This window comes from Haliotis rubra, unplaced genomic scaffold (genome assembly GCF_003918875.1).
Source record: "Haliotis rubra isolate DU_JTF1 unplaced genomic scaffold, ASM391887v1 Scf137, whole genome shotgun sequence".
Taxonomy (NCBI): Eukaryota; Metazoa; Mollusca; class Gastropoda; order Lepetellida; family Haliotidae; genus Haliotis; species Haliotis rubra.
In genome coordinates, this window is record NW_025765303.1 from 1305068 (window position 1) to 1377156 (window position 72089).

Here is a 72089-nt window from a genome sequence, read left to right on the forward strand (position 1 = left end):
GTATTAGAATCTGAGTGTACTTTACTGAGAAAGTATAATTCACAATATGGCATATGTTGCATTTGACCACTTTCTGAATGGCATTGTGTATTCGTATCTTCAAATGCTTTCTTTCAGGAGAATGGTGAACTACATGTAATATACTAGCTTGAAATGGATATTGCACAAGGTAAAGCCCATGCAAATAGAAGCGACAAAACCCTTTCAACATCCATCTGAAATGTCTGTTAACAGTAGAGTCGATTGTACAATCTTGACTACATCATGAGCAGATATTTGTTACACAGTTGTATTACAGCTGTACGATGTTGTTTGTAAACAAATCGATTCTGGACCAGACAATACAGTCATTGTCACCATGCGATACGAACACAGAGCATGTGTTTATGAATCACTATGAAATAGTGATGATACCAGGTGTTGGCGAAAAGGTCAGGGCATGCTGTGCCACCGGTGGCACCCGTCATAAACACATGTAGAGTCTAGTCAATTGTTCATCTGAAGTAATTCAGGAACGTTTGGTACAAGTCAAAATAGGGAATTGCATCGGACATCTTTTTGGTCACTGATTCATCAAATTTCTAAAATGTGCGCCACCATAACACTTATTGAAAGCTTTACCGAGACCTTGAGTCCCCCGCCGTGATATTGCTGGAATATTGCTAAAAGCGGTGTAAAACCATACTCAGTTACTTACTACTGAGACCTTGAATGTTGTAACCTTAATCGAACAACTTCTGAGCAAGATTGGTAAGACGCTCTTTGAAATCTTGGTAAGACGAGCATGCTCGATTGTACCTCAAACGTTGTGACATGTAAACACAAAACAGACTTTAGCTGTGGGAATATTGCTCGAAAGGAAAGTTGACTACTGGGAAACTATTGTCACAATAGCTCATAAACAAGAACGAGGATAACGCATCCACAGTAACTAACCACTGGGAGAGGGCCATCAACTTCATCTCCAACTTTATTAAGATCATATTTTCACACAGCATCCATTGAAATAATCACTGATATCCAAATACAATTATGGATATCCACACAGAGTATGTATTGACATGTCTTCCACGGTGGGGTAGCCAGGTGGTTAAAGCCTCCACTCGTCACGCCGAAGGCCCGGGTTCGATTCCCAACACTGGTGCAATGCGTGAAGCCCAATTCTGGTGTCCCCCGCCGTGATATTGCTGGAATATTGCTAAAAGCCGCGTAAAACCATACTTACTCACTCACTCACTTAATCACTCACTCACTCTTGGACATGGACAGCAACAGTCAGTCAATCACGGTACGTGAAGTCATGAGAGTCGCTGCTCCAATGAAGTCCCTCATCATTCAGTTGTCCTGTTGGAGTCTGTGTTCTTTGAACAGCAAATATTAGTCGTAATACCATGTATTGGGTGTCAGTTAGTATAAATGTGAGGTAACGTTGCATTTGGCAGGTTCATGTTGCACCAGTGCAGGTTCTAAATGCTTAAACTATGCCCTACAATCCATCGACTAACCGAACGAGTGGTTCAATGCATTATCGAAAACTACGTGTACCAAAGAAAATATAAGTATGACAAAGCTTGCATTTATTAATACTGAACAGTGGTCTGGTAGAGGAAGGTGAAATCCTCTGGCGCGTTAAAAAATCTTACTTCTTGTTATCCGAGTCGCTCTGTAAAAATAATCATCTTAAACGCAAATGTCAAAAACCTTCTCACTTCATGTCACCAATTAACTAATACTAGCTGCAGCATCAAATCAGTTAAAAAAATCTATTCCGACTATTCAATGTACATGAAAGCGTTACTAATATCTAAGTTTAATATCCAACAGCGTATTGTAAAAGCATAAAGCATTTTCAACAACAAATATTCCTTTTTCACAGTTGGTAATGATTTGTGCTTTTATATTAAATATATCAGCATTCAGATAAATTCCATTTTGCGTAGGTTGCAAATTATCCCTGAAAGCTATATTGACCACTGATAATATAATTATAGGCAACAGCAAAATTATTCAATATTAATCCAAATAATTACAGGGGTATTTTAAGTTGAACCAAACATCATCGCATAACCGATGCGGAACAGTCACACTATTATATTGCTAACTAAAGTCAGAATACAGGACTACGTCAAATGGGGACGGGGAGGGGTTATTGAGGGAAACACACAGTAACGGGTCCCTACTAGATTTCTAAGCATGGTGTTCCATGTTGGCCTCATTGATACAATAAGCTAAAGCTTCCATAGCTAGCGCAATAATGAGTGAGTTTAGTTTTACGCAGCTTTTAGCAATATTCCGGAAATATCACGGCGGGAGACACCAGAAATGAGCTTCACACATTGTACACATGTGGGGAATCGAACCCGGGTCTTCGGCGTGACGAGCGAACGTGGTTAACAAAGCTACCCCACCGCCCTAGCGCAATAATGCTTGTCCTTCCTGTTTAGCAGTTGAGCATGACGAGAATGACGTCCTACCTTGTTCATGTCTGACTGAGGACGTTCATGTTTATTTCGTAAAAAATCTCATTTTCAGGCTGAATGAAAAAACTTCATTCGTGACGTTGTTTCTGTATCAAATTTGGTTCTAACACAGCACTTGGAATATCAAAATCCGCTCAAAACCGATAAAAACGCTTTCCTTCTTGGAATATATATCAAACTAGTGCGATTCAAGCTGAACTGAAATAGTCCTGAGAAGGGGCATTGCCGCGTATAAAAAACAAGCAAACAGTATAAACCTATGCACGACCAGTTGTCGCAATGTTTCACGTTAAATATTATGTTTATCTTTCCCTTAGGGTCGACAATGTAACAGCGCAAAGTGACAATATATCTGGTTGTTGTAATGTCACCCCATCTAAATGTGTAAAAATGTAATTAAAGAGGGAATGAGTGAGTTTATTTTTACGCCGCATTTCGCAATATTCCAGCAATTTCACGTCGGGGAATTGGCTTCACACATTGTACCCATGTGGGGAATCGAATCCTGGTCTTCGGCGTGACAAGCGAACGCTTTAACCACTAGGCTACCCCACCACCCCTGTAGTTAAACAACTCGACGATGCAACATTTTAACTTGTATCATGGCGTGACACCTTGAAACATAGAAAAAATATATCCCCTCTCAAATCATCAAAACCACCAGTTCAGCACATGGCTGACCTGAATATGATGCTTCAACAAGATTGTTTTGGAATTTTGCTCCGTAATCGAACGGGGCGGACAGACTGACAGAAGGACATGCTCATTGTGACAGCAATATTTCATAATGTGTGCTCCGTAAGCACCACACAGCGCCTGTTGTTCATTGTGTTGTTCTTTTCATTCCTAGATCAGTATACAGAACTCTTGAGAAGATTCAAAAGCGTTTCGAACCAACTGGTATGAGTTCGAGCCTTCGTTTCGTAGTATATGGTCAGTTGGACGGGCTAGGCGTGATCATCATTACGCCATTGCTTAAGAATAACCAGTCCCTATTTTCCGACGAAACTAATTCAGTTGGGCGTAAATGCAAAATAGTGGTGAAATTAAGATAACATGGCTCGTTTTTGCCCCTTCACTTGATAAATATATAAACAGAAGTTGTCAAAGTCGACTCTAAAACGTATTCACCAACTTCACAGAACTGTGAACATACTCAGTCTAACGTCTTCGTATTTGCACCTGTTATAAAATGATTTTTCATCAATAATGTGATAGACCGAGTCTTTTCACCATGACTCACTGAAATATCCACATGAACATAACATAGTCCTCCCCTTGTCCATACATAAGATTGTGTGTTGCTCTAATAAAGCTAACACTAAGCTTACCATGCAGGGAAATAATAACTTGAACCACTGGCGCAATGAAACCCATGCTGGGGTCTCTGACTGTGTGGGCCACCACGCATGCAGTGACGGTGGTGTGCTGGTGATAATTGCCGTTTCATAAGTTCGTCACATTGTGCTATCGCTACAAAATGCTGTAAAAAACGCAACATAATGCTTCACCTTACAAAAAATAGATATATAAATGCGACAGTGCCTCTCTGAATCATCAGTCACACAGCCTTCTCTGTGGTGAAACTTCGACGAGCTGACATGAAGAATCTAACGTTGATCTTGGTTATTCTTGTGGGTGAGTATAAAGTTCGGAATCTAATGTATATCATCAGTTAACATGTAACATTATACACTGCTTGTTGATTATGAACAGGATAGCTATATTTTTCCTTGTGACTGTAACACGCATGGTATTATTTACACGTCAAGTCATGGATCATCCTGAAAATTTCTGTTGAAGTATGAAAGTGCTATGTACATAAATTATATTCTCGCGAATCTCTGCCATAGTAATATTGGAAACATAATAGAGATTACTTTACCTGGGGCGAGGGTAGTGAATTATTACAGGCATTAAACTGTACAGTTGTTTACCCATGTCGACTACGGATAATATGAGTATGAGCATCAAATCATATATATGGTCAAGGGGCTATGGGGTAAAACGTTCGCTTATCACGCCAAAGACCCGGGTTCGAACCCGACATAGTATCACAGTGAGTGAGTGAGTTTAGTTAGGATAGGATTAGGATATAATTAGGTGTGATTTGAAAGCTATACAAGTATCCAATGAGTGTGTTTAGTTTAACGCAGCTTTTAGCAATATTCCAGCAAATTCACGGCGGACACCAGAAATGGGCTTCAGACATGGTACCCATGGGGAATCGAACCCGGGTCTTCATAGTATCATAAGCGAAGTCCATTTCTATCGTTCCTCGCCGTGCTGTTGCTGGGATAGTGTGATAAGAAGCTCAAAGCCATACTTACTCACTCACTCAGATCTGTAACGAGGATAAGAACTATCACATTAGAAAAAAGAAGTTTAAACGGAGGTACAACATTAACGTTGTACGCACATCAAACAGCTAAACTATGTTTCAAGATATTGGTTTTGTAGTTTGTGCTTACTGGTCACTTAATGTATGTTTTTCCATCCAGTGATTGCCGCTCTGGCATATGCCCATCATCACCACCGGCGTCACCGTCATCACCGCCACCATCATCACCATCATCGTCATCACAGACATCACCGTCACCATCGTCATCACCATCATCATCACCACCACCACCACCACCATCGCCACCACAGACATCACCGTCACCACAGCCACAGTCACAGCAGCAGTAGCAGCTCCAGCAGTCATGAGACCATCATCGTCCACCACCATCACTCCTCTCCATCGTCCTCCTCTGGCTCATCCGGTGGGTCCTCCGGCTGCTCCAGCTGTGGAGGCAGCTCCAAGTCCTCGTCCTCGTCCTCCGAGGACTACCCCATCCCAATCCCCGTCCCCTACAGTCACGGAGGCAGCAGTGGTAGCAGCAGCAGTGGAGGATCTGATGCTGCCCTCCTGCAGGCTCTCCTCAGCGGTGGAAAGAAATAGAGCTTTATCAGTAAGTCATCTAGATATTCAATGTTGAAAGGTCAGAGATTCATTTACACTGGCCGGTCGCATGCTGTATTCCTGTAATCGTGAGTCCGAATCCCATATTCACCAAATACTATTCTTGGTTTGTCCGCACCATGATGTGTGGGTGTAACCAAGGTAGAAAGACTTTCCTCAGACATTAAGCAACAGTTACATGACTTATATATTTTATGGAGGGAGTAAAACATAACTCACTTACTTGATGTATGTTGATTCTGTATTCAATATATGTTTCGTCTTGAATATTTTTATCTGACGCGTTTTTATTCTATTTCAGATTCGGATCAGTTTTCGGTTCAGGGTTCGCTGTTATTCGGATGGAGCTGGTCTCAGTGTTTGTGGAGGATCCATCGTACCAGACCATGGCAAATAAGATTTTCTATAAAATGTAAATTGGTGATATGTAAAAAAGATAAATAACAAAAGTCATAATAAAAAATATCAAGATCTGACTTAGTTGGTTTTAGTTTGAAATGCTCTGTATCGAATCAATACATGTATTGATCCTGTCCAATCATTCATGCTTTTCCCATGGGCGATAGAAACGGAAACCGTGAATTGGCTGACTGGTTGCCAGTGTAGCCCATATACTTGGCGGTGATCATGGTGTCATCCATCTGGTCCAGACTCGGAATATATGTGAAGGCGGTCTGTAAACAAACAACAGTCAAGCGATGAAGCAGGAAAATACCGACTATACTGTAACTGGGGCTACAGTTCATGAGTTCAGTTCAAGGTGAACATCAGTCAAACTATCAGGTGTTCTTTCAGCAAAGACCCGTGAAGATCCGGGTTAGAATAGGTCTTCAGCAACCAATGCTTGCCACAAAAGGCGACTATGCTTGTCGTAAGAGGCGACTAACGGGATCGGGTGGTCAGGCTCGTTGACTTGGTTGACGCATGTCATCGGTTCCCAATGGCGCAGATCGATGCTCATGCTGTTGATCACTGGATTGTCTGGTCCAGACTCGATTATTTACAGACCGCCGCCATATTGCTGGAATGTTGCTGAGTGCGGCGTAAAACTAAACTCACTCACTCACTCTTTCAGCACAATTCGGAAGCAGAGTATTGTGACCCTTGACCGCGCACAACGCCGCTGACGACAGATGATGTGTAGTGTGGATAGAAGGAAGTGACCGTAAAATATTCCTGCCATGTTCTGTTTGTTGATGGTGTTGCCAGTGGTAGCAGTTTGAGGGTTCCTCAGTCGGCCATTTTGTTGTTGCATTACTACAAACATACGTTGGTACTAAGCTTTAAAGACATAGTATGTGCCCGGTGTTCTGAGGAGTATATATCAAGCATAAACTAAATTGTTGTTGTTGTTCAGCTATGAAATTTTTTCCGCCCAGTTGAATTTGTTTCCTCGGATACTCTCTGGTTCCTCTCTCGTTGATATTAACCATACAATACCCGATATATTGGTTGCTGTTGAGGGAAATGTTGCTGTGTGGTTCATATAGTCACGTGCATCTGCCTCATGCCAGTGGCGTTGAGGGGCGGTGGGTGACCTTGTGGTTTCGACCCGGGTTCGATTCCCCACATGGGTACAATGTGTGAAGCCCATTTCTGGTGTCCCCCGCCGTGATAATGCTGGAATATTGCTAAGAGCGGCGTAAGACCATGCCAAAAGAGATAAAATCCACGGATTTAGAAAAACAGTCACCACAAAAACACCACTGTGTCAAAGTTTAAGGGAGATACGTAAACAGTTCGATATATCGGAGGATCGATACAAACGCAAAATGTTGACTTGATAACGATTACAAAGGGGCAACACTAAGTTCGACACATCAGATTTCGACACCACGGTGTTTGACTGTATTGACACAATCAATGACGAAATGTGATTAGATATTTAAAAACATATTTTCAACTTTCATTTCCTCCTATTGAAATGTTACGGACACAGCAATATATATGTCTCGTGACCCGACCCGTGAAGGTCCGGGTTAGAATTTCCCTTCAGTAACCCATGCTTGTCGTGAGAGGCGACTAACGGGATCGGGTGGTCAGGCTCGCTGACTTGGTTGACACATGTCATCGGTTCCCAACTGCGCAGATCGATGCTCATGCTGTTGATCACTGGATTGTCTGGTCCAGACTCGATTATTTACAGACCGCCGCCATATAGCTGGAATATTGCTGAGTGCGGCGTAAAACTAAACTCACTCACTCACTCACTCACTCTCGTGACCCGTGAAGATTCGGGTTAGAATTGATCACCCATACTTGTCGTAAGAGGCGACCAGCGGGATCGGGTTGTCAGGCTCGCTGACGTGGTTGACACATTTCATCGTATTCCAAATACGTAGACCGATGCTCATGCTGTTGATCACTGGAATGTCAATGCCATACAGCTAGAATACTGCTGAGTGCGGCGTAAAACTAAACTCACTCACTCTCGACATCATACGTGACGAAACACGTGTTAAAAGTCATGGACATCTTTAGCTGACATGGACGTTTTAGGCTGCATATTGGGTTCTCTAGTTTATAATTTTTATTTGACATGTTTGCTTCTTCGTTTGCTTCTTCGTTAATTAACTCCAAACTCGGAAAGTATTCTATCCCGATGACGTTGACGTTGAACAATGTAATCAAGTCTGAATCGAGCGATTCCGGAGTAGACCTGGGGCTCCTTTCACGAAGCAACCTTTACTAAGGTTAACCTTAACTCCCATTCTTTAACATTGCACTGAGGTTAGCTTAGTGACTTACGATCATCTAGTGCTTTGTGAAAGGAGGTCCTGATCCCCAGCAACCTACATGGATGCTTTCCGAAGAATCGGCGTCTGAATGGATGAGGTGGAAGGCCTCGGTGGCTTGCATTGCGTGTAATCCTGCCCCATGTCGTGTGATTCTTCTTACCGTATCAATGCATAGTTTTGGTCCTGGTCCGGACTCGACATTTATATGCCGCCTTGCCGTAGCTGGTAAACAAAAAATACGCCACTGTTAGAATATCATTGAACCTAGGAAGGAACGGACGCGTTTAGCTCTGGCACTGCGTCGAAAGTATATTTTCTCGGAAAAGGGGATGTTTGCGTGACTAGAACAGTACTATAGGTATACAATTCACGCAACAGTTTAATCATAATACTTTGCTCATGATACTAAAGTGCACGCACAAATATCAACAGAACCCGCAAACCATTTGCAGATACAGAAACTTTATTTCTTCTGAGATAAGAATCAGAGATGGACAAACAAACTCAAACCAGCTGAATTATCCAATTCACCCTGACCCCCAAGCATCGACTGCAGCAAAACTCAACAGCCGAGATGTCGCCATCTGAAAAATATAGATAGGCTACAGGTGAATGAGCACTTTATTTCACACAACATGTGCATTGTTTTATGATAATACTGGTGTAATCTTTGCTTGTCTTGGAAATGGATTACGGAAAGCACTAATTCATAGCCTATCCTGCACGTACATGTGCTAACTAAAGGCGGTAAGATATGTTTTTCATAATGATAATTCACAACATTAACTTACCGGGCTTATTTTCTACCGTTGATGAGAGCCTGCAGGAGAGCAGCATCAGAAGACCCACTGCTGGTGCTGCTACTGCTGCCGCCGGTACTGATTGGGACGGGGATTGGGATGGGGTAGTCCTCGGAGGACGAGGACGAGGACTGGGAACTGCCCCCACAGCTGGAGCAGCCGGAGGACCCACCGGACGAGCTAGAAGAGGACGACGGAGAGGAGTGATGGTGGTGGACGATGATTGTCTCTTCACTGCTGGAGCTGCTGTAGCTGCTGCTACTCTTGCTACTGCTGCTGTGGCGGCGATGGCGACGGTGACGGTGGTGGTGGTGATGATGGTGATGGTGGTGATGATGATGGTCATGTCGTCGACGATGTCTGCTGTGATGATCAGCAAATGCGACAGCGGCGATGACTGTAAAAAATAAATTTCTTGGATTCTTGGATGTAAACGATGAAAGACAAATATTCATTTTACTCCATGGTCTGAAGAGTGTTTTCAATGAAAGATAATCAAAGCATCGGCAATGTGAACATGTTCCTGTATAGTCTCTGGTGCTAAAGGAAGTAGTCTACAGTCAGGCTTTGCCATTTGTGAATTCCAGTGTTTGTGTAGCATCACGTAACATGTACACGCTCAGTCGTTGGCAGATGCTGTGATAGTGCCATGATGGGAATGTTGTGAAGAACAAAATATTGGCTGAACCTGTATCTCGAATACCACGATATCTCGAACCTTTGGGGTATAATCCTTCAGGTTCGAGAATGAGGACATTTCTTCAAAAAGAAATTTCTGCCTTCAATTTCCTTTCTGGCTCATTCATTGAACTATTACAGTTACACCGTTTTTTTATCACAAATAAACGTAACTTGAACAAGATATAATGTATCTTCACCTTGTTTGGGTGAGGTGAGGTGAAATTGGGTTTAACGTCGTGCTTGAGAATATTTCGCTCATATGACGACGTGCATGCGTGTGTATGTGTAGGTGCAGCTGCTTGTACTAGCCCAGACTTCAGCTGGTTTTATAGTGCTAACCCACCGAGATACCATGCCGCAGTGAAGCATGTATACCCCACTCAGATACATTATACTGACTCCGAGCCGACCAGTCCTTGTACCCATTACTGCTGAGCGCCAGGCAGGGACCCACAAGTACCATATTTTAACGTCTTTTTGGTATGACGTGGTCGGGGATCGAACCCGCGACCTTCCGCTCTCCGGGCGGACGCTCTAACTACTACACCACGGAGGCGGTCCACCTTGTTTGGGTTGGAGGGAAAAGGCTGGCACAAAGTCAGATTTAACTAAATACAGTATACTGCTTTTAAACTCTAGTTTCTTACTCTGTCAGTTAAATTAAGTTATGTACCTCAATTAACAAGTATATGGTTTATCTGGGTAATGACCCAAATATACTGTCTTCGTTTGACAAATCGAGCTAATCACAATGTCAAAAACGTGGTACAAAATAGGCACCGTACCATGATACAGACCCGTTAAATATTGAAATTATTCGATACTATGAAGAGACCTCAACTTGTGCTTCTGCTTTTAAAAGGATATGTATATGTATACACGTTGGAACATGTACAACTACATACAAACGACATACTCACCCACGATAAGAACAAGAATCAGAGTAATATGTCTCATCGTTGATGCTGAAGGTGTCCAGAGTTGCCGTCAGAGTTTGTGATCGTTATGACTAAGGTGAAAAGCCTTCTCGTATTTATATTTTTACATTTTTAACTGCTCACAGTTACTCATCACTACTTTCTTCATATTGTCTTTAATGTTTTCTTTTATCTTAACAATTTATGTACACAAGATAGTAATTATATATAATCTGTGATAATTCTGCAACACTGCCTGCAGTTTCGATGCCGTGTGGTGCCTTTGTCTCCACAAGATACTAATCTCCCGTAGACTGCTGATAGGGCAGGTCAAAAGCTATTGACCTGACGCCGTTTCTGACTGTGTGTCACTAGGTCATACTTGGTTAATGGGCCTGATTGGTAATAAACATATACACATTTGCCGGGATGTGGAACGTTCACTTTTAAGACTACCATCACACACCCTGACCAAACAGGATCAACGCGATACGTAGAGCAGTTCTTTTCGGGGTATGAGTGAGTGAGTGAGTTAGGTTTTACGCCGCCTTTGGCAAATATTCCAGCAATATCACGGCAGGGGACGCCAGAGATGGGCTTCATACATTGTGCCCATGCGGGGAATCGAACCCGGGTCTTCGGCGTCATAAGCGAACGGCTTAGCCAAATTTAACTTCACAAATTACAAACATCATCAAAACGTTACTCAGCTGAAAACATTCGTCGGGTCACTGCAAACTGAACGTCCGAAAACTGCCGTGATACCTGTGTCCAATCCATCCCCATCGAATGACCGTTCATTTCAGCCCCTAAACACTTTGTTGCCGGGAAGTTCAAGTTGATAAAATATAGCACTCAATTCAGATTAACTCTTACACCTTGTTTCTCGTATTCAAATCTTGCTTGTGAAATAGGATCTCCAAAAGAAATTGCGATTAATTGCGAAAAAGACTATTGTATCTACACTGAAGCCAGGAGATACTGAAGTATAAGGGTTGTGCAGTCATCTATTACTATTAACTACTTAGCGGTATATGCGTTGCCGTGTGAATGGATTTCTTGTCCATCACCTGATTGTCTGGTCACTGCAGATGCCACCATCGCATGAGTACTGCTGTGCTGTGTCAGACAATACAATCATACATTTGATGAAAATTGGTTCCCGTTCCGAAAATCTGGTGCCATCGCTGATTTTCCGCGATTCCTTCATATGCTTTTCACCACTATTTTGTGATCTCGTCGGAAGGTCCAGACCTGTCATTCTTAATCGCTGATGTTTGATATTTACGACAACAAACCTATGACACCCCTGCACCCCAGCATGTCGAGAAAGGGGGACTGCTTTGGCGCCAATACGAAGATACGACCAACCACTGCCCTAACATGTAATGCTGTCATGAACCATAGCCTGGGAAGCTGACCCACACATGTCAGACACACTGGGCAAATGTGTATTCTTATGAATTAATGTCTTCCTTTGTACAGGGGAAAGGGTCTAAGATTTAATGCGTATGCAGACTTAAAAGACTTATTTTTGTTGTCGCAACCCCGTAATTTGCCTGAAACATTTTTGAAACTATGTTGATGATTATCAATTTGAATTGTATGTGTAATCTATTTTAACATGGAAAGTAATTTATCCTTTTAAACTGTAATGTATATATTTGTATTGCATGATGTTCATTGCATTATGAAGATGAAGCAATTTTAAGATGGAGGTCGTTGCCAGTAGGTTTACAAACTGACCACGGAAGGATAACAATATATGGATGAACAACTTCGGATGAACGACGTTTCGGTGTAGGTTCTAACACCGCTGTCAAGCAACTTCTAAATGCCTCTCAAACAAGTTCAATTGAACAAGCGGGATAAATTATTCAATGACGCGTTGTTGTGCAGGAATCGAATAAGTTACAACACATGTATGTCCAAAGTGATGAAACACATAAATACCTTGGTTTCAGTGAAACCTTGTCGTTTGAAGTCATTAAGTAATGGAGGGAAGTACACCAATACAGCAAAAAGTGGTGACCACAATATTATAAAGGAAAGTTAAAATGAATAAGTGCTAGAAATACACAGTTTGGGAGTATAAGAAAAACTGCTTATTATGAATGGATCGTATTCTCAATAGCATAAATGTGGTTTAAACACAAGTAAATATGCATAATACCACACAAATATGAGTATTACCTCACAAATACACTAGATATGATATTATAGTATAGTATTAACAGTGTTATAGTTTTTATAGTAAACGTTCAAGGTTACCTGTGTTACACACCTGCACGCCTCCGCGGGTGGTCCTACCTGTTGTCTTTGTCGTGGTGATCACAGCACGTCTTCTGTTATACAATCCCTCGTCAGATAAAATATGTTATGTGTTATAGAGATTATCCGCCCATGCATAACTTCCCTATTACTTTTTATAAAAGGCGGTGTAGGTGAGATGTTTGTCACTAATCTCAAGGTCAAAGGATCACCATGCATCAGGCGTCTTTAGTTGTTTTTGTGCTTGTTGGTATGTATTGTGTATCATCCTGATTATACGTGAATCAGAATACAAACTGAAAGTAGAAACAAATGAAAGAATATGTGCATGTACATGGTGGCTAGATTAACCAAATAAGAAATAGCAATTCGATGGTGATATCGATGGATTTGACATTGGTATGATAATTGTGTTTTGTTCCTTAAATGATTCGGCGAATGTTTTCACAACCTAGTAACGTTTTGGTTTCGCTTGTTATTGTTTGGTCAAATCCAACTTTCATGTGTACTTTTTTTTGTGTCCGGCCCACAACTGGTTATTTTACAAGTATATTTGTAATTGCTTGTGTGACAATGTATCTGAGAATGAATATGAATGAACTGTGATAATTCAATTTATTTGAATGTGGATATATCAGAATTTAATTGAATTGCTGAAATATTAACTATATTTAATAGGTGTTAATTAATACTCAAACAGATCATTGTCTTAATCCTTTTTAAAAAGAAATCATACGTCATGACAGAAACTTTTTTGTGATGTTTGCAGTGATATGTGCCGTGTCTTACGCGCATCATCATCACCACCATCACCACCGGCATCACAAGCACCATCATATGCGACATCATGGTCATCACCATCATCACCACCGCCATCGTCATGGTCATCACCACCACGGGCACCATCATCACCATGGTCACCATCACCACGGGCATCATCACCATGGTCATCATCACCATGGTCACCATCATCACGGCCACAGACATGGGCATGGACATCATCACCACCATCATCATCACCACCATCACCATAGTAGTGGCAGTAGTGGCAGCAGTGGCAGCAGTGGCAGCAGTGGAAGCAGCGGAAGCAGTGGCAGTAGCGGAAGTAGTAGCAGTGGCAGCAGTGGAAGTAGTGGTAGCAGCAGTAGCAGCAGTAGTGATAGCTCTTACAGCAGCAGTAGCAGCGGCAGCAGCGAATACAGCAGCGGAAGCAGTGGAAGCGACTACTCTAGCGGCAGCGGAAGCAGTGGAAGCAGCTACTCAAGCGGCAGTGACAGCAGCTATTCCAGCGGCAGCGGAAGCAGTGGCAGCTACAGTTCTGGGTCAGGATCTTCGGGATCTTCCTCTGGGTCATCCGGTTCCTCAGGATCTTCGGAATATGTTGTGGTCGAAGATTAGAGCGGTTGCTCTTCATGTCGGTGTAATCTGCAATATGTAGTGCTTTCTTCACGTCACTGTTTACAAGTCCGTCATCTGTACTTTCGGCTGTTAAAAAATGTGTCTTTGGATGCAGATATGCTTACGGGTTCAAATTCAGAGACAAAATGAGACAAGAAGATTCCCTGTACGTCTTGAGATGTATAGTTATATTGATCATTTGCATATTAAATAAAAAGGAAGTTAAAAGGACATTTAAGGGACAAATAAATAATAAATAAAAGAACTAATATGCACGATGTGTCATTCATTGACAGTTGATAAGTGATTGCTGAGAGATTTTTCCATCTCCCACTTTTCTAATATATCTGGATTGCTACTTAATTGTTGCCATCAAACAACATCTACCTGTTGAATATGTGTTGTGATTGTGTATGATTGTTATGACTGTGAACCGTGAAAGTTGTTCATGTATTAGCATCTCCACCTCTTTGTTGAACTGTGATTTGCTTTGCTCAAATGTATCTCTCTATTCTTAACTAAATGTAGACTGTTATCATTGTAATCTGTTATAGAACTGTTATGACGCATTATTTGTTAACTTGCCTCAACTATGAGAATAAAATCCTTACACTACCAAAAGATGTTTTCTATATTAACATGGAAGTCATCCGTGAAGATCTGTGGACAGACTCTCTGACTTGGTTGACGCATGTCATCGTATCCCAACTGCGTAGATTGATGCTCATGATGTTAATCACTAGATTGTCTGGTCCAAAGTCGATTATTTACAGACAAACGTGATGTAACTTGAATATTGTTAAGTGTGGCGTTAAACAATAACCCAAGCCCCAAGTACTTATATAGAAGCCCAAGCTCTGTGGCAAACAAAGAAGGTTGATTTATCCACTCCGCGACAAAAGTCGTGTTTCGAGTCTCTGCTATAGAAATTTTGCATATCATTTAATGTATGAATGAAAGATGTTGCCATACTTTTATCAAACTATATCGAAAACTAGTTAGAGAATTAATTAATGATAAAATAAATCGTTGATTTATGAACATCAAAGATGGTCGTAATGGTATATTTCCTTTTAGTGGTAAAACAGTTTAACTGTAAAACATTCAAATATTACACGCGGGCCGTTAGGACAGGTGCAAGATAACCTGTTTCGCAAATACCAAGGCAACATGACGTACATGAAACTAGCAAGTCCGCGCTGGTTTAACACTGTTCTTGTTGGACGTTTTTCATTTGACATCGTTTGTCTCTGAATCACAACAAAAAATTGACACAGCGAGATAACTATCAAGGAGTGAGTGAGTGAGTTAAGTTTTACGCCGCACTCGGCAATATTCCAGCTATATGGCGGCGGTCTGTAAATAATCGAGTCTGGACCAGACAATCCAGTGATCAACAGCATGAGCATCGATCTGCGCAATTGGGAACCGATGACATGTGTCAACCAAGTCAGCGAGCCTGACCACCCAATCCCGTTAGTCGCCTCTTACGACAAGCATGGGTTTCTGAATATCGATATTCTAACCCGGACCTTCACGGGTAAACTATCAAGGAGCAAGTGTGATACGAGCCCGCTGTGTATCGCGAGGAGAGACTATGGTCACTTTGACCGTTCAGTTAGTGAGTGAGTATGGATTTACGCCATTTTTAGCAATATTCCAGCAATATCAGGCTTCACATTTTGTGGCCACCTTGGGAATCGAGTCTGAGTCCTCGGCGTGTCGAGCGAACGCTTTAACCGCTAGGCTATCCCACTTCCCCAAACTCAACGTTGACCTGATGATAGGGGGAAGAAATAGTCTTGACGTCTTCATTAGTCTCCATATTCCTCCAGCTTCTTCGCGTCCAAAACTTAATTAAGAAAATAGCCAATTTTTTTATCGTAACAAAATATATCAGATGTGTTATAGAGGTTGTAGGAATTGTGTTTGCATGATTTCAACATGGGCAAGTCTTCAACTAAAGCCAGTAACCGAATAGAAGACCAGTAAAGGAAAGTGCGAAGCAAAACAGGAAGTCCTCTGTGATATTCTCTTGAAGTTCTTAAAATCAGCGTTTTCATTCCAGTTGTACTTGATCAGGTCTTAAACCCAAACTAAATTCAAAACTTAAGAAATCTGACGAAAGGCTAGTTATCAATGTTTCGGAAATTCCCCATAATTATCTGTCAACGCGTACGGTTTCGGTGACTGCAAACTCTGTCATTTCCGGTGGTGGCTAGTGGGTAAGCGTTCGCACGTTACGCCGAGAACCCGGGTTCGATTCCCCACACGGGTACAATGTATGAAGCCCATTTCTGGTGTCCCCCGCCGTGACATTGCTGGAATGTTGCTAAAGCGGCATAAAACTAAACTCACTCACTCATTAACATCTTAGATGCGACCAGTACATGATATATTGGCAACACTGTGTGTTACTTTATATGGACAGAGATGCCTTGTTGTGCTTATGCTGATTGCATTTGGGCAATAAGTTTTTGAAGTTTTGTTAATATTTGACAGTAATAAACCACCCATAAACACATGCGTATAATGTGGAGGGAAACATTCTGTGGATTCTGCTGGTAGTAATGTTGTTTGATCGGCATTCTAGAAGTTGGTGAGTCAACAAATGGAACATACATCTTTATGGATGACAACTTCTGGTTTATTGCGTTAAGCGACGTTTCGATGTAGATTCTTACATCGTTATCAAGCTAAAAGTGAGTACAACCAAATGGTGTCTTACGATTATGCAAAGGGTATACTTTTCTTAGCATTTGGTGAGTATCAGTTCACTAGCATTTCGCTAGCGACCCGTGAAGATCGGTCTTCAGCAACCGTGAAGATCGGTTAGAATTGGTCGTCAGCAACCCAGACTCACTTGTTTGAAACATGTCATCGTATCCCAACTTCGTGGATCAATGCTCATGCTGTTAATCACTGGATTGTCTGGTATAAACTAGATTATTCACAGACCGCCGCCATATAGCTGGAATATTGCTGAGTGCGACGTTAAACAACAAACAAACAAATAAAAACAACAGCATAAAGAATGTAGAATAAAAAAAATAAACAAATACCATTGTAGTACATGTACTTGCATGACGTCATGCACAACATCGCTGCTATGGTAATCCGTGCAACATCACAGACTTCAATGTCCGGCCACCAGAGAACACCTGCTGAGATTTGACTTACGTAATACAAGAGTCACGACGTATTACGCAAATTGGTTGCATAACTAAATAGTTGTCATTTTTTTTGAAAGAGTATATAAAAGACTTGAAGAAAAAGTACAGTCATCAGTAGCTCGACATTTGCTTTTGATACCAAACATCACCTTCTTTGTTCACAATGGGAAGATTGACATTGATGCTTCTCCTGCTCATCGGTAAGTAGTACTTATTTGTAATCAGTAAGTATACTCAGCATCATTAATAAAGGGTCACCTTGCTATATAGGAGTGTGTTATGTTTTACGCCGCGTAAAGCAATAATCCAGCAATATCACGACGGGGCACACCAGAAATGGGCTTCACACATTGTCCCCAGCGTGACGAGCGAACGCTTTAACCATTAGACTTCCCCAACGTCCCTGCTATGTAGAGATGATAACTAGATCCAATGGCAACGAGAGTATGAATATTTTGACAATGTGATTAACATTTGAAAAACATGGTGGTAATTCTTAGGCCACACTGGTAGGATGCTTTCATGAACTTGAAAAACTGGTATCTATAAAAATAGCAATGGATAGTACATGATAGAAAGCGATGGAAAATGCTTCAGCGTGATTGAAAGTGATGGAAAAAATACCATCGACGAAAAAGAAACGCAAAACCAGTAGTTCAGCCCATGCTTAGGAAATTCATGGCAAGTAATAGTCAATGTGGGTGCAACATTGTTCATTCCTATTGCAAAGGATCTTCACTCTGAATTTCTATGTTATTCTTGGATAATGACGCTGGGTGTATTGACAGGTATTAGAATAATATCGATACTGTTGAGATAAAGTGATTGTTAACGTCGCGTTCGCGATTGTTTTACTCAAATAGCGACATGCATGCTGGTGGATGTGTTGGTGTGGGTAATTCAAGCTATATACTGCCAGCCACAAAATTACATAGGCATCTCACTCAGGTATAACAAACGTGATCATTCGTCACCACTCGCCCCTTTCCGTAACCTGCAAGAAGCTATTCGGCCATTCGTGACCAACTCGTGTTATTCCGGGACAAGCCGAATAGAGTTTACGGAAAGGGGCGAGTGGTGGCGAATGGGGCCGTTGGTTTTGATATGGTAATTCCTCCGAAAGCTCATTGAGGGGAGGACCTCAGTTGTTTAATATAAAATAATAAAATTTACCTGACTTTCTTGATTCCAAACACGAAAATAAGTACAATGTGTTTTCTTTTGAAGAATATTTTTCTTTCTTTTTCAGTGATAACATCCATTGTCCTTGCACACGAGCATCACCGTCGTCATCGTCACCACAGACATCGTCACCACCGCCACCATCACCACAAACGTCATCACCACCATCATCATCATCACCACTACCACAGCAGCGGCAGTAAGGGCAGCAGTGGCAGCAGTGGTAGCAGCAGCAGCGAGAGCGAGAGTGAGAGCGAGAGTAGCAGCAGCAGCGAGGAGATCATTGTCCACCATCATCACTCTTCTCCACCCTCTTCCTCATCTTCTTCCGGTTCATCATCTGAGTCGTCTTGTGGATGCGGTGGGTCTTCAGAATCTTCCGAGTCGTCATCAGAGGACTACCCGGTCCCTCTCCCCATTCCCATCTCCCAAGGCGGCAGCAGTAGTGGCAGTCACTCCAACTTCCTTCCCATCGTTCTGACAACAGCTGGATAAATATTGACCGGAAGTTCATGTTTGAGCATTGCAGTTTCATACTTGCAGTGGGGACACCGATAGCAACAGCTATTTAGATCTTCATGGTTTATTTGTACAAGTAATGGTCCACTGTTGTTTCGGGTCATGTTTTTTATGGGATAAAAAAGATTTCTAAGCAACTGCATTGAGTGGTTTATGATAAAAGTTCACATGTACATATTACACTTATGATGGCACATTTAACTCTTTGCTCAGTAAAACTAGTTTTATTCAATCGGTTTAAATTAACGTATGCTGTAAAACTTTCTGAGAAAATGAATTAGAAGATCGTCAAAGGAAACGAACGAAGAACAAAACAGTTTGTCGATTGTATTTACAACTTATTCGTAAGAACAACATTGTAATTTCTTAAAATGTACAGATCCAGAAAGATCCATCGTTGTACCTGTGTTGAAATGTTACATTAAACCTGTCTAGGTATCGAAAATGTGCCTGTGCTTCGTACATTCCAGGTTCTTTGCTGCAATATTCAGTAATTTCTTATCAATTTGTAAAATTGACTATGCTATGTCATGTTTTGTCATAAATGTAGAAATCAATAAATATGCCATTGTAACATTTAATTTCGTTTTGTGTATTTGTTACCACAAGATCACCGCAACGACTACCCCCCCCCCCACACACACACACAAACGTTAACACACACACACACACACACACACACACACACAGAGGCAGTGTGCATACACATCCGTCTGCGGTGTCATGCACCATGAAATGCTAACAAACAACAAGCAACATACATACCATACATATTGACCACAACTGAAAAGTAAAAAGTAAAGTAGAAATAATATTTATTGTCCAAAACAACAACTCCCAGTACTGTGTTTGTATATATTGCCAAAAGAATATTCCTTTCAGATTGAATCTTCAGTGGGAGCATTGCCGTTTTCCTGCAGGGGGAAGAACAGGGCAGCGTGAGAGGGCCATTGAAGCGATTGGGTTGAATTTTGGCTATGGGCTGACCGCTCTTTACGGGGGCGGTGGGGTAGCCTAGTGGTTAAAGCGTTCGTTCGTCACGTTCGATTCCCCACATGGGTACAATGTGTGAAGGCCATTTCTGGTGTCCCCAGCCATTATTTTGCTGGAATAGTGCTAAAAGCGGCCTAAACCCATATTCACTCGTCACTGTACTAAGTAGGTATCAAAGAAGTCGTACGTTATCACCTATAAGGATAAAGCCCGGTCCAATGCACAGAAATCGCTCTCGCGTACATATCCAGAATGTCACACGTGTGGCGCACACCTGCCACAGTGTTCCGCTGTTGACCCATAGAGATTGACCCGTGAAGATCCGGGTTAGCATTGATCTTCAGTAACCCATGCCATTCGTGACCAACTCGTGTTATTCCGGGATAAGCCGAAAAGCGACTCGCGCCCCACTGGAAGGATTTCATATTGGCGAAGGAACATCAGAACTAATTATAACAAGAACGACAACTCAATTCCAACAGTAATATACATTACAGAAGCACTCGAAAATATCTGCTTTAAATAAGTTAAAAGATTATAACCTCTAAAAATGAATAATAATAATGATGATGATTTGAGTTCTATCATGAATTAGTGTACACGGTGTGTACCAGTTGTCTGAACTTGCATGTAACCCTGCTGCCATACCCTTGGTGGAATTTATTATGAATAAGCTGACAAATATGAAACATCAGACTTAAATATGCCCAGTGAAGTGAAATGTAAGCACAGTAACTAAGTTTAAAGTTGATTAGTTATATATTGTTTGCAGCTCATGGCTATTTATAATCACATTAACTAAAAATGTCGTAAGCGTGCGTAGAATCTCTAAAACATGCCCACAAATCGCCCGAGAAACCACTCAGTTGCAGGTGAGGTGAGGTGAAATTGGGTTTAACATCGTGCTTGAGAATATTTCGCTCATATGACGACGTGCATGCGTGTGTATGTGTATGTATGTGTATGTGGGGCTGCTTGTACTAGCCCAGACTTAAGCTGGTTTTATAGTGCTAGCCCACTGAGATACCATTCCGCAGTTACGCAGACACATTATACTAACTCCGAGCCGACCAGTCCTTTGCTGTACCCATTAATGCCGAGCGCCAGGCAGGGACCAACAAGTACCATATTTTAACGTCATGTGGTTTGACGCGGTCGGGGATAGAACCCGGGGACCTTCCGCTCTCCAGGCGGACGCTCTAACCACTACACCACGGAGGCGGTCCACTCAATTGGAAATAGGAGAGCTAAAGAGAGAGTTATGTAAACAAACGCACGTGATTGTATTTGAATCTCTCACCGTCGATGGCATTATGCTTATTAAAAACTTCACACGAGGCAACACAATTCTGTTAGCTACGTTCTTTGTACTTTCAATATGACGATATATATTTTTCATGAATTTCTAAACAATGACATAATACAATAAACGATTTAAGTATTCGGGATTATATTTATCAAAGCACCACAATCATTTCGCGCGTTCTGATTGGTTTGTCGTATTTTCGCACATAACAAGCATCGAGACGGGGACGAGTCTTCTTAGAGGTTACGGAAAGGGGCGAGTGGTGACGAATGTAGCCCATGCTTGTCGTGAGCCGCGACTAACGGGATCGGGTGGTCAGGCACGCTGACTTGGTTGACACATGTCATCGTATCCTATTTGCGAAGGTCGATGCATGCTCACGATGTTGATCACTGGATTGTTTGGTCCAGATTCGATTATTTACAGACCGCCGCCATGCATATAGCAGGAATATTGCTGAGTGCGGCGTTAAACAACAAACCAACCAACATAGAGATTGTTCTTTCTGCTCCACTGATACCAACTCAAATCATGACTGAAAATGGACGCAGAAAGGTTTGACGTTCAATCATACACGCAGTTTTGCAGACCTACCGCTAGCATGAGTCTTGATTATTAGTTCAGTTTTTTATGTAGTCGTCAAATCAACTAAACATAACAATACCTGAAGGTATTTTACTTGTACATCTTGAAATGCGTATTCGCATTTTATAAACATTTGACAAAATGGCCACAAAATACGACCTATTTGTTCTTGACACTTTGGCATGAGACACGGAGCAATAATATGGTTCGAATCTCATTAGACGGGTTTTGACTGCCAAAATCGTTTTCTTGTAATTCATTTCGAGTTACAGTTGATTATGATATCATTTTCAATGTTTTTCGGCGTAGTTCTGTGTACACAAGAACAAGTGATAAGTCTTAGTTTATTATTGTACGGCCCGTGTATCACATGAAAATATACTGAACAAACAAAGTTAAGGAACGTAATTATTTTAGTTGACATATTTGTTTACAAGATCGGCAACATTTCATAAAATTTTTAAAAAAAATTCACAAGCCTGTTTTTTGTTTGCTCAGTACACAATGACATTGTTATGGTCAGTTAGATTTTTATGTTCTTTGTTATAATTTCAATAAATTTATGATTATTTCTAAAATAATTTTTGCAGTTTGAGGAAAACGCTGCGCAAAACTGATTATACTCTTGATGCGACAAAACTAAGGCTGGAGACGGTTGACTGGAATAAACGGCGGAAACCAAACTCAATCACTCACTCACAATATTCAATTTAAGTTATTTTCACATAACTGGATTGTTTGGAACGACAATGTCATGTGATAGGTGTTTTATTTCTTACCATCGACACTCCACAGAGGGAATGTCAGGGAAATGAAGGTCTTCATCTAATCTTGGTAAAACAGTTACACATTTTAAATTGCGTTGCGAGTTCTAAATGTATACAAAATGTTAATACTGACGTTCTTAAAAGAAAATAATGTAAAGAGCTTGATGAAGGCGCCGATGTTACCATTAATATAACAAACTGTGTTTAGTGCATTTATTTGTTTACAAGATTTATTTGCCTAAAATAAGCATATACACATAGTGAGTGAGTGAGTTTGGTTTTACGCCGCTTTTAGCAATATTCCAGCAAATATCACGGCGGGGGACACCAGAAATGGGATTCACACATTGTACCCATGTGTGGAATCGAACCTGGTTCTTCGGCGTGACGAGAGAACGCTTTAACCACTTGGCTACCCCACCGGTAAACACAGTTAGCTGAGTATTCGAAATTGACCAGACATTTATAACATAATTGTGGAATGAAAGCAATTGAGGAAAGGAATCTTTAACGGAAGTTTGTTAGGTTGGCCCAGGAATGCCCACTGCGATGCAGCTGCGAGATTCGCAGCTGGCCAAGGAAGCAACGATGTTGTCTAACCAGACAATACTTCCCAGTGCCTGGCATATTTACCCCAGACGGTCATTATATAAACCTTTCCATTCGTCTTCAACATCAAGTATTCAACAACATCGTTCAGAATGTACAAGCTTCTACAAGTTCTTCTCCTTGGTAAGTTGTGGTATATTTTGTTAAATTGATAGATAAATTGAGTTTTAATTGAAATTAAATGCAAGTGATTGAGTGAGTGAGTGAGTATGATTTTACACCGCTTTTAGCAATATTCCAGCAATATCACGGCGGGGGACACCAGAAATGGGCTTCACACATTGTACCCATGTGGGAAATCGAACCCGGTTCTTCGGCATGGCGAGCTGGCGCTTTAACCACTCCGCCCCGCAATACCCTTCAAAGCGACCTTAAACCGTGAAAGGTCACTCACTCACTTACCGACAGATTGATCTGGAAAACGTTGAGAGACACATTTTAAAAGAAGCAGTCATGTCTCTTATGCTTACTGTGTCTATATTATGGGAAGAATGTATTATATTATGAAGATCTGAGGTTGTTTGTTCACATATAACCTTAAGGTATTAACAATACATCATCTGATTCCAGCCGTCCTGCTGACCGTGTGTCTGTCATCTTGGAATGAGTACGGTGACGGGTCAAGTCCACAGACGTATGAAGTCCGCTATGATGAACCTCCACAGGCATTCCACCATCCATCATCAGGTTGCTAAGCAACGACTAGTGTTCATGAATGTGCGTTAAAAAGACTTAAATAATCTATAAGTCTTTGATTCTAATAGAAAAAATGATGGTTTTGAGATATCATGATAATACGTCTATAAGACATTATAGCTGTGGAAATCATATGAATTAACCCCTGAAAATCAGTGGTAACACCATACAAATGCAGCTCAAACCATTCATGTGTGGTTTTTGCATTTACATGTTTGTATCCCAAATAATAATTTCTCATTGAACAAGAGCTTCTAACTGTTCTATCAATATTTTAAGGTAGAAGTAGTAATAGTAGTAGCATCAGCAGTAGTAGCAGTAGCAGTAGCATCAGCATCAGCAGTAGTAGTAGAAGAAGTAGCAGTAGTCGTAGTTGTTGCTCTTTTGTTATTCAATATTATCAATAATATAACGACAGCCGCTATAACAAATATCCGCTTGATTTACAATTTGCTATTTCACTTATGTTTTTATCTTGTCATACTATGTCCATGATTCTTTTTCAGAACCCAGTCAAGTTGAACATCAAATCACGATAAAATCATTTATATTCACTAATAAATACAACTTTATATCAATCTGTCAAGTTATTTTTTCTCACAATCTACCAGTGGTGGTTTTTGAGCATCAGTTGAACACAAAGATGTTTTACCGGAGTAAGCAAGCATTGAAAAAAGGTTGTTGTAGGGTGGAGTCCTCAGATTTACAAATGTATCGACTACATTTTGACAATGGTTCGATGTTTCTCTGCTTTCTGAGCAGTCAATGTATATTTAATTCATACAGGTTAGGCCAACGTAGCACTAAATTCTGTGAAAAGCAACATCCGCTGTCAGAAAAGAACAAATCTAATTTCATCCTCAAACAGCTGACTGGTTGCCTAAATGAAATACTTAAGGTGCGTTCTCACAATGCGGCTTGTAGTGGCAACTTGTACAAATAATTACATACCGAGAATCCTTTCTGGAGATATAATCCAGTAGGAATTATGAATAATGTGAGGCTAATATTGTGAACAGGCATTAACAGTTCACCATAGCAAATCAAAATTGAATTATATGAGTTTAGCTCTCACTTTTCATTTCTTATTTTATATCGGTATTATAATATCCTTAATCCAACGTCCCATGAAAATTCGAGAATACAGAGTTAAATGGCCACTGTCGGAAGCCTCAATTAATTTTATAGATACATGTTTTGAACTAAGTCTAATCCCTGGGCTTTAATTCTTTTCAGTATTTTCAGAACAATGGTAATTTCTTCATTGTTGATATCTATATTGTTTCTTTCTCATAAAATAATTTCACCTCATTAGGTTTTTATAATCAGGAGTGTGCAACTCTATTATTTCAAAATTTCGAGTTTGCTTTTTATCTTTACGAAATTCCCTTCAGTTTTCCTTCCAAATAATTTCCAATTTTAGTCTAAATGGGTTTTTCAGCTTCAGACATCTGCTATAGCCATGCCCTGTTTAAAGAGTCCTATATTAGTTTGTTTTTTCTTCACATTCTTGGTCTTACCAAATATTTTCTTTTCATAATATTATTTTGACCTGGAACTTACAGTTCGTTGTAGTGGTGGTCCGATTAACTGAATATTGGAAGATTGGTCACAGTGACTAAACGACCAAGCAACTGGTTATGTTTTCTCATAATCGACCACAAACAATTTTGGAACACTTGTTTGCATTAACAATATATTTCACAAGGTTGGTTTTGCCCGTGTCAGTAAATTTACATCACATAAGTACTACAAGCTCGTTCCAAGTCATGACTGAATTTATCGTAAAGACTCAAAGAAATTTATGTTCCTAACATGCCAGTCATACTTTAAAGATGTGAAATTTTCAAATGCATTTTGTGCAATATGCAAAAAAACCAAAAAAAACAAACAAACAAAACAAAAAAAACAACAAAAAACAACCAAAGAACTATATGGGGTTATTTTGTTTGTTATTTTTTTAATTTTGTGCATTAATAAACATAACATGAAAAATTGATAAATGCCCACAAACCAATTATTTTCGATGATCGATGGGGTTGTAATGAACCAATCATCAATTATGAGATTTTTACCAATTCCCAACACTTGTTCGTTGCACCCCGGGGCGATGGGGTAGCCTAGTTGTTAAAGCGTTGGCTCGTCACGCCGAAGAACACCGGGTTCGATTCCCCACATTGGTACAATGTGTAAAGCTCATGTCTTGTGTCCCAGCCATTATATTGCTGGAATATTGCTAAAAGCGGCGTTAAACCATACTCACTCACTCACTCATTCACATCTCTTACTGACTCATTATTCAACACACTCTATATCACTGTTCATATGTACACGGTTGTTATAGTATTCCCAGGAATTATTGAGAAAGTTGTTTCGGCAAATGTCTAATTCATGTACATAAACTATAGAAGTCTAAATGAATATGTTGACATATGATTCTCTTACAGTCTAAGTGTCTTTTCAGTACTTTGTGAGACCTCCTTGCCCTGTAATACACGACTGAATGCGCCTAGGTACACTACCAAGCACAGTTTGTAGGAAATCGTTGCACTCCGGGGTGGTGGGGTAGCCTAGTGGTTAAAGCGTTCGCTCGTAATGCCGAAGAACCGGGTTCGATTCCCCACATTGCTAGAATGTGCGGAAGTCTATTTCTCGTGTCCCCCGATGTGACATATATGGAATATTGCTAATAGCAGCGTTAAACCACACTCACTCACTCATTCACTTCAATGCATGCACTATTACCTTGCTTGAGAATATTTCGCTCATATGACGACGTGCATGCGTGTGTATGTGTATGTATGTGTATGTGCAGCTGCTTGTACTAGCCCAGACTTAAGCTGGCTTTATAGTGCTAGCCCACTGAGATACCATGCCGCAGTTACGCAGACACATTATACTAACTCCGAGCCGACCAGTCCTTGCTGTACCCATTAATGCCGAGCGCCAGACAGGGACCAACAAGTGCCATATTTTAACGTCTTGTGGTTTGACGCGGTCGGGGATAGAACCCGGGACCTTCCGCTCTCCGGGCGGACGCTCTAACCACTACACCACGGAGGCGGTCCACTCAATTGGAAATAGGAGAACTAAAGATAGAATAATGTAAACAAACGCACGTGATTGTATTTGAATCTCTCACCGTCGATGGCATTATGCTTATTAAAAACTTCACACGAGGCAACACAATTCTGTTAGCTACGTTCTTTGTACTTTCAATATGACGATATATATTTTTCATGAATTTCTAAACAATGACATAATACAATAAACGATTTAAGTATTCGGGATTATATTTATCAAAGCACCACAATCATTTCGCGCGTTCTGATTGGTTTGTCGTATTTTCGCACATAACAAGCATCGAGACGGGGACGAGTCTTCTTAGAGATTACGGAAAGGGGCGAGTGGTGACGAATGTAGCCCATGCTTGTCGTGAGCCGCGACTAACGGGATCGGGTGGTCAGGCACGCTGACTTGGTTGACACATGTCATCGTATCCTATTTGCGAAGGTCGATGCATGCTCACGATGTTGATCACTGGATTGTTTGGTCCAGATTCGATTATTTACAGACCGCCGCCATGCATATAGCAGGAATATTGCTGAGTGCGGCGTTAAACAACAAACCAACCAACATAGAGATTGTTCTTTCTGCTCCACTGATACCAACTCAAATCATGACTGAAAATGGACGCAGAAAGGTTTGACGTTCAATCATACACGCAGTTTTGCAGACCTACCGCTAGCATGAGTCTTGATTATTAGTTCAGTTTTTTTATGTAGTCGTCAAATCAACTAAACATAACAATACCTGAAGGTATTTTACTTGTACATCTTGAAATGCGTATTCGCATTTTTATAAGCATTTGACAAAATGGCCACAAAATACGACCTATTTGTTCTTGACACTTTGGCATGAGACACGGAGCAATAATATGGTTCGAATCTCATTAGACGGGTTTTGACTGCCAAAATCGTTTTCTTGTAATTCATTTCGAGTTACAGTTGATTATGATATCATTTTCAATGTTTTTCGGCGTAGTTCTGTGTACACAAGAACAAGTGATAAGTCTTAGTTTATTATTGTACGGCCCGTGTATCACATGAAAATATACTGAACAAACAAAGTTAAGGAACGTAATTATTTTAGTTGACATATTTGTTTACAAGATCGGCAACATTTCATAAAATTTTAAAAAAATTCACAAGCCTGTTTTTGTTTGCTCAGTACACAATGACATTGTTATGGTCAGTTAGATTTTTTATGTTCTTTGTTATAATTTCAATAAAATTATGATTATTTCTAAAATTAAAAAATAAAATAAAATCATGCACGCAGTTTGAGGAAAATGCTGCGCAAAAACTGATTATACTCTTGATGCGACAAAAACTAAGGCTGGAGACGGTTGACTGGAATAAACGGCGGAAAACCAAACTCAATCACTCACTCATAATATTCAATTTAAGTTATTTTCACATAACTGGATTGTTTGGAACGACAATGTCATGTGATAGGTGTTTTATTTCTTACCATCGACACTCCACAGAGGGAATGTCAGGGAAATGAAGGTCTTCATCTAATCTTGGTAAAACAGTTACACATTTTAAATTGCGTTGCGAGTTCTAAATGTATACAAAATGTTAATACTGACGTTCTTAAAAGGAAATAATGTAAAGGGCTTGATGAAGGCGCCGATGTTACCATTAATATAACAAACTGTGTTTAGTGCATATATTTGTTTACAAGATTTATTTGCCTAAAATAAGCATATACACATAGTACAATACAATACAATAGTGAGTGAGTGAGTTTGGTTTTACGCCGCTTTTAGCAATATTCCAGCAAATATCACGGCGGGGGACACCAGAAATGGGATTCACACATTGTACCCATGTGTGGAATCGAACCTGGTTCTTCGGCGTGACGAGCGAACGCTTTAACCACTTGGCTACCCCACCGGTAAACACAGTTAGCTGAGTATTCGAAATTGACCAGACATTTATAACATAATTGTGGAATGAAAGCAATTGAGGAAAGGAATCTTTAACGGAAGTTTGTTAGGTTGGCCCAGGAATGCCCACTACGATGCAGCCGCAAGATTCGCAGCTGGCCAAGGCCAAGGATGTTGTATAACCAGACAATACTTCCCAGTGCCTGGCATATTTATCCCAGACGGTCATTATATAAACCTTATCTCGTCTTCTACATCAAGTATTCAACAACATCGTTCAGAATGTACAAGCTTCTACAAGTTCTTCTCCTTGGTAAGTTGTGGTATATTTTGTTGTAGTTAAATTGAGTTTTATTTGAAATTAAATGCAAGAAAGCTAGTAATTATTCAACAATTATTTTCTAAAACTTTCAGTTTCTATAGTCGTTGGAGAGATGTTGACATCTAATTATGTGGGAGTGTTTTCTAATAACCATGTTTATGCCGATCGAGGCATGTCTGCGTGTATGTATGTTAACGTTTGTTGCATGAAAATATAGTGGATTACCTGTGATGGCTATTTAATCGTATTTAAACGAAGATAATTGGACTCGTGCCAATAAGTGCACACCTATTTCATTTGATGATAAAGGTATTTAAAAGAAAGTTCCTTACGAACAAATTCGTGTTTCGAATGTATGAACCGAGAGCGACAACATAACCAACCGGCTCTTATAGCTAATATCTATCGACCGTAGACTGTTGTAACAGCTACAATTTAACATAGCTTTTGGAATGCTATATTGACCCTAAATTTGTTTTGCGAGGAATATATCAGTACAGGCTCTATATCTCCAAACTGCAATACCCTTCAAGTGATAGAGTGAGTGAGTGAGTATGGTTTTACACCGCTTTTAGCAATATTCCAGCAATATCACGGCGGGGACACCAGAAATGGGCTTCACACATTGTACCCATGTGGGAAATCGAACCCGGTTCTTCGGCATGGCGAGCTGGCGCTTTAACCACTCCGCCCTGCAATACCCTTCAAAGCGACCTTAAACCGTGAAAGGTCACTCACTCACTTACCGACAGATTGATCTGGAAAACGTTGAGAGACACATTTTAAAAGAAGCAGTCATGTCTCTTATGCTAACTGTGTCTATATTATGGGAAGAATGTATTATATTATGAAGATCTGAGGTTGTTTGTTCACATATAACCTTAAGGTATTAACAATACATCATCTGATTCCAGCCGTCCTGTTGACCGTGTGTCTGGCATCTTGGAATGAGTACGGTGACGGGTCAAGTCCACAGACGTATGAAGTCCGCTATGATGAACCTCCACAGGCATTCCACCATCCATCATCGGGTTGCTAAGCAACGAGGAGTGTTCATGAATGTGCGTTAAAAAGACTTAAATAATCGATAAGTCTTTGATTCTAATAGAAAAATGATGGTTTTGAGATATCGTGATAATACGTCTATAAGACATTATAGCTGTGGAAATCATATGAATTAACCCCTGAAAATCAATGATAACACCATGCACATGCAGCTCAAACCATTCATGTGTGGTTTTTGCATTTACATGTTTGTATCCCACATATTAATTTCTCATTGAACAAAAGCTTCTAACTGTTCTATCAATATTTTAGTAGTAGAAGTAGTAATAGTAGTAGCATCAGCAGTAGTAGCAGTAGCAGTAGCATCAGCATCAGCAGTAGTAGTAGTAGTAGAAGTAGTAGTAGTAGTAGTTGTTGCTCTTTTGTTATTCAATATTAATTAATATCAATAATATAACGACGGCCGCTGTAACAAATATCCGCTTGATTTACAATTTGCTATTTCACTTATGTTTTTATCTTGTCATACTATGTCCATGATTCTTTTTCAGAACCCAGTCAAGTGGAACATCAAATCACCATGAAATCATTTATATTCACTAATAAATACAACTTTATATCAATCTGTCAAATTATTTTTTCTCACAATCTACCAGTGGTGGTTTTTGAGCATCAGTTGAACACAAAGATGTTTTACCGGAGTAAGCAAGCATTGGAAAAAGGTTGTTGTAGGGTGGAGTCCTCAGATTTACAAATGTATCGACTACATGTTGACAATGGTTCGATGTTTCTTTGCTTTACGAGCAGTCAATGTATATTTAATTGATACAGGTTAGGCCAACGTGGCACTAAATTATGTGTAAAGCAACATCCGCTGACAGAAAAGAACAAATCTAATTTCATCCCCAAACAGCTGACTGGTTGCCTAAATGAAATACTTCAGGTGCGTTCTCACAGTGCGACTTGTAGTGGCAACTTGTACAAATAATTACATACCGAGAATCCTTTCTGGAGATATAATCCAGTAGGAATTATGAATAATGTGAGGCTAATATTGTGAACAGGCATTAACAGTTCACCATAGCAAATCAAAATTGAATTATATGAGTTTAGCTCTCACTTTTCATTTCTTATTTTATATCGGTATTATAATATCCTTAATCCAACGTCCCATGAAAATTCGAGAATACAGAGTTAAATGGCCACTGTCGGAAGCCTCAATTAATTTTATAGATACATGTTTTGAACTAAGTCTAATCCCTGGGCTTTAATTCTTTTCAGTATTTTCAGAACAGTGGTAATTTCTTCATAGTTGATATCTGTATTGTTTCTTTCTCATAAAATAATTTCATCTCATTAGGTTTTTATAATCAGGACTTTTCGAAAAGTGTGAAACTCTATTATTTCAAAATTTCGAGTTTTCTTTTGGTGATTTTTCTTTTTTATCTTTACGAAATTCCCTTCAGTTTTCCTTCCAAATAATTTCCAATTTTAGTCTAAATGGGTTTTTCAGCTTCAGATATCTGCTATAGCCATGCCCTGTTTAAAGAGTCCTATATTAGTTTGTTTTTTCTTCACATTCTTGGTCTTACCAAATATTTTCTTTTCATAATCTTATTTTGACCTGGAACCTACAGTTCGTTGTAGTGGTGGTCCGATTAACTGAAATATTGGAAGATTGGTCGCAGTGACTAAACGACCAAGCAACTGATCACATGATTGTTTTCTCATAATCGACCACAAACAATTTTGGAACACTTGTTTGCATTAACAATGTATTTCACAAGGTTGGTTTTGCCCGTGTCAGTAAATTTACATCACATAAGTACTACAAGCTTGTTCCAAGTCATGACTGAATTTATCGTAAAGACTCAAAGAAATTTATGTTCCTAACATGCCAGTCATACTTTAAAGATGTGAAATTTTCAAATGCATTTTGTGCAATTTGCAAAAAACACCAAAACAAACAAAAAACCCAAAGCAAAAAACAAACAAAAAACCAAAGAACTACATGGGGTTATTTTAATTTTAATTTTTTAAAATTTTGTGCATTAATAAACATAACATGAAAAATTGATAAATGCCCGCAAACCAATCATCAATTATGAGATTTTAACCAATTCCCAACACTTGTTCGTTGCACCCCTAGTTGTTAAAGCGTTGGCTCGTCACGCCGAAGAACACCGGGTTCGATTCCCCACATTGGTACAATGTGTAAAGCTCATGTCTTGTGTCCCAGCCATTATATTGCTGGAATATTGCTAAAAGCGGCGTTAAACCATACTCACTCACTCACTCATTCACATCTCTTACTGACTCATTATTCAACACACTCTATATCACTGTTCATATGTACACGGTTGTTATAGCACTCCCAGAAATTATTGAGAAAGTTGTTTCGTCAAATGTCTAATTCATGTACATAAACTATAGAAGTCTTTCTTAAATGAATATGTTGACATATGATTCTCTTACAGTCTAAGACCCGTGAAGATCCGGGGTAGAATAAGTCTTCAGCAACCCATGCTTGCCACAAAAGGCGACTATGCTTGTCGTAAGAGGCGACTAACGGGATCGGGTGGTCAGGCTCGCTGACTCGGTTCCCATTTGCGCAGATCGATGCTCATCATTGTATTGTCTGGTCCAGGCTCGATTATTTACAGACTGCATCCATATAGCTGGAATATTGCTGAGTGCGGCGTAAAACTAAACTCACTCACTCACTAACTCTGACAGTCTAAGTGTCTTTTCAGTACTTTGTGATACCTCCTTGCCCTGTAATACACGACTGAATGCGCCTAGGTACACTACCGAGCAGAGTTTGTAGGAAATCGTTGCACTCCGGGGTGGTGGGGCAGCCTAGTGGTTAAAGCGTTCGATCGTAATGCCAAGGGTACCGGGTTCGACTCCCCACATTGGTAGAATGTGTGGAAGCCTATTTCTGGTGTCCCCCGATGTGATATTGCTGGAATATTGCTAATAGCAGCGTTAAACCACACTCACTCATTCATTCACTTCAATGCATGCACTATTACCTAGCACGTGCGCGACAGGTTGCAAGCCTGTTGCTATCACGTGACTCCAGGTTTTCCTCGCGTTCTTCTTGTGCATTGCAATTTGCACGGGCAGTGAACAGACTGATCAGCTGTCACCCTGCGTCACACACACGCGCTTTCTTAATTTGACCAAAACTACAAGTATGTGTGAGTCGTTCGGCTTGGATGTGATTTAAATACTCGCATGTCTCTTTTTGTTTGTTTGTTGTTTAACGCCAGCTATATGGTGGCGGTCTGTAAATAATCGAGTCTGGATCAGGCAATCCAGTGATCAAGTGTATTAAAGTACTGTCGGAAATAGAAAAAAACTGTATTTCAGCCTAACTACAAGTCTCAGTGGTAGGTAGGGACATAAGAAACGTAGAAAAAAGACTTTACTGAGGAGAGATTAGTGCCGAAATGAGCAATGCGGGTTTTTTTATAATTCAAAGCGATTTATTTGAAACAGACCTTGGTTTTATGCAAATTAGTGTGCGACGATATTGTATTACAAAGGACACTTTTTAAATGCCCAATTTGAAAATAGACATAGCTTCATTATGAACGATAGCTGGCGTAAAAAATAATAACTTTCATGCTGAAACTAGTAAGGATGTAGCTACCATGGAGTCTCACTGTCAATGTAAAAAGAAACAGGTAGGAGGGGTCGTCTCAAAAGCAAAACCTGGACGTGTCGCAGACGATCGTTGGGGTCGGGCTTGGGGAAGAGATATCAGCTAAGATAGGATAGGAGGGGGAAGTCGTCTTTAAAATAATAACCTGGACGCGATCGGTGAAAATACATTCAACACGTATGGTTATCAGACGTTAATCAAAAGAAAACACGTAGAATCAATAGATTCTACACACAAAAACAAACCTTAAGAAACAATGAAACAGATACTGACTGTGCTTTTGTGTGTGTTTACACACGGTAGGCCTTGGCTACAAAACACTAGTAGTGAAGGGGCGGTGGAGTAGCCCAGTGGTCAAGGCGTTCGCTCGTTACGCCGAAGGCCCGGGTTCAATTCCCCACATGGGACAATGTGAAGTCCATTTCCGACATTATATTGCTGTAATATTGCTGCGGCGTAAAAAGTAAACTCATTCACTAGTATTGCACATACTATAAAGTATCGAAACTGTTTTTTCGATGCACGTAAAGGATATGAGTTGAATTCTCCCCAGGGAGTTGATTTAGTTGAAAGAATGCCAGAAAAAGGCTCCTGATTCGTTGATCAAGGGAACACTCCAGCGGCTTGAGCATGTACTAATTGCGTGGATATGTGCGCTATTTAAATATCCTATAATAAAACATATTTTGTAATAATATCACACGACTATGTTACGTTTTCGTCTTTTCTTTCTTATTTTGTCGAATACGCTCCGCTCAGTCGGACATACGTGCTTCAGAAATTGAACATTTATAACTCATGGGCGGTATGAAAACAATGTATAAAAAGCGTCTTCAACGGAAGTTTGGACTGATGACACCATAGTTGTAACTACAGAATGCTAACCACGGCATTCGCAGCTCGCCAAGGAAGCAAGGATGTTGTATAACCAGACAATACTTCCCAGTGCCTGGCATATTTATCCCAGTCGGTCATTATATAAACCTTATCTCGTGTTCTACATCAAGTACATGTATTCAACAACCTCGTTCAGAATGTACAAGCTTCTACAAGTTCTCCTCCTTGGTAAGTTGTGGTATATGTTGTTGTAGATAAATTGAAGTTGTTTATTGAAATTAAATGCAAGAAAACTAGTAATTATTCAACATTAACTTTCAATTTCTATAGACGTTGGAGAAATATTGACATCTAATTATGTGAGAGTGTTTTCTAATAACCATGTATGAGTCTTTATTTATAATTGATGATTATACAACGATTATCTTCATAATGCGAAAACTTTTCATTCCTATTCACCTAATGGTGTGTTGACAACTGCATATGTTTACTACGAACCAACACGTGTTCTGATTATTTATGCTATTCGAGTGTGTCTATCTATATGTTTGTTTGTTAGATACATAAAAATTAAATCGATCACTTTGATCGATACACCTGATAGCCAATAATCTACTGAAAGACGTCGGTATATATCTGAAACAGACCGAGGCTTTCTTTAATCACGCCACTAAGTGTCCACATTGTCCACTCTGTGACAAACTAATATTATTTTTAAACGGCATTTTGTTATAAGGGAAGCGAAACATTTTAAAACACACATACCTCAACAGCGACAACATAAACATGCCCAGATTTAAGATATGTTGTATTCGTGTAGTCCATCTTAACTGCTGCACACAGCCTTTAACTTAGGCTTGCTCCAAGGCTGTACTAAACGCTAACCCCATGGATGTATAGTACTTCTATCCGTTACAGAGGCAAGTCTTGATACGGGGATTGTCTAAGGACGTCAGTTTGAAAAAGGAATATTCATATTTTTAAAAAAATATCATTGAAACTATTAATTCTTACCTTAGAGACTTGTACAAGTCTACCTTTAACTTTGTTCACCTTCATTCCGCGTCATTCTGGAATTGTCAGGAGCACACCCGAACGAGAGGTCTTTGATGCACCTCTTTGGCGTTGTTCATAACTGTAATGAACCCGTGAATATCCGGGTTAGAATTGATCGTCACTAACCCGTGCTTGTCGTAAGATGCGACTAACGGGATCGTATGGTCATGACTTGGTTGACACATGTCATCGTATCCCAATTGCGTAGATCGATGCTCATGTTGTTGACCACTGGATTGTTTGGTCCAGGCTCGATTATTTACAGGCTGCTGCCATATAGCTGTTGTATTGCTGAGTGCGGTGTAAAACTAAACTCATTAACTCACTGTAATACCGTTCAAAGGCCATTGGACCGAAGTCACTGACTAAATAATTACTTGATACTAGAGGTGTGACGACACAGAAATATCACGATACGATACGTATCGCTATATCTTGAAACGATACGAGTCGATTCGATGCAAATCGATATTCTGTCTTTAGTTATTTTCTTTAAAAAAGTATATTTTTTATAGCAAGTAACAGTGTAAATTTTGACATAACCGTCAATTGCTATTGAAAATTAACAATTTTAATGTCAAAGAAACATATCACGATACAAAAAAGGTATCGGTATATTAATCGTCAGATAAAGTATCACGATTATCGTCACTACGAAATATCGTCAAATCTCTATTTGATACCACAGAAGATATGATGTGGAAATCATGAAGACACACTTTAAAGGAAGCAATGGCAATGATAATGTGGTAAATACATGGTATATTTTGAATGCAACATCATATGATGAATATTTTATTTTGTTAGTGAACATCAGTTTGGTAGGAATCTTCACGTGTACGTTAATATGTGTTCATATGAGTATCAACAATACGTTGTCTGATTACAGCCCTCCTGTCTAACGGGATCGGGTGGTCAGGCTCGCTGACTAGGTTGACACATATCATCGGTTCCCAATTGCGCAGATCGATGCTCATCATTGTATTGTCTGGTCCAGACTCGATTATTTACAGACCGCCGCTATATAGCTGGAATATTGCTGAGTGCGGCGTAAAACTAAACTCACACACTCACAGCCGTTCTGCTGACCGTGTGTCTGGCATCTTGGAATGAGTGCGGTGACAGGTCAAGTCGGCCTCACCCCGTCAAAGTCACTCCCTCCCTTAACGACAGCTTTACACTATACATTATGTAATCTGGAAAACACTGAGATACACATTTTAAAAGAAGCAGTCACATCGCCAATATGCTAACCATGTTGTATATTATGAGAATAATAATAATAATAATAATAGTCCATTTATATTGCGCGTTTATCCATGCACATTGCATGCTCATTACCCCTGGTCAACGAGTACAGAACACTCCATGTGGAGAATACAACCGGTCGCCTGTCAGGCGCTCAAGGTTCAAATTCAGACTACCATATATATGCATCGTATCATACCAGGTATAAAGGAACAGAGGCAATTTTGAACAAACTCACTTGCCTAAGGTGAGACCACATGCGTCACGTGCGCTTCGTTGTGGGGCAGGACTGAAGTCCTAGAAACTCTCAGGAGTCAAGCTGCCAAACACGGTCACCCATCCGAGGACTGTCCGCGACCAACGTTGCTTAACTTCAGCTGATTGTGACCTGAGCTCTACGCACAAGACCACACACCGCCACAAATGAAAAATGTATTATATTATGGGTGAGTGAGTGCGTTTAGTTTTACGCCGCACTCAACAATATTCCAGCTATATTGCGGGGTCTGTAAATAATCGAGTCTGGACCAGACAAACCAGTGATCAACAGCATGAGCATCGATCTGCACAATTGGGAACCGATGACATGTATCAACCAAGTCAGCGAGCCTGACCACCTGATCCCGTTAATCGCCACTTAAAACAAGCATGGGTTGCTGAAGATAAGTTCTTCAGGGGTTATTATATTATTAAGATCTGAGATTGTTGTTAACATATAACCTTAAGGTATTAACAATACGTCGTCTCATTCCAGCCGTCCTACTGACCGTGTGTCTGGCATCTTGGAATGAGTACGGTGACGGGTCAAGTCCACAGACGTATGAAGTCCGCTATGATGAACCTCCACAGGCATTCCACCATCCATCATCGGGTTGCTAAGCAACGATGTGTCTTCATAACCGTAAGTTAAGGAGACATGAACATGACGTATTAAGTATAATGTTCGTCTGTGAGTCTTTGTGGGCGGTGGTTAAGCTCGTCACGCTGAGAACCCGACTTCGGTTCCCCACATTGGTACAATATGTGAAGCCCCATTCTGGTGTCCCCCGCCCTGATATTGCTGAAATATTGTAAAAGAGGCGTAAAATTAAACTCACTCATTTTGATAATAAACAACAATTAATGCGATATGAAATATCTGCTTTCACTATATTTCACTTCAATGACGTCATACTATTTTTTGTTATTTTTTTCAGAAGTTAAACACATCAAGGGGAACTATAGATTAGATGCTGTAAGAAGTCGTTGCAGAAGTTTTCTTACGTCGCCGCCTTTGCTGGAACATGTCAATGATGCCGGATGCAAATCCCTGTTTTGACATTTACCATAAGTTTCCGAAGTTTTTCATGTAAACAAATGGTTAGCCTTTTGCATGGTAACATCACTATTTGAAAGCGATTCATAAACACATTGTATTATCATTTTATCAATCACTGGAATGTCTGGTCCAGACGGTCATACAGATGTAATATTGATGAGAGTGGGCGTTATACAAACAAGCAAACATGCTCACAGTGTAATCGGAATTGTACAATCGACTTTGCTTTTAGCAGAGAGTTCTTATGGATGTGGAAAGGCTTATATCAATATGCATTTAAAATAAAGTTTCACACTCAAAATGTTGTTTGTATATTGTGCTGTGGCTTATGGATGTGGAAAGGCTTATATCAATATGCATTTAAAATAAAGTTTCACACTCAAAATGTTGTTTGTATATTGTGCTGTGGCTGAAGGTTATACTGACTTTGATCTATCAGTTATTACACTAGGTGAACTTAGATATATAATCTCTTCCTAAATTACAATAGGTTTGACGAATAATTAAACAGGAGTCACTTAGGGCATTTCAACATAATCACAACGTATAATTAACTATGAGTCATGATATATCTTTTTGAACTCTCAACATTAGTGTTGTGATATAATAAGTGTTTTTAATAATTCGTCCGTGACATATTGCATTTAATCGTTTAGATGTTTAGGCAGAGTAGTCAATTGGATCAATTATTCGATTGTTAATTTGACACAGAAGACTGGTCTTGGAGGTTTGGTATTGTTGTAGATTTCATAATAAGGTTCCCATTGCCACAGTGGAATACAACCATGTGATCCGAAACAGGGAGAATATATATAAAGTTATATGGAAGCATGGAAGCGACGTATGGAATAATGTGTGAGTGGGTATGGTTTTACTCCACTTCTAGCATTATTCCAGTAATATCACTGCGGGGGACACCAGAAATGAGCTTCACACATTGCACCCATATGGGGAATCGAACCCTGGTCTTCGGCGTGACAAGCGAATGCTTTAATCACTTGGCTACCCCACCGCCCCGACACATGGAATAAGTCAATGTATGTTCAGACTGGTACACCACCAAGAAAGAGGCGGTACATCGAGGTGGACAATAGACTTCGCACCTTCAAGGCCAGACTTTTCAAGCCAGTGAACTGATTGCGATTGAGTACACAGATGGTGTATCTCGGGGGTGGTGGGGTAGCCTTGTGGTTAAAGCGTTGGCTCGTCACGCCGAAGACCCGGGTTCGAATCCCCACATGGGTACAATGTGTGAAGCCCATTTCTGGTGTCCCCCGCCGTGATGTTGCTGGAATATTGCTAAAAGCGGCGTAAAACCATACTCAGTCAGTCAGTCAGTGTATCTCGTCTCACTGGCTACAAAATATCATGTAAAATATCATGTAAAATATCATCTATAAATACATATGTTGGATATATATTATGTCAGTGGTTTCTTAAATTCCAAAGCTTACAAGACCAAATAACACAGTAACCATTTTGCGCGGCGACAAGAGTGTATGAGGCCAAATTTCACAGGGAACAAAATAAAAAGCTCAACTTTTGTTCTTGGGGATTACCTCGCTCCACTAATCTGGAGCCCCAGAACAAAAGCTGCTGGGTGAACGAGAATGACCCAGTGACACAGCAGCATGCCAGCTCTATCACAGCAAGGGACGATGGGGTGGCCCAGTTGGTAAAGCGTTCGCACGACACACTGAAGGCCCGAGTTCGATTCCCCACTTGGGTACAATGTGTGAAGCCCATTTCTGGTGTACTCCGCCGTGATATTGCTGGAATATTGCTAAAAGCGGCGTAAAATCATACTCACTCACTCTATCACAGCAACGCGAAACTTGTCGAGTCCTGTGACATGCAGTCAACCAAACCTGACAGGAGAAACCGTTTTGGTTCCAGATTTCTATAAATCCTGGCGGGGGCAAGGGACGCAACTTTGCACGTCGAATTGCGGCGCCTCAACATTCGTCATTAAATTACATAAAATCAGAAATCTGGTTCCACAATTCACCAAATATACGTACGTAAACGAAGACAGGGTATGGATACTTGTGATAAAAAAAGCCACAATGAAGAATAATTACATATTTCGTGAATTATAAAATAAAACCATCTTGCCTTGCAAAAACGTTTCTCTCACAAACATAAGTGTACACTCTTCGAAACAGCGTGCACAGCTGTGGTCAACATTAGTTAACCATATATGCAAGAATTACGTATTTGGTGTGGTTGCTTTCAGACAAGCTATTTGTACCACAGGCAGTATGATCTGAAATCCAATAACACATCCGAAAGAAATGCACCGAATCTAATCAAATGACAATTTTATATTTTGTTTATTCATGAAGTACGCAATAAAAATACAATATTTGTGATTGAACAATGATAGTCATGTGTTCATTTTATGTTTTGGTGCACAAATGCAACCATTTAAATTTTTGTTACTTTATACGGCAATTTTTAACTGCGCGAAAATGTCATGGAAAGGAAATATAAAGCAGAATTTACGTACAAGTTGTGACAGTCTTGCGCTGAGATAATGACTGTAAAAGGTCAGATATCAGTCAATATTTGCTATATTTGTCCAAAATTGAAGTGGGAACATACCGAGACTGAATGCTGCCAATCACACCATCACCAAAGGACTTCTTCACCAGGGGAGACGTTACATCATATTTCAACGTACACCAGAACACTATATCCTGGGATCTGTACCGGTGCTCCAGTCTCAATTAAACTAAATATGGTAAGAGAAGTGGAAGACCACCGATACATGAGATCACTTTATCCGGGCTTCGTCTACTGCCATTGAGGACATGCGCTTGGTTTGAGAAGGGTATCGTTCTTAACAATCGGTTATCGTTTTCGAGAGGAGAATAAAACCCGGAACTAATTCGGTTTTGTTCCTGCTTTGAGATGTTTGCATCAACGACAACGTAAGCGATGGAGCAACTCTGTCCAGTCATGGGGGTGGGTCTGGGTCTGTTTTTTGTTTCAAAATTATTCGTTGACGTAGACGAAAGAATACGTTGAGTTCAAACTTCTTTAGTTGGCTGTAGAATACCAATACAGACGACAATAATGAACTGGGTTGCCCGCTTAAACAAAAGGTGAGCAGGGTTCCTGCTCAAACCCAGGCGTTTCCTACGAGCGGCATTATCCTGCTCACGGTCGTCCCTACACAGACAGTCGGAATACCGGACTGGTAACAATATAGATATAAACATATACACAATAATAGACAACAATGGACAGACGAATAATACAACATTCATCTATTCGTTACTAGCCTGAAAACAGTCGTCGCAACACTGTCAACTTTCATAAAACAGCTGTACCGCCTGAATCAAATCCTTCACTGTCAAATAACTAAAAGCGGCAAAACCCCTTCCACTTCCATATAAAACCAAGGCTTTAAGCAGAGTCCCTTGAACAATATCCGTCATAATCATGCATGTGTGTATGAATCGCTTTCAAAATAGTGACGATACCAGGTGTTCACGAAAGGGTGAGCGTATCCTGTCCCACCGTTGCAACCCGCCATAAACATATGCAACGGCTAGTCAATTGTACATCTGAGAAGAAAATAGTGAATTACAACGGACATCATTTTTGCCACAGAAGCATTACATTTTGAAATTTTCTCCACATGTCTACCGTATGGCCAACAATGATTCAGGAAAATATCCCGGCTGGTCTCTTCCAGTTTGTGGTTCTATATACTGGCTCTTCTTGATGCACGTTTGTTATGACCATTCAAGATAGAACTGGCTCCAAGTATTGATGGTTATTGAAATATATTAGTTCACCGATGTACCTGAAGCTTGAGTAAAACTTCTTGACCAAATTACATTTTTAAACCACGAACCATTCCTTGTCTGTTCCATATTTATCCACCATTAACAGGGGTAAATACACAGTGTTTGCCCTTAACCCTGAAAAGCTGCAGGCCCTAAGGATCCAGAACGTTGTGGGTCCTGATCAGAGTGTGTAGGTCCCATATTTTAATATGGAAATAATGCTCTTAGTTATCGGGGTTGAAAAAACTTTCGGCCATAAGGACCTGCAGAAAACAAAAGCTGTGGTCCCGAGTGGTTTTCAGTCGGCTTCGGGCCCAAGGACCGACGTTAATATCGAACGCTGCTTACACAGTACGATTATTTCCAAATATATGATATTTACGATACGGTAACACGTGGTATAGCCCTATTCCTTCTTTGTGTTTGATATACAATGTTTAATCACATACTGAATGTAGTTCTGCATTCCAGTAGCAAGTAGCTAATAGCTTTGTGAATGTTCCAGCGGCTATCCCAGCGTCCAGCCATTGAACCCGGTGGGATAAGGACGGATTATCGATATTCAACAGGAAAAAGACTCTCATATGACGTTCTTCTCACATTGTTGAGCTGTGTAGTGGACGGAGATGTCCTTATATATAAATCAACTTGACTTCATTCTCATTACCGGTTTTTTATTCAGTCGTCGACGATCAACATATAACATCATGCAGTGGACATTTTTCTCACTTTTCATGTTGGGTATGTTTGTTTTTATTCACCTTATTTTGGGCGGCGGTTAGCCTAGAGGTAAAAGCGTTGGCTCGTCACGCCGAAGACCCGGGTTCGAATCCCCACATGGGTACAATGTGTGAAGCCCATTTCTGGTGTCCCCCGCCGTGATATTTCTGGAATATTGCTAAAAAAGCGGCGTAAAACTAAACTCAGTCAGTAAGTCAGTCAGTCACATTATCTTAAAACCAAATGTAATGTTTTGTTGTGTGATGTTGTGCAGTAAATATGTCGTCCAGACTGTGTAGTCCAATCAGCCGTAAGATGTCTTTCACATGTTTTACCCTTCACAAGACTGTATGAGTGAGTGAGTGAATACGTGAGTTGGGTTTTACGCCGCTTTTAGCAATATTCCAGCAAATATCACGGCGGGGGACACCAGAAATGGGCTTCACACATTGTACTCTTGTGGGGAATCGTACCCGGTTCTTTGGCGTGACGAGCGAACGCCTTAACCACTGGGCTACCCCACCGCCCCCAAGACTGTATGACAAGAGGGACGACCTTACATTTCCAATGCCAAGGTGGGGCAGCAGAGCATGTCCTTTCTTCGATAATTTTGAAAAGCTTCTTAAAACTTAAACAGGTTTCAACTTTTGTCACCTTATTGTTCAACTGTGCCTGATTTGGTTATGTTTTCAGTAATAATATTCATAATAATACACAGTAAAGCTTTTCAGAAAGTTTCATGTCTGAGATGTGAAAGGCATTTCAAAATATGACGCATAAGTGGTAAGTATGATTCCGATGCAATTCCTCAGTTTGACGTGTATGTGTTTCTGTGTCCTTTTCGGTTTGATTGATTTGCCTTTGCATGTGTTTGTCAGTCTCTCACGATAGCGTTTAATTCATCGCTGTATCATATATAGGATCACTATTAAAACAACGATATTATGCACCCTTTCTATACAGAATAATAACTTTTCTCCTTTTCTCTCTCTCACGACCGCAGTTCTCTTCAGCCAATCGTTAGCTCTATTCAGGGAGATTGAACTAGCACCTCCCTCGCCGAAAATGGAAGTACGGGGTAAGCATAATATTTTACACTATCTTCTTTTTAGATAGTCAGTTCAAAATGAAAGCAAATGCGTTGTTTATTCCAAATATCACAGAATAAGGGTCGCTTGTATATATGGGTAGTGAGAGAGTGAGTTTATGTTTACGCCGCACTCAGCACTATTCCAGCTACATGGATATATGGGCAGTAAAAGGGGTATTCTACTGCAAACGCTCCAGTGCTGTTGTCATATTACGTCTTACTGAACATTAATTTATTGAGTCAAATATTACCGTACTACATGGTGTTAATATTCTTGCATTACAGAGGCGATCAACTTTGGTGGTTCAAAACGGGTCAGCATAAAGTTCAAGCAGTGAATTCATGTACTTTGTGTTGTTGCATTGTATCCCCACTGCATAAAATACGTATCACTCAACTTCTGCTGTTATGTTTTGTTGTTAAACGCCCCATACATCAATGTTCCATGAAATAAAAGATAGTGAAAAATACGCAATATCCCCAATTTGATTGATGTAATTAATCAAACTGGCTGATATTATTAATCAAAGTGATATCATTTAAACTTTTGATTTAAAGTACAAAAGACACAGAACTCATAACTATGGCGACCTAGGAGGAACTGATCACCACTGATACTATTTGTAGAATTGATCAACACAGGTAGTATATGTAGAATTGATCACCACAGGTACTATGTGTGGAATGGATCACCACACGTACTATATGTAGAATTGATCACCACAGGCACTATATGTAGAATTGATCACCACAGGTTCTGTGTGTAGAATTGATCACCACAGGTACTATGTTTAGAATTGATCACCACAGGTACTATGTGTGGAATGGATCACCACAGGTACTATGTGTAGAATTGATCACCACAGGTACTATGTGTAGAATTGATCACTACAGGTACTATGTGTAGAATTGATTACTACAGGTACTATGTGTAGAATTGATCACCACAGGTAGTATGTGTAGAATGGACCACCACAGGTACCATGTGTAGAATGATCACAAAAGGTACCATGTGTAGAATTGATCACCACAGGTAGTATGTGTAGAATTGATCACTACAGGTACTATGTGTAGAATTGATCACCACAGGTAGTATGTGTAGAACGGACCACCACAGGTACCATGTGTAGAATTGATCACCACAGGTAGTATGTGTAGAATTGATCACTACAGGTACTATGTGTAGAATTGATCACCACAGGTACCATGTGTAGAATTGATCACCACAGGTACCATGTGTAGAATTGATCACTACAGGTACTATGTGTAGAATGGACCAGCACAGGTACTATGTGTAGAATGGACCACCACAGGTACTATGTGTAGAATGATCACAAAAGATACTATGTGTGGAATTGATCACCACAAGTAGTATCTGTACAACTGATCTCCACGGTTTCTATGTGTAGAATTGATCACCACAGTTACTATGTGTAGAATGGACCACCACAGGTACTATGTGTAGAATGATCACCAAAGATACTATGTGTGGAATTGATCACCACAAGTAGTATCTGTACAACTGATCTCCAAGGTTTCTATGTGTAGAATGGACCACCACAGGTACTAAGTATGGAATGGACCACCACAGGTAGAATGCGTGGAATTGACCACCACAGGTACTAGGTGTAGAATTTATCACCACAGGTATTATGTGTGGAATTGATCACCACAGGTACTATGTGTAGAATGGACAACCACAGGTACTATGTGTGGAATTGATCACCACAGGTACTATGTGTAGAACTGATCACCACAGGTACTATGTGTAGAATTGATCACCACAGGTACTATGTGTAGAATTCATCACCACAGGTACTGTGTGTGGAATTGATCACCACAGGTAATGTGTGTAGAATTGATCACCACAGGTACTATGTGTAGAATTGATCACCACAGGTACTGTATATGGAATTCATAACCACAGGTACTGTGTGTAGAATTGATCACCACAGGTACTATGTGTGGAATTGATCACCACAGGTACTATCTGTACAACTGATCTCCACGGTTTCTATGTGTAGAATTGATCACCACAGTTACTATGTGTAGAATGGACCACCACAGGTACTATGTGTAGAATGATCACCAAAGATACTATGTGTGGAATTGATCACCACAAGTAGTATCTGTACAACTGATCTCCAAGGTTTCTATGTGTAGAATGGACCACCACAGGTACTAAGTATGGAATGGACCACCACAGGTAGAATGCGTGGAATTGACCACCACAGGTACTAGGTGTAGAATTTATCACCACAGGTATTATGTGTGGAATTGATCACCACAGGTACTATGTGTAGAATGGACCACCACAGGTACTATGTGTGGAATTGATCACCACAGGTACCATGTGTAGGACTGATCACCACAGGTACTATGTGTAGAATTGATCACCACAGGTACTATGTGTAGAATTCATCACCACAGGTACTGTGTGTGGAATTGATCACCACAGGTAATGTGTGTAGAATTGATCACCACAGGTACTATGTGTAGAATTGATCACCACAGGTACTGTATGTGGAATTCATAACCACAGGTACTGTGTGTGGAGAATTGATCACCACAGGTACTATGTGTGGAATTGATCACCACAGGTACTATGTGTAAAATGGACCATCACAGGTACTATGTGTGGAATTGATCACCACAGGTACTATGTGTAGAATTGATCACCACACGTACTGTATGTGGAATTCATAACCACAGGTACTGTGTGTGGAATTTATCACCACAGGTACTGTGTGTGGAATTCATCACCACAGGTACTGTGTGTGGAATTGATCACCACAGGTACTATGTGTGGAATTGATCATCACAGATACTATTTGTAGAACTGATCACCAGAGGTAATATGTGCAGAATTGATCAACACAAGTAGTATGTGTATACATGTACAATATTACCACAGGAACGATATGTGGAACTGATCACCACACGTAGGAGGTGTAGAATTGACCACTACGTGTAGTAATTGCAGAACAGATGATCACAGGTACAATGTGTACAACTGATGATCACAGGTAGTATGTGTAGAATTGATCATCATGATGATCCTGGTCAGAACTGATCTTCATAATCCACTCGTAGCAGTGACCAACTCCAACATGTTTATAGTAAGTGCCGACAAATGAAGATCAGATGCTCACGATGTATCACCTAACTGATAATGTGTTTCATTACTCACTGCGGGGATATTGACCGCGGAGGCAGTTACTAGATTGTCTAAAATGACATAATTTCCATCTGCTACATGCAATAAGATCCCATTACTCAAAATTACAAGAAAATCATTTGAAATTTTAGAATATTTATTACGTCTTCATTCTGATGAATTGACTAATGTGTAAAAGAAGGTACATGCAAAACAAAAAATACTAAATACTATAATTGTACGGGAAGACAATTTTACTGAAAAGTATAAAATGAAATGCAATATACAATGTCCAGGTGGCATCATACAAACATACAGTAAATAACAATTAAAATATTTTTGCTGACAATAATACGATACCTGCAGAAAAACATTACCAAAATACTTTTCCAGTGCCATCTTTCAACGTTAATCTGACTGCATCCAATTAATTCATATTATTTTCATTATTCAGACAAAGGCCGTAACCTTACAGAGTGCATTTGGGACAATATTTTTATAATACTACTGATACCACCTTGTGCAAGTTAGTATAGGGAGGTGTAAAATGATTTCGGCTCCAAGCTGCCGAAGGTTGTAAATCCGCTCAGGGAAAAGCGGTGGCGTAGACATCTGTGTCTTCTGCGCTCCTGGGAATACTTAAGACAAATACGTATTTAAGATAGCTGCTAAAACGCACACATATGCAACCTCAATAACTTTTAACATTTGTCGAAACAATCGTGCATGGACAACATGTGCGTACATGTTCAAGTGTGAATAGAAATACTGACCTGAACTGTAACGTTATGGTCGTCAGATATGATAATTCTCGTTTCAATGTTTTATTTTAGTTTCACAAAATTGCAAGAAAATGTATTAATGGCTTAGAAAGACAAAATAGGTGTATAAAGGAAGACGTACGTGGACTTAGAGGCCAGTCAATCATTGTCGTGCCTAGCCAGCTGTGGTCAGAACGATAGGAAGGTAGTTGCTGTGACTGCCTCCACTACCGCCGCCTTTGAGGATGGGGATAGGGATCGGGACGGGGAAATCCTCTGATGACGTATCAGAAGACTCTGAAGATCCGCCGCAGCCGGAGCTGTCTGAGCTGCCGGAATCCGATGAAGAGTAAGACTTTGGCAGGGAGTGGTGATGGTGATGGATAATGGTCTCTTCGCTGCTACTGAAGCTGCTGTCGCTGCTTTCTGTGTTTTCCACGACGTCTTTCTTGGTGTCCTCGTCGTCCTTTTCGAAGTAATGATGATGGATGTGTTCCGGGCTGCTGGTGGTAGTGTCATAGGAAATTCTCCTGGAGACTGAACGGCGGTGGTGGTGGACTTCTGGAGACCTTCGTTTAAGGCCATAACCTTCGCGGCGATGACGGTGTCCACCTGAACTATGACGCCGATGTTCACTGCGACTGTAGCGACGACGTCCATGTTCAGTGCGATGGTGACGGTGGCCGTGACGATGGTCACTGCGGTGGTGACGGTGACCGTGACGAAGGTGGACAACGCTTCTGCTTTCCCGGCGGTGACTTCTTCCACGATGGTGTTCGCTTGCATATGTAATTGCAATACATACTGCAAAAAACAAGAACATGACGAACAATGATACAATATAAATGATGCAAGGGCATAAATAACACAATGTATCTGGGAAAATCTGCTTTATTTGTACCATCAGAAGAACATTATATCTATGGAAGGAACATTACGTGTAGTATTGTGTATACACACAATAAGCCCGGGCAAGAATTGATCTTCAGTAACCCATGTCGTAAGAGGCGACTAACGGGATCCGGTGGTCAGGCTTGCTGACTTGGTTGACATATGTCATCATATCCCAATTGCGTAGATCAATTCGCATGCTTTTGATCACTGGATTGTCTTGTCGAGACTCGATTATTTACAGACTGTCGCCATATAGCTGGAATATAGCTGAGAGATAAACAACAAACAAACAAACAAAACACACAATTTGCAAACAATACATCTTACATTTAGCATCTATTTTTCTACCTAACGGGATTACTGATTATCTAGTGATCTTCATTGTACATTATTACATATCTTAGCCGTTGTTGAAGCCATAATCGTAGAAATTCAAACTTCAGCTTTAGTCAAACATCATGAATAATTGCTGATCAGTTTACACTGCCAACATGTAACAAGTATTACAATGGAAGAATATTAGTTGCGCACTGACCTAGCTATGTACATGTAACTGAACATTTCAACAATAAATGAAGATATTGAATTATAAACAAAACACGTCACGGGCTATAATCCTATGAAATTACTAGTTTACAAGAGATTCCAAACACTTTGAATACAAACATATTCCGGCCATTATTTGCAGAGTACTTAATAAACATCACAAGGAAACATGAGGCAGTTAGTATGGCAGCCTGTGTTCGTTGTGAGTATGGTCTGTCTTGCATTATGCATTATCTTTCATAACCACACGAAGTTTACCGCCATATAGCTGGAACATTGCGGCGTAAAAGTCACTTACTCACCCAACCCGTGAAGATCCGGGTTAGAATTGTCCTACAGTAACCCATGCTTGTCATGAGTGACGACTAACGGGATCGGGTGGTCAGGCTCGCTGACTTGGTTGACACATGTCATCGTATCCCAATTGCGTAGATCGATGTTCATGCTGTTGATCCCTGGATTGTCTTGTCCAGACTCGCTTATTTACAGACCGCCGCCATATAGCTGGACTATTGCTGAGTGCAGCGTAAAACTCACCCACACGAATTTGTCAATTCAATCTTCAAATACACAATGCGTATGAGTGCGTGCAGCGGGAGGCTAGTGCAAATGCGTCATGTATATATTTTTATTATCCTCATTTGCAGTATGTTCGCTTAAGTGTAAATGACAAAAACGATTTTGTTTGTGATGCATGAAATATGATTGTAATGATATTAATTATGTGGAACTATAGAATTTAATTCTTTTTGTGGTACAATTTCTGATGTTCTCATGCGTGTGCGTTAACAGTGAGTGAGTGCGTTTGTTGTGTTTCTTGTTTTAGTTATATCGCAGAGGCTTAACGTGGGAGGTAATCTTAAATGACGTATGGTTTAGACGTTTACCACATTGTTGAAACCCACGAAAAGAGGTATGGTGCGACCGACGATCATCGGTTTCTGGCGTGCCCAAGGGAAGCAACTCTACTCGAGGAATTTTCGACGGCTCGGTGCTTTAACACATTTTATTCACGGTTTCAGTTTTAGTGATAAATCATTGTAAATTGTATCTATACAAACGGGATTATTTTCTACTCCTCAATTAAATGTGTATGTTTCTAACATTATAACGGTTTGCCAAAGAGTGAGTGAGTGAGTATGGTTTCACGCCGCTTTTAGCAATATTACAGCAATATCTGGGTGGACACCAGAAATGGGCTTCACACATTGTACCCATGTGGGGATTCGAACCCGGGTCTTCGGCATGACAAACGAACGCATTAACCACTAGGCTACCCTACCCCTCCCCGTTTGTCAGAGAGATAATGAGTCTAATGCCTAGTTTGAACGGCACTACCATTTTATAGTTCCAGAGTGACAATAAACTCTCCACAGGGTTGTATGATATCAGCTGATAACTTTCTCTTATTGTAAAGCAACATTTCAGCCGGTACGAAGGTTTCAAAGATCATGAAAGGGTTACAACTTTCAAGGCCAAAGTACGGTTTTTAAAACATGTGTGTCGTACGTTACATCTGGTGCGAATGAAAAAACAGGCAGGATACAGACTGAACCAGACTGAGTCCTGGTTGGCCATACGACTAAACATATATATACTTTTACGGAATATACTTTCTTCAAAAAGCGCCGGCTGACCATAGATGATGATTTTCGTATCTCTGTTGGATAAAAGCCGTGGATACGCCTGTCTGCAATCTGGCACTTCTTGCAAAAGTGGTTTACTAACAGTTAAAGGGAATCAGCAGCAATGATGGTCGATATCAAGCTACAACCAGTCACCGAAATACAAATGAGCTGACAATATTTCATTTCGTTGTACGCTAAATTGAGAGCAGATTTAGTTTTTCTAAAGAATTTTACACAACTGTCCGTTACCTAACAATGAATTTAAGGGAACGCAAAACGCAATGTTGGCACTCCTGGAGCTCATATTCATCTTATCACAACGGCATATATCAAAGTTCTCTAGTTCTTCTTCAACCTGAAAATGGTTCCATGATAATTATAACCCTTTATTGTGCTAGCAATTATCTGTAAAGGTCTTTTAAGTGATGAGGCATTCAAATGGATTTTGTTTGTGTTTTTTTTGTTCGTAGATTCTCGAAGGGATAGTACTCGTGGATGAATTTTTAAATACTACTGAAAAGTGCCGGTTAACAAATGTATGACACATCTGATGACAATATATAGAAGACGTACATTGTACATGTTCCCGATATCGATACTATCTGTGACTCAGTGTGCATTCCTCAATGACTTACATAAAAGCATCTGTCACTTACACGTAATAGCTTTAGATATCACATTACCAGTATACTAATTCCCATCACATTGGATTCTCTCTGAATATTGTATTTCTTTACAACACATGCACGATTTGAACGGACATATGATAATTTGGAAATCCATACTGTTCATATGTCCTGATGCTAGAGAAGGAAATGCCCATGTTAACTTCTTGGAAAATTGACAAACACGTTAGTTCAACATCATCATCATCATCTTTATTACGAATGAGGGGCGGCGGGGTAGCCTTGTGCTTAAAGCGTTCCCTCGTCACTCCGAAAAACCGGGTTCGATTCCCCACATGGGTACAATGTGTGAAGCCCATTTCTGGTGTCCCCCGCCGTGATATTGTTGGAATATTGCTAAAAGCGGCGTAAAACTGAACTCACTCATTATTACTTATGAAGGCCACAGGCCCATATACACAGTCATTCAAACAGGTGCGAAAGAGAAAAAGAAACGATTTCTCAAAATTCATAGCATTTAGCTGTCTACCTGCATAGATTATCTTACACCCCTAGTAGGATATATTATATATTAATATATTTAATATGTTAATACACATTTTCTATTTTTCTAACTTTCATTTCATTTCGTATGCATAATAGATAAAATAGTTATGATCAGTATGGATACGCGTGTGAGTTTAGAATTTATTCTTAGTCAAATACAGTGGTAACCCGTGAGAAATAAAATTAAGTTGCATAATTATTATAAAAGATAAAAGACAAATCTCTACCATACAACATTTCAAGGGTACTACTAAATCCGAACTGGATTTGGACAATCGTGCTGCAGGTGTAAGAAAATAGTGAAACCTCAGTAATATATCATCGTGGCGAATCATTGTGGCTTTTTATGTGATTAGTGCTTGTTTGTGCAAACTTGTTCAAATATGTACCATGTGTATTACCTAGCTGGAATCACTTTGGGGCATAATATTAATGTTACTTCACACAATGGCACGCCACCAGGTGATAACGTGCAAGGTTCACAAAGTTTAACCACATATACTACCCATCAAAGGTTTAGACTCACTTAAAACACTCACTATATGTTATGTATATATATGGTTACATCGAAGATGAATTTCTCCCCTAACTTGTGGGGAACCAACTGCAAACCTTATGCAGATGAATTGCACGGTGATCATGCATCAAATTGCTGAAAATCATGTGCAAATATATCGTGCATGTGAACAGCTGCGTTTTGGTGAAAAGTTTTGCTAAGAATTCGCCAATTTTCATCAATTATTGAACTCATGACAATAATCTTTTCAACGTTACAAATTTACAATACATCAGTTCATGTGTAAACAGTACCTTTAAACAGTATGGCATATTTTGCAAACTTTAGTTTAGAACAGTTGACTGAAGTAAGTGGCTACATCACACTAGTGATGGGTAGTATATAATACAAAGTATTATGACAAACATCTACTCACTTGCAAACAAAAACGACAGGAGAATCAGCTTGTTCATGTTCAATGCTCTGATGACTGAGACGAGATAGGTCTGCGCCAATGGTGTGTTGCCACTAGACCTTGAGTTTTTATACTGAGCAGGAAAGGTGTGGCAACAGCTTCTGTCAATTCCGTACAGGGCCTATTTCTTATGCTAATATCCTGCTGAAAATGCATGCTGCTACGTGTGTTTATCCGGTTTGGACCTGTTGCGATGAGCCAGGATTAGATATGATATATGCTGGTTTGAGCATTTAAGTACTAAATTAATAATTTGTGGCTTGACATGTTCGTTTACTTTGATTCTAGAGTTATTATATTCATCAGATTAAGACAATATTTTTTAGGAGAATATAATTGTTTAAATATTTGAAGGTACTTGTTGCACAGTCGTTTGAGGCGGGCCATTATCATATGTTACACTGAATGCACTAAGTCACGTTAAATGATATCTGTATCAGGAGACAAGTGAGGCCGCCTCTGATGTTTCATATACAGATCTATGCATATAGATTCAGAGTGACAAAAACTCGCCACAAGGCTGTATGACAAAAGGGATGATTTCAACTTTCCAATAAACTTCCCTTTCATGACGAGCAATATTCCAACAGCTCAAGCCTTTGGTGTTGACATTTCACAACTTTTGAGGTGCAATCAAGCGTGCTCTTTATATCAGGATTTCAAAGAGCGTCATATCACTCTTGTTCAGTTGTTTGATCAAGGTTACAAGGCCTCAGTAAAGCTTTCAAGAAGTTTTATGTTAGGCATGTGGAGGAAATTTCCAAATTGGATGCATCAGTGACAAAAATGATGTCCGATGCGATTACCTACTTTGACATGTACCATACGTTCCCGATTTATTTCAAGTGAACAGTTGCCTAGACTTAGCATATGTTTATGACGGGTGACACCGTTGAGGCAGGATACGGGCACCTTTTCGCGGACACCTGGTGTCATCACTATTTCATCGTGATTCATAAACACATGCTCTGTCATCGTATCGCATGGTGACATAACTGGACTGTCTGGTTCAGACCCGATTTGTTTACAAACAATATCATACTGCTGAAAGAACTATCTGCTCATGATAAAGTCACAATTGTACAATGGACACTGCTTTTAGCAGAACTTTCTTCTGGATGTGGAGAGTGTTTTTTCGCTTCTATTGTGCAGTTATGCATGCAAACCGATAATTCACAAAAGAGTAATGACTGGCACGTGCCGTTGGCGTCTGTACTATATTGATTAAGAACTTTAGTGTCAAGTGCTTGTTCAAAATTTCATGGTATTTCTTTCTGAAATCATACATTGAATCCATCGATATGAGTCTAATATAACGAAGTACAAGTGACATTAATGAAGAGATGAAAAGAAACAAATGCAAGCAAAGAGGGTTTGGATGGGCCTGACATAGTCAGGCTGGTTTGGCTCATTATAAGCTCAAGACAGCGAATGAGACTTCACCAAGAAAACGCTGCCCAGTCGGACCTAGCAAATACACTTCGGAGAAGGTGAAGACTCCAACCACCGCAGCCTTGTGCATTATCCAGCGTGTCCAAAGGGATATGTTCCTATCAGCAAAACCGGGTACTACCAAATCTAAGGCACCAAGAACATTAGGGAGACGGACTAATTGGGACTTTGGACGCCCGTAAATCAGGTCCACATACTTGTGTTTGTACTGAATTTTGTCGGTCACACTGGTGTCAAACGGGACAGATAATTTTACAAATGACTCCATTTGATTTATCAAACACGAAAAGGTCAGGTGTGTTGGCCTGGATACATCTGAGACTATATACGGGCCTATTCCAAGAACTTTACACCCAGCTAACACGCAACGTTTCGCAACGTTGTGGGAAGGTTTTAGATTGGTATCGTCATGACACAACGGTGTAACAACGTTAGTATTACGTCAATTTATAAGGTTATGTCACAACGTAATAACAACGTTGCAGATTTACGTTGAGGAAACGTTATGCTTTGGGCTCCTCACAACGTTATAACAACGTTTCTTTTAACTTGGTGTCACGATAGGTTTTTCTGTAAAACGTTTCACTTTAAGGTTCTTTCTTCACTATTTAGCTACAGTTTCAGAACACACACGACTAAAACAACATGCAAATTGACGAACAAACAGTGAAGTGAATTTCTGCTTTGTTTCATAGGTACTCAGTTCACTACTGGGAAAACTACTAGTATTCAACTATTAACGTTAAACAGAACGTTAAGACAATGTAAAATACGTTAGCATCAAATAACGGAACTTTGTGGCGACGTATCACAACGTCAGGCCACAATGTTGTGACAAAGTAAATGGGAGTCTACAGAATACGTTGTAACAACGAAGCGTAACGTTGTGACAACGTGAAATTGTTGGCTGGGAAATTATTATTTTCCAGGACGCCCTCTACATGTTCTTGGTCGCCAATATTTGATCGTCTCCAATATTTGATCGAGGGAACTCGTCATAGCCCTTACGGTACTGTGTTAGTGCTAACGCCAACTTCATCAAACTGAAGGCTCAGCAGGGATGATGTTCTTCTGATAGCATTGCCACCAATGATCGAAATTGGGAGACGCAGGTATCGTTCCAGAAAATGTAGATATTGTCTATCTAGTTGAAAATGAGTGCCATGTTATTCTTGTATGTTCTCCTTTTTCTGATTTGAGAAAAGGGGCGGTGGGGTAGCCTAGTGGTTAAAGCGTTTGCTCGTCACGCCGAAGACCCGGGTTCGATTCTCCACATGGGTACAATGTGTGAAGCCCATTTCTGGTGTCTCCCGCCGTGATATTGCTGGAATATTGCTAAAAGCGGTGTAAAACCAAACTCACTCACTCACTGATTTAAGAAAAACAATTTGTCGACCCTAAAAACTATTTACTACAGCTGTGAAAGTTTTATATGATGAAATAACATACGTTACTTTAATCAGTAATCGTATTGTTGTAATGTTATGCTCTATAGGCCAGTGGTCTGAAGTCTGGGCCTGTGGAAATTAAGCGTTGAACATAACATCGATGCAGTGATCGTTCAGAGGATTTTTCCTTGTTAAACCTGTTTGATATGGCAACTTGGTTCACACTCATTTCTTTACCGTCCAGACCGCCTCCGTTGTGTAGTGGCTAGAGCGTCCGCCCGGAGAGCGGAAATTCGCGGGTTCGATCCCTGACCGCGTCATACCAAAATACGTTAAGATATGGTACTTGTTGGTCCCTGCCTGGCGCTCGGCATCAATGGGTACAAGGACTGGTCGGCTAGGAGTCAGTATAATGTGTCTGAGTGGGGTATTCATGCTTCACTACGGTATAGTATCTCATTTGGCTAGCACTTTAAAACCAGCTTAAGTCTGGGCTAGTACAAGCAGCCACACATACACGTACACACGCATGCACGTCGTCATATGAGCGAAATATTCTCAAGCACGACGCAAAACCCAATTTCACCTCACCTCACCTTTACCGTCCACCAGTACAGAAAAGCAACATCAACATTCTCATTGATATAAGGGTCTTTATCCTTTGGTCAGATAAGAAAATTGTGAAGTGTCAAGTTTCTGTGGCCCGTGAAGATCCAGGTTAGAATTGATCTTCATGCTTGTCCCAAGAGGCGACTAACGGGGTCGGGTGGTCAGGCTCGCTGACTTGGTTGACACACGTCATCGTATCCCAATTGCGTAGATAGATGCTCGTGCTGTTGATCACTGCAGTGTCTGGTCTAGACTCGATTATCTACAGATCGCGGCGATTTAGCTTGATTATTGCTGAGTGTGACGTAAAACTAAGCTCACTCATTCACAATTTCTTGTTACAGCCCGGCAATCTTTCTACGAAGATTTAATGAAGCGTCATATAATTACTAATAGTGATTCATAAACGGGAATCGTACAAAGGACTCTGCTTTACCCAGAGATTACTTGGAGGGCAAGTCATAGATTGTATCTACTCTTCACCCTAGAACTATAATAGCTAACAGTTTATAAATAAAATCACCATGTACAGATAACGCGCTTTCTGATTCTGAGACCATTCAAAGTCTAAATCACTCTCTTTCTACAAATTCATGTAAAAAAAGGTATGTCTTTACAATCATGATATTATAAATAGAACATCAGCAGATTAAGAAGTATGCATGTGGGAGGACAATTACAGGCTGTCAATGTGATTATTCTGGGTGTGAACGGTAGAGCTGTAACGATGCATCGAACTGTCGATGGATTGCAATTGTTGAGTCTCCGATAGCAATTAATCGATGGTAGAAGCAAAAGACTATCGATGCATCGATAGTATGTGTGACTACCGATAGTTTAGTAATTGACTTCTGTTGACAAATATTTATGTTGTTGTGTATTTTTTATTGTTTGGGTGAAGACTTGCAGCTTCATTGAGCTTATGTTTTAACTGTTTACTTGATCGGGGTTTCACGTTTCTTGTCAGTTATTAAAGGAGACTGAAACTACTTGAACTTCAAGGAGAAAAAACCCATTGCAATAGTATTTCAATAGTTGGTCACAATAGACTATCGCTATCGCAATAGTATGTTGCAATAGACTATCGCTATTACAATAGTTGTTTCCCCCTCAATAGTCGCCCCAAGTGAATGGTAGACTCATTAACAAACAATGTACTTAGTAGACGGCTTAAAGTCAATCGATGTCGTATTATTGTAAGGGACCCGTGAACTCCCGGGTTAGAATTAGTCTTCAGTAACCCATGCTTGACGTAAGAGGCGACTAACTCACTGACTTGGTTGACCATCGTATCCCAAATGCGCAGATCGATGCTCATGCTGTTGATCACTGGATTGTCTGCTCCAGACTCGATTATTTACAGACCGCCGCCATATATCTGGAATATTGCTGAGTGCGGCGTTTAACAACAACCAACCAACATAATTGTACGGAATCCTAGAAGGGACATTGTCGCCCTCACAAAAACAAGCAAAAGAGTGGCAACATTGACCAAAGTGCGACAATACGTCACAGCTTAGAGGCCAAACATAGTCGAATTTTTTTACTATGATTTCTAGTGATAAATACAACAAAAGCGTTTTCACACATATTTCTGTACATCACATTTTAAATTAGTGATATAAAAACACAAAATGTCTCATATAGGTTAGTCCTGCTTCCAGATTTAATCGGTCAATTTGGCCATGGGCATAATAATTGTACGCATTTTACCCATGACATTTAAAACAGAGATTCCACAGTATTTGATTTGATCACAAACACCCCATGTCTAAAACTATACATTGCAATAATCAAAATTTAAAATCTGAGAAATGAAATTCAGAAATTGTTTTTGAAATAAAGAAATTATATACTCTTTCTGAGCAAGGGCGAGAAAAGTTTTATTGCCTGCATATTTTTCTAGGGGTACGTATTAACAAAAACGTTTTACAGATATGCAACACAACGGTTAAAACACAACTTACTTGCAAAGCTGACTGTATGTTAATGCCTCGGCTGTATTAGGCTACTCACGTAAACGTAAATGTGTCAATAGAGGATTAAAATAGACGCGGTTGCTATGTAGCCTACTCGCTTAGTGACGTGTAGGTCAGTGACGTCAACGATTTGGGTCTGAGAATGTGGACATGCGATAAATAGATAAAGAACACGTTTCTTACTGAGTGGATGGACATAAACCGTAAAATAAGTACAACGACTATTTAAAACAACGGAAAGCGCAAAATGAGTAAAAAGCGAAGGCAATGGAAATAGGTTACGTCAAACTCACGCTTGAACGCAGTCAATGGTTCAGTCGATGCACGTATTAACGTGACAAGTAACCGTTATTGCTGGTACCAGAAATACCTTTAACCAACTCCAACTCCTGAACATTATGGAATATTTTCTCTGACAATGAGTTTATGACTTGATTTGATAGAGGCGTTTGTACTCAGACCAGTACTAAATTAATGTCGTTAAATTACATTATAATCAAATAGCATGTTCATTTCAACAGTTAGTGTGAGGTATGGCGTCATGCATGTTTCAGCAATACCCCAGACAACTGTATTCAGTGTGTGGGGGGAGTTGAACACTGGAAGAAACCACAGCAACGATAATTACCACCTGAAGGTGAGTGAGTGAGTTTAGTTTTACGCCGCACTCACCAATATTCCATCTGCGGTCTGTAAATAATCGAGTCTGGACGAAAACATCCAGTGATCAACAGCATGAGCATCGATCTTCGCAATTGGGAACCGATGACATGTGTCAACCAAGTCAATGAGGCTGACCCCCCCCGATCCCGTTAGTCGTTCTTACGTACAGTGATTTCAAACCCACTATCAAAAGCTATACTCGGGACCTCATGCACAAAAGGTGGGACACTCAAGTAGGAAGAAATAAACTGTATGAATTGAAGCAAACAATTGGTTATACCTACTTGGGATGTCAGTCAAGACGTGATGAGGTAATTTTACGACGATGTCGTATTGGCCACAGTCGGTTTACTCATGACCATCTGCTGAAAACGGAGGGGATGGAACCCCCATGTGTGTCTCTTGCGATGCAGTTTTCACCATCAAGCATATTCTGCTTCACTGTGTGGACTTATCGTCTGCAAGGGACTCATATTATGAGGCAACAAATCTGAAAGATCTGTTCTCCCGCGTGAGCGCTCAGCTGATCGTGAACTACCTGAAGGAAGTTGATCTGTATAATAAATTGTAACTGTCTAATGTGACTAACAAATTGCCTGCCTTTAAATTTAGTGCTATGACTTTCTCTGTTTTTAAATGAAAATGTAATGAATATATGCTTTTGAAATAAAATTCATTTTGACTCTGTACTTACAATGTTTATTAATGCAGATTTGTTCTCGTCACTATATGCTGGAATAATGCCGATGTAACGTAAAGCCCAACTCAACTCTTACGACACGCGTGGGTTACTGAAGATCAATTCTGACCCGGATCTTCACGGGTCCCATCTGAAGGACATGCATGATATTGGACATTCAAGGATTGAGGACATTCAACCATTAATGCCATTAGGTTATGTTGAAGTGTCGCTATAGAATTTATCGCACACCTGGTGAGGGCGGCAGTGTATATACATAACTAGTTATGTTGATCATGGTCGCGAACGTTGGAATAGCATGATTCGTGCTTGGTCCTGTAGCAGGAGAATTGTTCATGAAGTGACATTCTTAAATAGACTGAACATAAGGAATAATATTGACAAACGTTATAGATAACAAATTGTTTCATTTGGTGATATGAGTGAGACGTTTCAATACAGATTCTTGTACCGTTGTCAAGCTCGGTGTAGCATGACGTGGAGGGATTTATATATATATACTGAATACGAAAGAAACAACATAATTAACTAGACTGTAAGCTGATAAAGCCAGTGATATTACATTATAAATAATGCATAGAAAGGATAGATATCAACTCAAGCAACTCCGATTCCTGATTAAAATAGGTTCCGGTAATTGTACAAGCCTATGTATGTGTATATTAACTCGGCTTTGCATGTGTTTGTGACGGGGACCACAGGCTGGGCAGAAATCCTTACGATACGAAACGATCGTAAAATTTTGTATTCCCCTTAGCGAGAGCGAAGGCAGCATATAATTTTGCATAATTAGTGTAATAATCCTTTGATTATCCATTTTATTCATGTACATTTGTGCAGAAAACACGGCAAGCAAGAAAGTGTATCGGCCCTCTTCATTGACGTCACATTCAATTGTTTAATGACGTCACAGATGACGAAATACAGAAACAATGGTTGCTATGAAAAAGTTATATGTGCACTGTTAATGTTTCACCATATGGGTAATAAACACAGTCATGACCTAGTCGGAAGCGTTTAATCGACCCAGGGGCAGCGCGATAGCAGGGTGGTTAAAGCATTCGCTCGTCATGCCGAAGACACGGGTTCGATTCCCCACATGGGTACAATGTGTGAAGCCCATTTCTGGTGTCCACCGCCGTGATATTGCTGGAATATTGCTAAAACTAAACTCACTTACTCCAGGTTCCGCCGTGATTCCCTAAGGACCTGTTGTAATAAAGTGCGTTTTTCATTCGGTGAGCAAATGCTTTAGAAATGTACTTTTGTCCAGTAATGCAGGACTAAGTTGCATATATTTCATCCAACATCAATTATTCATTATCGTTATACCAGTATAACTGTGCCGAGCAGCTGGTAGTTTGACGTATTCCGACAACGTTAATCGTGGATATGACTCTACTGTATATGAGGGTTGTATTTTGAGAGAACACCACCTAACACTTCACTCTCTGAAAGTAAGTAGAAAATGTGGTGTTATCATTCATTGTTGACTGAAACTATTTCCAGTTTGGGCCCTGATTATGACCACAGTTTCCTATTTGGGCTACAACATGAAAATAAACTGAGATAAACTCCGTTTTGGAGCCCCGAACCCCTGGTTTTAATGACAATCGAAAGTTATAGTATATATATCTTATCCAGCCCTTATGGGTGTTTTAATGCTGCCAAAACCTTCTATTTTATTCTTTCTAAGCGTAGTTCTATACCATAATTAATCGACCACGACGTTAAACCATATTGTCTAGCGGGACACCACTGCCCGGTTCGATGGCACTGGTTTAAACGAGAGATTTTGTTTTTATTGTCAGGATGAGGTGGAAGATGGGTGTCCTGTTAGACTGAAATGACCTGTTAGACTGAAATGTCCATTGTATATGAATGAAACGTAGAAAGCAGAAATATTTTCTTCTTGAACCTCCGAATAGACAAATTCTATACCCTCATGGCATCCCAAAATCAAACATCCACAAAATACCTCGCAATGTATATATACCATGCCATGAATATGAGATCCTCTGCATTACAAATGTGATATTATTTACTATATATTCATTTATATTGCACCCTCTGCTACTGTATGTAAAATGTACAAAAGGTCCACGGCCTCTTCAGCACTGTAAAAAAAGATTGATTAAATGAATGAAACGTCTATTTTGATTAACAAAAGTAATGATGAATGTGATAGTTTTAATGGTTTTAATGACCATCAAAAGTTATATCATATCTTATCCAGTCCTAATGCGTGTTCTGTTGCTGCCAAAACCTGCCATTTTTTCTTTCTAAGCGTAAGATTCTTTGCCAGATTTTGTTTTATAGGCATGATTCTTTGGCCCCCCTGTACATCACATGATTCAGCTTATCAATTGACGACCACCAGTCCTCACCTGTTTTGTTATTTCCTGTCTTTAACATATGTGTCACATGATGTCAAATAAGTGCCATATATAGTATTCATTGAAATAGAATGGTTTTTTATGTTAATTTAATAGTTTGAGAGCAATTAAAGTTCAACTTTAACATTTTGAGTAAAAGCATCCGAAAGTTGTACAGATGAGCAAATATAAGTTTGTTTTCTTATTCATTAATTCCCTGATACCATATATGACAAATGCCAAACCATTTCATCCTCAACCCTTTGACTCTTAATTCGCCCTGCTTGACGGCAGGTGACCCCTGAGTATTCATTGTAGGCTGTGCAAGTACTGTTAAAATATTCAGGCTATCGACTGCCATTCCCTGTACACATGGGTACAGTCTGGCCTTTAAACTACAATAAAACACAATTTCTGGACGGCACTAAATACTTAAAATTGTGGTCAGTTTTGATGACTGGATGGATGTGCCTTTAAGAAACCTAAACATCTTACACTATTTCATCCAATCACAGTTGTCACATGTGTCTTCAGTTACGGCCCTTCTCAGCGAGCAAACGATTCTGCATTAGTGTAGTGTATAGGTTGCGCCCCACTCACGCACTAAATTAACGTTTGGCGCATGAATTTGCTGACAGCTACAATCGTTTATTGTTCACAGATATGGAAAATAAATACTCAGACCTTCTGAGTTGTTCCTTGTACCAAATCGCGAGTGGTTAAGAATGGAATCTGATGACAGCATAATCTATTTTAAACTGCCTAGTGTTACCTCACTCTGCAAAGGTTCTATTTGATTTAACAATATGCGCTCTGATATTTCACGGCTTTCGGCCTAGTAAATAGCATCTATATTCACCTCATATTCATAGTGTCATATCAATTGTACGCTGAAAAGGATTTTGCTGTGTGAACACTCGAGTCGGCAAACTCATACCACTCTTATTCATAACATAATTGAATTGAAACATAATTTCTGAATGGCCACTAATATTGAGTCCGGGGGGATGGAGTCATTGGCCCTCATTTTCCCACACCTAGAATGAACTCGAGGTATACATTTGATCACACAACTGTGTGATAATGTCATAATTCAAAATAGAGGATATTACTGTCACAGACCACTAAGGTCAACCCAAAAGTCACACACACCTGGTCCAGAAGGGAACTCATCCCAAAGGGGGCTTACGGGTTCAAAACTCACTGTCCAAATCGATTAGGTCACACAAAGGTCACACACTTGTGTGATGACGTCATAAAAACAAAATGGCCGTCTTTTTTTCCACCCCATCCCTCTGGATACAACAACTGTGTACAATATTACAATGAATCACATCTGTTAATATCTTATGGATCATTAATTCATATCGAAATTACCGGGAAAATGATGTAAACATGAATGCTATGATTTAATAAGTTTGCTGTCATGGATTCCGTTGGAGCCAAATATCCAATTTTCAAGCCTGGGTACAATATTCTTGCGCGCAGCGTTATACCATAATAACATAATAATAATAATAATCTACTTTTATAGCGCCGAGTTCCAGCTAGGCTGCTCACAGGCGCTTGTGCCGTTCAGTCTATTTCATTTCAAATAGATGTGTCTTTAGATGTTTTCTAAAATTTTGTAGACTTGGAGCGGTTTTTAGCGACATAGGGAGATTGTTCCATAGCATGGGAGCTGCACATTCAAAGCAGCGTTCCCCATATTTGGTCATGGATGGTCTGGTGATAAGCAGATCTTTATCTTGTGATCTAAGGGTTCTTGTTGGTCTATGGTTGTTAAGAAGAGATGACAAGTAAGATGGAGCAGTGTTGGTCTTCAGGCACTTGTACATAATGGTGAGCACGTTGAATTTTATGTGTCTAGCAACAGGTAGCCAATGCAGTTCTCTTAACCTGGGGGTGATGTGGTCTCTTCGAGGACAACGAGTTATTATCCTGGCGGCCGTGTTTTGTATAACCTGGAGTCGATGAACCAGGGAAGCTGTTATCCCACACACAAGTGCATTGGCATAGTCAAGGCGAGATATGACTGTTGCTTGAGTGAGAGTTTTGGCGGTTTCATCTCAAAGATATCGTCTTAGTTTACCAATCTGATGAAGATGATAGTGAGAAGACTGGCACATTTGGGTGACCTGTTTGTTCATGGTCATGTGGGAGTCGAAGACAACTCCTAGATTCTTCACTTGGGAAGAGGTAGGCACATTCACAGGTCCAATATTGACTGAGAATTCTGTCATACGTTCCTGTAAGTGCTTTGGCCCAGCAAGGAATACTTCCGTTTTGTTGTCATTTAGTTTGAGAAAGTTAATTCTCATCCAAGTTCTTATGTCACTGATGCAACTTTCCAGCTTCATTATCTTGTCCTGAAGTGATACAATCCTGGAGGCGATACAGCTTTGGGTGTCATCTGCAAAGCACTGGAACTCAATGTAGTGGTTCCGGAAAGTATCACCTAGTGGCAACATATAGATGGTAAACAAGAGTCCAAGGACTGAACCCTGTGGAACGCCATATGATAACCACCTTTCTTCTGACACGGCCTCACCAACTTTCACTGACTGAGTTCGTTTTTTAGATATGACTCATGCCACATCAATGCTGGTCCGGTGATACCAACAGTCTTCTCAAGTCGAGACAGAAGGATACTGTGGTGTATTGTATCGAAGGCTGCCGACAGGTATAGTAGAACAAGGAGTACCACTCTCTGATTGTCGAGATGTGAAAGGATGTCATTTTGCACACGAAGAAGCGCTGTTTCTGTAATATGGTGTTCTCTGTAGGCAGACTGGAACTCTGCCATCAGGTTTTTTTTCAGATGTTCTTTGATTTGCATTGCTACAATCTTTTCAAGTACCTTTGATAGAAATGGTAGGTTGGACACCGGCCTATAATTTCTAATGTCATTTGGATCAAGTGAAGTTTTCTTGATAAGTGGACGAATAAGAGCCATTTTGAATGTGCTTAGTAATTCAGATGCAGCCAGCGATGTATTGATCATGCCCACTAACGTAGAGTCCAATGCAGATTGTAAGATCCATGTTGGGATCGATTCTAATTTACATGACTTTGATGGACTCTTCTTTATTATGCGTGCTATCTCACATTCTGATGTTGGTCTGATGGTACTAAGGCACTGTCCATTGAACTTTTTATCTGGAATTATTATGTTCGGTTGGTTCTGTTGTCGGTCGACACGGATGTTCTCAATCGTGGTAGTGAAGAAATCAGCAAAACGATTCGCAATATCCAGTTCACTGTTAGGCAGAATGTCTGTCTTTTTATGTAACAGATTGTTCAACTCTTTGAACAGAGCCTTCGGGTTTGAAGAAGACTGAGCTATGCGGGAGTCAATATGTTGAGTAAACTCGAAATCACAAGCTGTATAACCTGTCCGTTGGTGGAGGACAGTACCGAGTGAGTGAGTGAGTGAGTGAGTGAGTGAGTGAGTGAGTGAGTGAGTGAGTGAGTGAGTGAGTGAGTGAGTGAAGTTTTGAGCATTTAGCACTATTCCAGCGGGGGTCACTAGCAATGGGCTTTACACATTGTACACATGTGGGGAATCGAACCCGGGCCTTCTGCGTGACGAGCGAACGCCTTAAACACAAGACTATGCCACCGCCCTGGGTGCCGTTGTACAAAGCAGCCTTAGTGCTAAGGTGACCATAACTCCCATTGTCTTTCAGCAAGCTTCAGCACACATACAAAAAAACACATACTGCTACCGTAATGACTTTATTTTCAGCGTCAAGCATAGGGACACCGAGTTGGAGTTTCAAAATAAGCGCGGAACCTGGTTTACATATTGACACAAATTGAGAGAATGGCGACTTTCAGCGCCCCCCGCCTTACTGGAGCTGACATCGGCGTCATCGCCGGTTATTTCATCCTTGTCATAGGTATCGGCCTGTTGGTAAGTACAGCATGTGTAATATTTTGATATTATTAAGCTATTAATATATTGTTTCGCTATTAATCCTTAATGTATAATCTATGTATATGTATATGTATATGGATATATTCCAAGTGAGACGACCCGTCTCGCTTTAATATGTAATCAGCGTGAAACGTCATGGCGCGCTCATAACCAGAATAAATGGTACCGATGCCAATCCACGAGTTATCACAGAAATTCCATTTCATCGAGACAATACAACACAGTATATTGACTTTCCAAACTGTTATACCCTTCCGAATAGGTATTTTGTAATATACTTTTATGCAATCTTCGTTGAATTGTCTGTCAAGATGCATTAGTGTGATGCATAGAGTTCAGTACCAGCCGAAACAATTCCTGATAGCCTCCCGGTCCTACCAATGTAGGTCATCCGCTATTAGGTCTGTTTCCAATATCTTGGCGATCACAAAATTTATTCTGGGGTCCCCCGACGTGATATTGCTCGAATACTGCTAAAAGTGGCATAAAACTAAACTCACTCAAAATTCGTTCAACTGTAGATCTACAAATTCCTAGTAATGCAGTGATCTCACAACTTGTGAAACCATTCCGATGTATTTGAAATATAAATTGGTCAACTGTCAGTTCGTTTTGCCATGCGAGCCATCGTCTGCTTCGCACCGGATTTGTGTAAACACACCTCGTGACGTCTTCAAAGCGATGCCAAGTGAACAAGTACACTCTAAATATATTCTGACAAAACAGTCCCAATGTCTAATAGCTTACATCAACGAGTGACTTGTTTTCAGCAACAGGCGATTTGGTATCTGCAAATAGGATTGTTTCAATAGTGAGTGAGTGAGTTTAGTTTTACGCCACATTTACCAATATTTTAGCAATATCACGGCGGGGGACACCAGAAATGGCTTTCACACATTGCTGCCATATGGTGAATCGAACCCGGGTCTTCGGCGTGACGAGGGAACGCTTAAACCACTAGGCTACTCCACTGCCCAATTTTTGCAGTACTTTTGGGACGCCACTGTAGGTTTGGGACATCACAATCAAAACAATTCATGGGACGTTTTGGTAGCCATGTAGTTGAAGTGTTTGCTTGTCACGTCGTATTCTTGATTTCGATTCCCCACATGAGTGAAAAACGTGAAGCCCATGTTTAAAGTCCAAGGTCATGATGCTACTTGAATATTAAAAACGCCCTAAATCCATACTCACATACTCACTTGATGCAATGCATTCTTTCAAAAAGTGTATGTTCTTCAACGTGACTGTTAACATATTATCCGTCGAACCACCCACTTACAAATTCACATATTTATATGTATGAAGATATTAAGCACAACGATTTATAAGCAATGTCAAGATACACATGTATTGAAGTAACGTAATGTATTTTTGTGTCACTTGCAGGCTATGTTCAGGTCGAAAAGAAACACTATCAGCGGCTACTTTCTTGCTGAGAGGTCAATGTGGTTTCTTCCAGTAAGTATGTCATATCCAGTGAAACGTCGTCAGTCTCAAAACCCCACCCCCTTTCCTACAATTACATTAAGTCGTTCGCTTGTCACGCTGAAGACCCGAGTTCGATTCCCCACATGTTCACATCGTTTGAATTAAATTAATATCAAGGAAAATGATTTTGTGTGAAAAATGTGGAGGAACAGATACAGTGAGGCATTACATGTTTTATAGTGATTTTGTATTACCCTTTTAGATTTCTTTTCAAGTGGGCAGAGATTCATGCTGAAAATAGAGTATATGGAAATTATAAAGATATTGTTATATATGGTGTCAAGGAAACCTCAGAAACTGATAGGAAACGTCCCAGCCAGTCTACTGATAGCAAGTCTGACTTCAATTGTCAAATATCTTTTTTTTAAAATGATCAATTTTAACCTGAATCTTCACGGGTCTGTTCTACCAAGGACATAGTAAACATTAACAATGTTTCTGTATATATACACGTACATATGGTTACTTAGAATAATACCAATGCAGAAGATTATATGATGACTATTGCAGTTTTCAAATAAATACTTAAATCGCCTCCTCATCTTCCCATTCAATGACTTGTTTTCTGCAACCTTGAATAGTTTATCCTGGTATGTTGATTACATTTGCTTCACTTGCAGATTGGCGCGTCTCTGTTCGTGAGCAATATAGGAACGGAACATTTCATAGGGCTGGCTGGTTCTGGTGCTGCAAATGGAATCAGTGTTGGAGCGTGGGAACTCAATGTGAGTGACGGCATCCTATTTCATCAATAGTCAGAGTTATGATCACACACAGTCAATATGATCAAAGATTGTCTCTTAAAGCGTGAGCTTTATGCACATCGTATTGTGCCTGGCGATCGTTCACAGAAGTCTGTATACCAAACCGTTCGATAAAAATAGATCATGATCATTGGTCTATGAGGTGAGTGAGCGAGTTTAGTTTTACGCCACAATCGATAATATTCCAGCTATATGGCGGCGGTCTGTACATAATCGAATCTGGACCAGACAATCCAGTGATCAACAGCATAAGCATCGAACTACGCAATTGGGATACGATCGATGACATGTGTGCCCAAGTCAGCGAGCCTGACCACCCGATCCCGTTAGTCGACTCATACGACAAGCATGGGTTACTGATGATCAGTTCTAACCCGGATCTTCACGGGTTGGTGTGTGAGGACTATGCACCATCATAACACCAGTTACACGAGTCATTTTGGCTTTCCACCGACACTCAAGTGACTGTGAACACATCCACCCATCTAAATGCTGAATGAGAAAAGAAAACGATAAGAATAATCCAATGCAGAGGTAACCAAGTCTGCTTGTTTACATGCAAGGTCAAGATACGTCCATTCAGCATCCAAAAGTGGCTTCCACTGGAGATATAGCTTTGGTGATATCAGTATGACGTACTTGCATCATAATGCTTTTCAGATCATTGTTATGTCATTTGACATTGACGTCACAACTAAATGACATCACTATTCTCTCTGCCGTTGAAGCAGATCAGCTGTAATATTTCAATCATTATCCTACATCCAGCATGCATGTATTATTTATATTTGCATTATGTTGTTTTATGGGCCAATGACCTACGTTACTGAAATAAAATATCTATCTATCTACACTGGAATCACCTGTTGTTACTGTTTACAAACCCGAACCACATAGCCTTCGTAACGTTACGACCTGTCGTAACTGTTTATCATTGGCTTACGAATGTCGTAGTGCTGTGCACGTTTTGTGGATTGTGGCCCAGAACAGTTAGAAGAATAATTTTGATGACAATACAATACCTCCTTGACTTTTGATAACAAACGCACATGCAACTGATTCAACATTCGCCGATTCACGTATAAAGTTCATCGACAAACCTAGCAGGTTTAAGCTTTTATAGACTCGTATTGATCTATGTTATATCTAAAGACTCGGTGAGATAGATTTTCTGTATCAACATGCCTCCAGCCAACACCTTTGGTATTTATTAATCAATAGAGTAACTTAATGACTGATTGCTGATCAAAGTCTTCACGTGTTTTTCGCCTATATAGTTTTCCATGTTGTAAAGTATGCCGGTCCGTGTTAACAGGCTCTACTGATCCTACAGATAGCTGGATGGATATTCATACCTGTTTACATATCGTGCGGGGTGAGTAACTATTATTTAGAGCTTGGTTTTGTTGATTTGTTGTTTTACACCGCACTCAGCAATATTCCAGCTATAAGGCAGCGGTCTGTAATAGTTCGGACCAGACAATCCAGCGATAAACAGCAAGAGCATCGATCTGCCCAACTGGGATACGATCACATGTGTCAACCAAGTCAGCGAGCCTGGCCATCCGTTAGTCGCCTTTACGACAAGCGTGGGTTGCTGAAGATCAGTTCTAATCCGGATCTTCACGGGTCTATTTAGAGGTTAGTGGTATGATAAAGTGATCAGCTAAATCAAGATTCAGCTTCGTGGCCGTGATTCCCGTGTATTGCGTTTTGTGTGTGTGCGTGTGTGCGTGTGTGCGTATGTGCGTGCGTGTATGTGCGTCTGTGTATGTTCGTGTTTGTTCATAGTGCAATGAGATCACGGTACAACCTCACTTAGTACCCACTGTCCCGGCTCTTCTGTTGAGCAAGGGGACTTGAAACATATTGCCACTGCGTTGTACCTTAAACAACGCTCCCATAAATTTCATTAGCATATATCGTTAACAATAATGATTCTTATTTTCACAGACCTATACAATGCCGCAATATCTCGCCAAGAGATTTGGTGGAAATCGACTGCGGATCTATTACGCAGTGTTGAGCCTTATTCTCTCCATGTTGACAAAGTGTTCGGTGAGTTGTTGCTTCTGTAAGGCTGTTAGGGCCAGTAAGTATGTCACGGCACTTCGCTCGACCTTAGTACTTCCGGTGACAAACAGTGATTCACACCTTGTCGAATTATCTCATGGTTGTCAGTTGACAGAAAGGAACCGAGCATCCTTGCAGGAATAACAAATCTCCGATCTAACCATCACCATATTAGCCAATTATTACGACTGTCAACAGCTATGACAACCAAGCATGGTCGTACACTTGGTACGGTCTAGTAAAGTCGGTTTGGCGTTTGCGCAATTTCGAGCCAGAATTGGTTCTTGAATCTACGCTTTTCGCCGGAAATCTGGTACCGGAAGTAAGATGGGCCCCGTCTCGCATATCGCAAGTTGGCGCACGTAAAGGGATGCCTCGCGAGACTTTCAGGCCCTACACCCGACATAAGTGCTGCCAGAAAAGAGTGTTTGTATTTCCGGCTTATATTTTCATTCAGGACAGGTATGAACTTCAATTTACAGGATTGGCAACATCCTTCATTGCAAAGGAAGAGAAACAGTTTTTATGGATTCACAACTTCAAGAATTGCAACAGATGAGACATTTCGGTGAAGATGCCAACACCGTTATCTCGCAAGTGTTAGCATCCAGACCAAAATTTCGCATCTGTTGCAATTATAGAAGTTGTGAATCCATAAAGGTAATTCCTCTTCCTTCTAAATGCCCCTTAAAGAAGGTCAAGACATGAGGTGATTGTGAAATTGTGTACCAGTGTCCTTCATTTGAACACACTTCCAAGCATGCAAAAAGTGGCCATGATCATGACCATCTGGTAGTTGTTAGAATCTATATCGTGCGATGGTAAAACACTTATTTGTGGCAATAATGTATTGTTGAATGGATTGATTTGTTGTTTTTAGGGGAATCTCTACACAGGTGCGTTGTTCATCCAACAAGCTCTCAACTGGGATATATACGTCAGTATCGTGCTGCTAATCGTTGTTACTGCCGTCCTCACATTTACAGGTGATCAGTCTCTTTGTATCTGTTATGTTTGGGGGGCGGTGGGTTAAAGTGGTTAAAGCGTTCGCTCGTCATCCCAAAGACCGGGGTTTGATTCCCCCCATTTCTGGTTTTCCCCTCAGTGATATTGCTGCAATAGTGTTGAAAGCGGCACAACACTACACTCACTCACTTCTATTTCACTTGTTTGTATTGTTTGTCAACATGCTTTTGTTTTCTTGAAAACGCTGTCTTTGTAAGCACAATTTAGTGGATTAGTATAGTAGTGTCTCTGTATTCCTGGCAAATATTATGTTTGGATAAGGCTCAAGCCTGAACTTGTAGTTCGTACTCTCTTTGGAATTATTATTTATCAAATTGTTGTTGACAATGATATTCGTATTGCCGGATTTATCAAAATAACTGACCCGTGAAGATCCGGGTTAGAATTGGTCTTCAGTAGCGCA

The 72089-nt window shown here is 40.2% G+C and overlaps 3 protein-coding genes and 1 long non-coding RNA gene across 4 annotated transcripts in view; 3 read left to right on the forward strand and 1 right to left on the reverse strand.

The window, feature by feature from the left end:
- The first annotated feature begins 13699 nt into the window (after positions 1–13699).
- Positions 13700–19100, forward strand: LOC124268242 (SKI/DACH domain-containing protein 1-like). The gene is made up of 3 exons (XM_046703282.1): positions 13700–13841; positions 14025–14174; positions 18673–19100. Exons 1-3 carry the CDS (start codon positions 13700–13702, stop codon positions 19098–19100), a joined length of 720 nt encoding a protein of 239 aa, XP_046559238.1.
- Positions 19101–44007: 24907 nt separating this feature from the next.
- LOC124268270 lies at positions 44008–44494 on the forward strand. Its single transcript, XR_006896256.1, has 2 exons — positions 44008–44085; positions 44383–44494. It is a non-coding gene; the product is annotated as an uncharacterized LOC124268270 (long non-coding RNA).
- Positions 44495–47397: 2903 nt separating this feature from the next.
- Positions 47398–53295, reverse strand: LOC124268261 (histidine-rich glycoprotein-like). Its single transcript, XM_046703295.1, has 2 exons — positions 53188–53295; positions 47398–48819 (listed from the first exon to the last, which is right to left on the reverse strand). Exons 1-2 carry the CDS (start codon positions 53222–53224, stop codon positions 48191–48193), a joined length of 666 nt encoding a protein of 221 aa, XP_046559251.1. The 5' UTR covers positions 53225–53295; the 3' UTR covers positions 47398–48190.
- A 12916-nt stretch (positions 53296–66211) lies between these two features.
- The window catches only part of LOC124268243 (sodium/myo-inositol cotransporter-like), a 17218-nt gene continuing 11340 nt past the window's right edge, over positions 66212–72089 (forward strand). The window contains exons 1-6 of the mRNA XM_046703283.1: positions 66212–66308; positions 67722–67793; positions 68444–68548; positions 69903–69962; positions 70541–70645; positions 71541–71646. Coding sequence (XP_046559239.1) covers positions 66219–66308; positions 67722–67793; positions 68444–68548; positions 69903–69962; positions 70541–70645; positions 71541–71646 — 538 coding nt within the window. The 5' untranslated portion in view covers positions 66212–66218. The remainder of the gene's footprint in view (positions 66309–67721; positions 67794–68443; positions 68549–69902; positions 69963–70540; positions 70646–71540; positions 71647–72089) is intronic.

Coding starts and splice junctions, on each gene's coding strand:
- LOC124268242 (XM_046703282.1), top strand. CDS start 13,700: ATGGTCATCACCATCATCACCACCGCCATCGTCATGGTCATCACCACC. Junction 13,842..14,024: donor CATCACGGCCACAGACATGG/GCATGGACATCA, acceptor TAGCTCTTACAG/CAGCAGTAGCAGCGGCAGCA. Junction 14,175..18,672: donor AGTGGCAGCTACAGTTCTGG/GTCAGGATCTTC, acceptor TTTCTTTTTCAG/TGATAACATCCATTGTCCTT.
- LOC124268261 (XM_046703295.1), bottom strand. CDS start 53,224: ATGAACAAGCTGATTCTCCTGTCGTTTTTGTTTGCAA. Junction 48,820..53,187: donor CCTGTCGTTTTTGTTTGCAA/GTGAGTAGATGT, acceptor TGTTTTTTGCAG/TATGTATTGCAATTACATAT.